Source organism: Cryptomeria japonica, chromosome 10 (genome assembly GCF_030272615.1).
Source record: "Cryptomeria japonica chromosome 10, Sugi_1.0, whole genome shotgun sequence".
Taxonomy (NCBI): Eukaryota; Viridiplantae; Streptophyta; class Pinopsida; order Cupressales; family Cupressaceae; genus Cryptomeria; species Cryptomeria japonica.
In genome coordinates, this window is record NC_081414.1 from 526,267,080 (window position 1) to 526,339,168 (window position 72,089).

The window sequence follows — 72,089 nt, forward strand, 5'->3', positions numbered from 1 at the left end:
GACCTTATCAAGATTGTTGGGAGACTCCTAAATTACCTATCAAGCATGCAAATAGATAACCTCAATGCATGATGACCCCAAACCTGCCTCTACCCCCTTAGATCAGATGTTTTGCTTATTTTTTGTTATTTTACTAGTTTTGGTATTTCTTATATTTTGAGGCCATAAATGGCAATTGACCACTTCCTCTTGTAAGCATTCTAAAATTTACTTGTTTCAAAAATGTTTATAATGATTTTTCATTATTCGTTTTATTTTTTCAAAGAAGAATAAATTCCAAACATATTTATTCCCCTTTTTATGAAATTAAGTCTGCGCAAAATTTACTTTATGCATATTGGTAAATAGAATATTTCAACTATGTATCTATCCAATATCGAAGTCACCATAATTTAGATTGCCATGATATAATACTAATAGCCCGTTGCCATGATAATAATATTTCATAATTCAAGAATTGTCACATACAAATTAATATATCATAAACAAGTGGAATGAAGATTGAATTGAAGCCACAAAAATGCGACAGATTCTTATTGCTTGAGGACACTTCATCGCATTAAATTCAACTTCGTCATAAACATATATTTGTCATATAATTTAGTTGCGAATTCATTTGTCAACAATAAAAAATGCATGCAAACAACTGCAGATTCTGAAAAGTGTTTGACAGTGTTATGGGAAAATAGTAAATGCTTTCAGTATTTTTCAAAACAAAAAAATCTTGGGAGAACCGAAGCAACCAATAGCCAGGAATGATAAAAACAGTGAAATATTAAAAATGAGAAAAATTTAAATTCATTAACCGAATAGGAGAAGAACTAACTGACATTTCAGTTCATTCACAGCCAAACAAAATCAATGACAAATTTACACAACTGAGAATCTGTGATAAATGCGAAGATACAAGTAAGAAGATTGAATTACTTCAGAGGATTTGGTATTAAATATGGCACTAATTACTGTTGTTTTTTACTTTTTAGCTGTCTTTGTTTTGGAAGAACATGCAACAATACTTCTCCCAAAAAGGCAATGTGATAATTACTTTTGATGGGTGACCTTTAAGAGGTTGAGAAGAATAATAGAACAAAAAAATTGTTTTGCACTTCATTCAAGTACAAAAATTAAACAGAGCGAATGTACAAGAATTAAACAGAGCGAATTCTGTTTCTGGATTCATTTATGTTCAAAATTTTGCATCAACGTTGCGGATTACACTCCATGATCCATCATCAGGATGAAGAGAACCAAAGAATAATTAATAAAAAACACAAATCTCATAGTTGATACTTGATTCAATTTTCAGGCAAAATTTTCCATAACACACAGGATATAGATCTGGGTAATGATAAAAGATCCCTCTGTAATAACAATCTGGAAATTATGAAGTCTAGATAAGATGACCTTAGCAATCAATGGATCAACATTTCAATAGACCAAATGTATTGGTGCACACTTTCTCTTTAATTTCAATCTCATGACCCCCACATACATCCCATAGATAGACCAGATGAGTCCTACAAAGTTTGAAAACTGTAAAATCCAACTAGAATCCTAGGAAGGTATGATAAGTTTGTCTCCAGCATAAATCATGTCATCGGTAAGCCCATTTGCAGCTTTGATTGAATCAATTGAAACCTGCATTCAAGTCATACATGGACAATTATATGTCATGGTTTGTTAAAACATGCCAGAATCATTATGGAACTTGCTTTTTAGAGAGCAAACTTTAAGAATAATAACATAGTAAAATGTTCAGTACCGAAGTTTGCCTAACAACTAGGGCAAAATTTTTGGATATAAGTTAATTAGTAGCAAATGATTGACCGAATCGGCATCCTTGTTTGTGACCTAAAAATAGATTCACCACTACAATCTCCAATATGTATATCATATTCATACTAAAATAAATATCAAAGATAAGTTTAATCAGTGGCACATGTTTGCCCAAATTAGAGAATACCATAAGGAAATCTTGACCAATCCAACACCCTGCTACAAGGTAATATAGATAGATTGCAACTTTGTGGATGATTTCCTATGGTGGACACCTTTACCTAGAACAACCAAAGTATTATAGTGGCTTACACACAAAAGTACTAGACAGTATAATACAGCTGGTTCTCCTATCTGTTGTGCTAAATGTGGCTTGATCTCATCATTGGCCTATTCTCTAAAAATCTTGCTGCAAACCAAACCCTGAAAATCTATCTTCTTATTTGAAATGATATCAATTACAAAAGAATTAGCTTAGACAACAAATGACTCAGACGTGGAAGTGGGAAACTCTCTTTAAGGTTTATTAAATCAATGCTAAAAGTAAACAATGAAGAGGAATTGGACTGGCAACAGTTGCATGGCCATACAAAAGATGGGAGAGTAGTTGGCTAAAGGGGGCATTCTTCTTGCAGTGTCTTCACTTCAAAACAGATTGGATGAACTAAAGCTTAGAAAAGAGATGAAGTGTGACTATAGATCCCAAATCAAATGGCTGAGTGAGGAGAATAGAAACAAATTAACAATCCCTTCTTTAGCAGACCTCCAATGACCACAGCAACCTCGATTTATCAGACATCCAAAAGGCATGCAAATTGAAGCAGTGAATTTCTTTAAGAGGTTCTATGATTTGGCACACTCTGAAGACTGGGGCTCATCTGGTGAAGAATGGTCTATTTTGGATCTGTAATAAGGGCTCCGAAGCTCTTTTTTGGTTGGATTCTTGAGATGGCAATCCCCCTATTCTTTCTTTATATCCGCATCTCCAACCCCTTTGCGATAGTTTTATTGCAGCTGGTTGGGATAAGGTAGAGCTTTTTAAGACTGCTTGGATTTTAGGACCAATGGTTGGTTGTAGATGGAGGGTTCCCTGCGAATGGCCGCCAGGTGGATCAGATGCAGACCGGTAAGAGTTGTCCCGGATTCTTGCTGCTCATGAGTGCAGCTCCTTGGAGGGGCAAGATGTTCTTGCTTGGGGTAATGATTCTTCTGGTAAGTATTCTATTTCTGTAGGGTATTTGGAGCTTGATAGGCAATTGTTTGGTGGATTTGAAGTGCCTTGGTGGAAGCTGGTATGGAACAAGTTTTCTTAGTCCAAATGCAACTTCTTCATGTGGTTGGTGGTTTGGAGCCGATGTCTTACTTAGGATAATTTGCATAAGCGGGGCTTCTTGAGTCCTTCGATGTGCGTTTTGTGCCGGAATAGTGAGGAGTGTGTTTCTCATCTTTTCTTTCAATGCTTTTTTTCCAGGGAGATTTGACATTTTTGGTGGGGTGATTGGAATCAAGCCTGCTAGTATGTGTCTTCCTTGGCTAAGTTCTGGGATCACTGAGATAAGGCTCCTATTAAGACTTATTTTCTTCAGGTTGCCTAGACTCTGGGGACTATCTTTATCATCTGGCATATTTGGTTGGAGAGGAATTGAAGGATTTTTCATGATGCTAGATTGGTTGTTCAACACTTGTGGTGGAAAATTATTCATTCTCTTCACGAGACAGTTGTGATTTAATTGGAGGTGCAGATCCTGTTGATTTTGCTATTTGCGACCGCCTCAATTTTCCTCTTCAGGGAAGTGTTCCCATGTGGGGTGGACAGGTTATGCGGAATAGATGTAGACATCCTTTGTGAAAGGTAAATCGGGAGGGTCATTGGATCCCTCCTTGGGAAGTTTTGAAAATTAACACTGATGGTTCATCACGAGGAAATCCTGGCCATGCTGGTATTGGTGGGGTTGGTCGTGATAGTTCTGGTGATATTCAGTTTATTTTTTCGATTTATAAGGGTATTCATACTAATAAGTTTAATGGAGGCTCTTGCCATCTTGTATGTTGTGGAGCGTGGTTGTGATCTTGGTTGGCGAAGGATTATTTGTGAGTCTGATTCTCTGGTGGTGGTGACTTTGCTAAATGGTCAACAACTTGATGATGTTAGTTGGCAGTTAGTTGTGGTTCTTAAACAGATTCTTCGGCTGTGTGGATCTTTGGAATCTATTACTTTTAGTCATATTCCTAGGGAGTGGAATGGAGTTGCTAATTGTTTGACCAAATGGGCTTCTGATCAAATGTTAAATTTGAACATTGTGGATCGGGGATAGTTGCCTCTGGCACAGTCTTTTTTGTTAGATAACTTAGTGAATAATGAAAGGGCAATGCAATGCTATGTATTCTTTTTGAGTTTGAAAAAAATTTTACCCCTCTTTTAGTGTCAATTGTTTCACCATAGAATTTTCCAGAAGTTCTGAAACCTCGTTAAGAATCATTAGCTTGAGGATAGGCATAACATAATAGATATGAACAATACAAGCCATCTTGACCTCTGAAATCCAAATCTGTGTTCTAAATGTAATGTCATATGATAGAGTGGCTTGAATGCGCTAATATCTTTTTCTCCATGACCTCTTCCTCAATGTTTTTGAATGACTCTCCTTTCAACCTATCTGGTGTACAAAGGACGAGAGTTATCTTTCTTGCGATGGGAACTATCCAGAGGTGTTACCAAAGGAGTGAAGCCTGCAGACCTCACACATGTCCATCCTATGGATGACAAATTTCTTTTGGGTGAGGCAAAAAATGCACTGGACACTGCCTCGAGAGGTTGTTTAGATATCTATCTCTTACCATGGTCAACAAATAAATAAGGATAAATTTCAATTCCCACTTTTTAATACTACTAAGAAAATACAACAGAAAATTGTGGATATAGTTATATTTCAAATTACTTCTTTAGCAAATAAACAATTGAGGCATCCTAATTTCTATTTTTAGTCTTACGAAAGACACTTTGGTAGATAAATTCAGATCTAGGATCACCAATTTTACCAATCATGCTATTCCCATTTATGACATCTCATTTTTGGCAGCTCTGAAAGTAGTCCTGAAGAGAATGGATAAAAGGAACAGTTTTATGATTTGCCAAAGCAGAGATTACATACGTGCCATTTAGTTTAACCATGAAAAGGTCTATTTCTCAAAGAGCAGAGGAAGCTTGGATTTGGCAGTGGTTTAAGGCATAGTTCACAAACTCGAACTCAGAGAGTACTCAGCAAGCCCAAAATATTCAACTCGGCAACTTAAAAAATACTTAAATTTCTTGAAAAACACAATTTTTTTGCAAAATTCAATTACAATATGCATCAAATGAATCTAAAAAACCATGAAGTGTTTTCTATTAAATTTTATTCTTGAATACATATGAATTATAAAATTGCTGCTAACTGATAACTATTATGAATTTATGATGGTTGTCTTTGAAAATCATCATCATAAATTTTATATCTAGGCAAGTAAAATTATAATTTTTTACAATTTCCTCTTCCCCAACCTAGTGTAAAATTGGGGGATAGAGAGTATGGTCCTCACACTCGATTGTAGCTCCCTGCTTGGCCTAGACGACTGTGCCTATGACTCCACCCTACTACTAGATGACAATGACTTCTCTACCAATCAATGCCATCCAATCCAATCTCCCATGCTTCTATTGCAGCCACATCCTCCATAGTTGCCTCTCAAAATCTGCAATCTCATCCTCTGCAAACAAGGAGGGCTCATCATCCTACACGGTCCAGTCACTATAGGAACCAATCTCATCCAAATCAATAAGCTCCTCTAGTTGGTTCTCCACTTTTCTTATGCAAAGTTGAAGGCTTTATTGTATATAAACAAGATCATTGAGGCATTGTTGGGAGAACTTTCGTTTGTGTGAATGGCATCAAACAAACTCCAATTGCGCTCACAACCAAAAGCACTACAAGGTTGAGGCAAAATTTGGAGGGCTAGCCTTTGCAGATTTGGGGTATTTCCATCCCAATCTTACCACCAAGAACCTGCAAATAAGATATTTAAGATTTTGTAAATAAACAAATATTCTATTAATAATTGTAATTTATAACTTGCAAGATATAAGATTTAACTTTTTCTTAGTTAGTGTTTGGGTGGTTCTTCCTTGTATAGCTAATGGCAAAGAAAACCACCTCCCCCTAGTTTGCTTATAATTCTACAAATTAAAAATGATGAGGTCTCTCCCCTCAAGCTCAAGTGTCATAACCTCCCCACTAACATCTATGAAGCTATCAAAGAAGAGAAACTTGGGGTTGAGGTGGTACCTTGCTGCATGAATGGGTTGGTGGAGTTGATAGTTCCACTTTCCGATAGGGACAAATCTATTTGCATTCCCCTTGTAATAGTTTTGGATGGCCTATTTGGCCCATCCATGGCCTCATAAATATATCAGATTGAACTTTTCTTCCCATCCACCAAGCACAAAACCCTCACCACTGGCCCTATTACATATAAAGTACAAAGTAGAAGCAAATCTAGTTGTCTTTAAAAATGCATATTATTCAATTATACGTAATGGTTTGATGATCTGTGTACATCAGTGTAGCTATCATTTTGAAAGTGTTATTCATTATTATTATGCAGTTAAGATTAACAATGATCGATGAGTATTGAGTAGTTATAGTTAAGGTTTTAGTCATTAGAGTGCTATTCTTTAGTATTATTTAATTTTGCATATACTATTATCAATGTGATATCCATAAGCATTGAATAGTGGTCAAATAGAGAATCTTTGGTTTGTATAGTCATTGATCTGATACTAACTATAGATTTGATTAGTATCGCATATGCAAAAATAATCAGCTGCTATTCTCTAGTACTAATTAATAATTGATTTGAATTGATCTGTTATCAAGTCATCATCATTTTTCATTGTTGTCAAGTTATTATACTTTTAGTGATCTTAGTTATTATTTTGAAGAGATATTGAATTTTAATCATCAATATCATTGCTTTAGTTACCAAGTGGTCACAATTTTTACTAATTCTAGTCATTATGAATTTTACTTGAATCTTTCAATAGTAACCTTCAAATAGACGAAAACAAATTACATTAAATTGAAGTTGGATTTGTTAATGTTCTTGCTAGTGGATTATTATCCAATGCATGCTCTCAACATGATTAGAAAATGTTACATAATCTTTTAGCTAATCTAACTCCACATCTATAATTTGGGTAGCTCATCAATTTAAATAGATGAAATTACTTATACTTAATTTAAATTAGATTTCTTTAGATAGAATTGATAAGCCTAGAGTGTGGCCTTTGAATTAGGATTGATGAGAATTAATAACAAATGTGGATTCTTACTAATCACTCTCTCAAGGATAAGTCTAGTAAATGTTGTCGTGATATATTATTTTAGTTGAATAAGCCATGGTTATGAGCAATTATAGAATTGATTATATAGATTAATCTAATTGATTTCGTTTGATTGAATGTAATAGTTGTAGCATCATAAATTGTACACCTTTATTAGTGTGTCCAATTTCACACTCTCCTAGCACTCATTTTAGTACTTCTCATTCCTCTATGCATTATAGGACATTTACTGTAATTAATTAATATTTAATTCAATATTATAGGCCTTATTCCATTTTATTACATCATCAATCTATTATTTGGGCCCTTAAATCTAGGTGTGTCCTCTATCTTTTATTATCCTGATTTTCCTTAATCCTACCCCAATGTCAACCTCCAAAACACATCTCGCATATCTATACATCATGGTTTGAGCCATCAAGGTGGAATCAGCATTAGAACCTCGTTATCTTGCATCCCTAGAGATACAGGGAAACGCTGCCAAGACTAAGACAATTGGCTCCGCTTGATCCCAAGAATTTTTCCCCGAATTTTGGGAGGAAAATTTGGCGGTCCTAATCAATTAAAATTTAGCTCTGTGCAAAGATACACCAAATCTAAGTTGGTCTAAAGGTGATTTCAATTATGAAATCCCTATATAAGGCATCCCTCTCAATTCATTTTCATTATCTTATCTCATGCTAACATTATCATCCAATTCAAGAGCAATTCTTCCTCCTCAAGAACATATCTAATTCAAAGAGAAACAAACTACTTTAAGACATCTTCATGTTATATTTTATCTATGATTTCATGATGGATTTTATGTGATTTATCATGTTATTGCATCAACACATGAAGGACTTATCCTAAGAGCATTGCATCACCAATTGAAGGAATAATCATCTACATTCAAGCATTTCAATTTCAGATCTAGCCTCGTCCTCAAAAGACAAGCTTTTCCAATTCAATATTCAAGTTCAATTTCTATTTCAATTAGGGTTAATTCCAAACCAAGGGTTTGACCTAGGCAAACCCCTATCCACAACATCCTTTCTCTCCTTTTGTGTGCAAGTATAAGTTGCCGACAGGGACACAAAGTTCAGGAGACCTTCAGCAAACTGATATAGATCCATTCTCAAAATTTGGACCTAGTTTTATGGGACCAGGGGGCTTGGGGCACCCCTGTTTGGACCAGGGCACTAGGGGTGCCCCTGTCCTTAGGGTTTCCCTCAAAATTTTGCAGGAATCTCACTTGCAATCTTAGAAAGCAGATTTCTAGAAACCAACTACAAGGCAGAAGACTAGGGCATCCGGGCATCCTGGTCCCATAGATTCAGCTCCGGATCACTATTACAAGTGCACTATTAGATTTCCTAGCCATTTCTCTACCTATTGCAGATTTTTTGATTGTTTACCAGTTAATTGTAGCATTCTAAGTTCATCCATGTACGTTCTTATCCTAGATTGGACCTTCAATTTACATCTTGTCAATTGCATCTTCAACTCAAACAAAAGGATACCGAATTCAATTGGCATTCAACCCTCTTCCTACTAGAACTAATCTCTTGGATTCATTCTCCCTTTTAATGTGTTGTGTGTGAAATAGGTCATTTCCCTAGTTTACATAGCTAAGCTTGTGAAACCCTATTTTCATACCTTACAATAGTAAAATAATCATTATACCAATTGAATTAAATATACATTGTTTAAAAAGGTAAACTAAGTAGGTTTTAAACGCTAGACACGCAATAAGTAAAACTAGTAACCTTTCGAAGAAGAAAAATTAAAGATGTGCTCTAAGTAAATAAGAAAATATAGAACTCAAATTAAACTTCACATCAAACACCCCTTTAGGTGCTTGCAAGTAGATTCTTCTCTAGGTTTTTGTCTCTTCTTCACCTAAGTGGGTGGCAACCAATGGAAAACTGTCTAGGAAAATTGAACCCTAGAAAGGGTTGTGTACACACTCATACAGTTACATTCATAGAAGCAATAGTTTGCAAAAAATCATGATTATACATGATTAATCCCGAATCCTAGAGCTAGCTGATTTATTCCCTGAAAAAATCTTGCTTCACGAAAAAATCATTGACCAAAATTTCAATGATTTTTTGCATTTTAGTCACATTAAAATCATGTTAAAAAACCAAAAAAAATGGCAAAAAAGTGAAAAAAATCATTGTAAAAACTTGCAAAACCCTAGAAAAACTCATGAAATTACCGAATTGCTTAGAAATAGGGTTGATTCGAGAAGGAATCAGAATCAATGTGGAATCAACATTGAAAAAGTTTGTTATTTTGTCCCTTAGTTTTCTTTCTGACCTCTAAAAATCCATAAATAAAGGAGTGAGAGGAGCAATGGTGGCCACCAACCAAATTTGAAAGGGCCTCAATCATCCTAAATCGTGGGGGGCATATGAGATAGTATTGAAGCAGCTGGAAAATCTTCTCCAAATTGCGGCTTCAGTATGATTCAAGCTCTCTACACACCCTAGCCCATGGATTATGATGCAAACAACTATATAATTAATATTATACACTAGCTATAAAATTAATACTATTATGCACTATTATAGATGGCATTTTGACAGGGAAAGAGCGAACCCCTATGGTTTATAATTAATACTATAAAGTAGTTTTAAACTTTAAACTTTATAGACTGAATATATATTAATAGTTATATAATAAACTATAAATAAAAAATAATGTAAAATTTATAATGTCCATATTTAATTTTTAATATAATATATAATGTTTATTATTTTTTGATGGAGGAAACTTGGGTTCTAGCTTGGTCTAATCCCAGAGAGACCATTTACCAAGGATCTCTTCCCACGAGGCCATTTTCGGGGGGTCATCATTCCCCACACTTCACTTGTTCAAACCCACAAGCTCAACAACCCAACAAAGGCAAAATGCTCACGAGCTCAATGGCCCAACAGGGATTTGAACCTTGGTGGCTACCTCACCAATGGCTCGTGTTTCTACCACAATAGTAAATGTTCGAAGACATTTATAATATATATAGATATAGATATATGATTTTTTATTTTTAATTGATATAGTTAATTTTTGCTCAAACAAAGACATACAATTCATTATGTGAGCAATACATCCAAAGTGCTCCATGAAATAAATCTGAATGACAACAAACAAGCTTACATACTTGTAATAAAACAGCCTCCAACACAATCATTAAAATTTGTCTCTACCTAAAATAGTAGTTGCAAGCTAGGTATTGCCTAAACCAGTGGCTTGCTAATCTTTGACTTCAACTAAACAAATGCCTTTTGTTGAATTCTACCCCATATAAAAGATTTACCAATTGCCATTAGGGAATATTAAGCATTGCAACTGTGGAATATGATTTGATAAGCTTTCTCAAATATTGAACTACCCCCAAGAAAACTCCTTGCCTCAATCACAATAAAAGTCTTGGATCACTTCAAAATGAGTTCCACTTTTACTAAATTCCTAACAATAGCTAGATCTCTATCTGGTAAATTTTGATCTCAACTACTTCATAGACTTAGCTAATCTTTAATCTCAGACTTAGACAACTATTTGGTGACTGCCCTTTTAAAAAGTTAAATGAATATGTCTATGTAATCAGCAATATGAATATAAACAACAAAAATCTATTTTCTACAATTCTTGGGTTAAACTATGTTTTATTTACTCTCTATCTCTCTATCCTATGGAAATGCCCTTAAGTTTTAAAAAATGGTTTGTCTATTTTTCTACAATTTTTTACAATTTTTTAAAATCCAATTTTTTACCCATTTTAACAAAAAATCTTGTACTTTTGGTTTGTCAATTTTTTCCCCAAACGATTTTTGTTGCTATAATATAATGCATTGCAATTGTGGAATATGATTTGATAAGCTTTCTAAAATATTGAATTAACCCTACAAAACTCCTTTCCTCAATCACAATGAAATTCTTAGATCACTTCAAAATGGCTTCCACTTTTACTACTTGTCTATTAACTTTTGATCTCAATTACCTCTTGTCTGTTAACTTTTGATCTCAGTTACTTCATAGACTTAGCTAATATATGATCTCAAACTTAGACAACTAGTTGGTGTATTTGGTGACTGCCCTCTTAAAAAGTTAGCTGAATATTTGCCTATGTAGTCAGCAACATGATTATAAACAAGAAAATAATATTTTCTATAATTCATGGGTTAAATTCTATTTTATTTGCTCTTTATATCTCTATGCTATGGAAATGCCCAAGTTTTAAAAAAAAAAAGTTTTTGTCTCTTTTTCTACAATTTTTTATGTTTTTTTTTAATCCAATTTTTTCCTGATCTTTTGCCTATTTTTTCCTGATTTTTTCAAAAACTCTTATACTTTTGGTTTGCCGATTTTTTCCCCAACTGATTTTTGCCACTATGGTTACATTAGCATAGTCTCAAACAAAAATACATATTTTATACACCTAGTTTTCTAGTATTTTGATCTTGTCAGTACAAGGGTATGTGGGCAATCTGAATAACAAAGCATGTTTCCAATACTCAAATACAAAGGACATTGTAAGGTTATGTGACCTATTTCCTAAAAGATAAAACTCTAAATCTAATTGGTATAAGAATAAAATATGATAGTCACTAGTACTCAAAGAATCTTTGGAGTGGATTGATTTTGTACTTGGTCAGTTGCCCAAAACCCAAGGAAGGGTACAAGATCTTTTTAGGACTTGCAGAAAACTTGAATTTAATATATCGGGCATGTTGTGATTTTTTTGAAGTGACTCAAGACCTAGTTGGTACCAATGAGTCGAAGCGTCTGGTCATAGCATATTTATTATTCTTATCCTTATAGAATTGAATGGCCACTCTAGTGCGCATCTCGTATTGGATGGAAACATGGTTTGTATCAACCATGTTTTGTTGATTGTCCTATGAAGAGCCCGAATCAGCTATTCATTTGTTGTTTTGTATTGGAAAAGTTAGCTCGAATTGGCTACGATTAATTCCTGAGTATTCAGTTGAGACTACTGAATATTAAATAAGCTACAACTAATTACTCTTTCTTTTTTATCAATCATAGAAAATTTATTGTTTAACCAAGTGATCGTTCTTAAGCCTACTCCATCCAAATCGCTATTTGTCTCGTATGGACAATAGAATTGAATTGGACCAAAAACAATAGTGAAAACTTGTGAAATTTTTGGAGTTTTTCAAAGTGATTGTTATAGTACTTCATATGCATTCCTTAATAAACATAAGCCTTAGAGAGAGAACCTCAATTTATATATTGTTTGGACCCTTCTTTTTTTTATATGTTTCATTTCACTTGCTTGTAGAATGGACTGCAATCATTTTGTGATGAGGCAGCAACTTTGGAACACATTTATGCAACAATCGACTCCCTAACTTGCATGCATGCCATCAAAATAGCCTTAAACAAAAAGACAAAGACAATGTTGGGTGGATTGTTGGTGTTGTTTGTGCCTTAATTACCCATGATGGTGGTGACATGTACAATGATTTTGATGATGGGTACCATGTTGGAAGTTGCACTAAAAGAGGCATTTCGACAATTTTTATTATAATAATGGGAAAGTTATCAATGCTTTCCCTTGCACCATGCTCTGATTTGGGAGTTGCATTGGTGATTTTACATTTCTCTGTCTTTTTTTTAGTTTAACTCTTACCATGGGTGTGACTAGAAGCAAAGATGGCAAGGTTGGGTCCTCTAAAACAAAATGCTAATCTCCTTGCCATATGAACATAAATATAGATTCCACCCTTGATAGAAGGACAAAAAATATTTTATTGTTGAAACAAACTGTTGATTGTCCCAAGTTTTATTGGATGTATTTTAATGTATATATCTGATTCAATCTGATACTTGCATTCTTGGAATTCTATGTGTTCTCAAATTGAATAACATTATACTATATATATTCCTTTGGAGAGGCATGTCCTTGAACGGACATGTCTCTCCTTTAATTATAATAATTTAATCAATATTATAATGTTTCATCAATCAATTATTAATTTAGAATAATATAATAGATTAATATTGAATATTAAATTTTATGTGATTAATAATAATATAATAATATAACATAATAATATATTATTATTAATCAACATATATTATATGTATTCTAAATGATCATTCGATTGAAGCTACAAACATTAACACTCCCTCTTAGCTAGGGAGGATGATCAGACATAATGTGTAGTGATCTCCCATGTCAACACTTATGGCCCTCACCATAGCTACACAAAACATAATTAACACTCCCTCTTAGCTAGGGAAGATAAAATCAATGCAAATGCATTAAGTCTAGATTAATTATGGAATAGAGAAAATATTATCTCACTATGATATCAGGAAGTATGGTATAAACAAGAATATCAAGGCACATGATATTCACCATAACTCAAAAATATCATCTCATGATATTGGGAGTATTTGCATCAACCATATGATGCTCCTCACAGGGGACCATAGTCTCAAGGTGTGAATTTGCCTCCGTCGGCGATTCTATTCACAAGATCTTGCGTGGATTGCCTCTGTCGACAATTCTATCCATAAGCTCTTGTGTGGATTGCCTCAATTGGTGATTCTATCCATGAGCTCTCACATGAATTGCCTCAGTCGGCGATTCTATCCATAAGCTCTTGTGTGGATTGCCTCAATTGGTGATTCTATCCGTGAGCTCTCACGTGAATTGCCTCAGTCGGTGATTCTATCCACAAGCTCTTACGTGGATTGCCTCAGTCGGCGATTCTATCCATGAGCTCTCACGTGGATTGCCTCAGTCAGCGATTCTATCCACAAGCTCTTATGTGGATTGCCTCAGTCGGCGATTCTATCCATGAGCTCTCACGTGGATTGCCTCAGTCGGCGATTCTATCCACAAGCTCTTATCAATTTGCCTCTGCAGATGCGAAGACCAAGCAATTATATCTTCTACGTTCACCACATGTATCGTATGTAATTTTATTCAACAAGGGTGGCAGATATATATCATTTGTCAAGGGGTCGCGATCCTATGTGGAACCACGTGGTTCCACATAGGGCCGTGACCCCTGTGTAGAGCCACGATCCTTCTACACCGGCGGGATTACTTAAACCAAACATAACAATAACAAACTAGTATGTTAGTTTAATACTAAATTAAATCGCAAGTATAAAATCGAATTTTCTGGGCGCTAAAACAGATTACGATTTTAGAGTTACGACTGAGACTAAATTTAACACTCCCTCTTAGTCTTAGGAGTATAGACCTAAAACTTAATTTAGCTCAACACTAATCTCATGATAATTACATCACCTAGGTGTGAAGAATCAGCCTGTGATTCTAAGGATATACTCACTTTGATATCCCTGTTTTAAGTATTAGCCTGTGATACTAAGGATATACTCACTTTGATATCCTTGTTATAAGTATCAGCCTGTGATACTAAGGATATACTCACTTTGATATCCCTGTTATAGTATGTGCACTGACATTAATCCACTTACATAATGTCTACTATAACTTATCATATTACTGATATTCAAATTGTCTGATTTTCAGTTTATATGATCTTCCAAACATTTATAAGATCGTCACCTTACAATGTTAAAATACAAGTGTTCATTAACTAAAGAATCGTCATCCTTTAGGAATGAACACAGGGAAAGGTTACATAATTCATATACTCAAGTATATGACCAAGAAGTTTACATAATTTTAGACATCAATTACATTTTAACCATACCAAGATACCTCCTGAAGTGATCAATTTTCACTCTTGCTAGGGGTTTGGTGAGAATGTCAGCTGTCTGATCTCCTGTATTGACATATTCCAGTCTTATTACCTTTCTCTCTGTCATGTCTCTTACATAGTGATATGGGATCTCAATGTACTTGGATCTATCATGGAAAACTGGATTCACTGAAAGTTTAATGCAACTCTAATTGTCACAATGAATGATAGTATGCTTCAGACTTTCACCAAACAGTCCTACTATCAATTTCCTCAACCATACGGCTTCCTTAGCTGCCATGGATGCAGCTATATATTCAGCTTCTGTGGAGCTCTGAGCTACGGATGATTGTTTTCTGCAGATCCAAGATACCATAGCTGATCCCAAGCTGAAACAGCATCCTGAAGTGCTTTTCCTATCTATCATGCTTCCAGCCCAGTCTGAATCAGAGTAACCATGTAGGTTCAATGCAATGTGTTCATAATGCAGTCCATAGTCCAAGGTACCTTGAAGATATCTCAATATATGCTTTACTGCAACCAAATGTATTTCTTTGGGTTCAACCATGTGTTGGCTGAGTGCATTTACTGCATAACATATATCAGGGCTGGTATTGACTAGGTACATTAATGATCCAATAATCTGTCTGTATAATGTTGGATCTGCAAATTTGGAATCTACTATAGCTTCTTTTAGTTTATGTAGGTTTGTTTCCATAGGAGATGACATTGGCTTACAATTCATCATTCCAAATCTCTTCAAAATGTCAATGGTGTATTTACCTTGATTTAGATAAATACCATCTGGTTTTTGCCATACTTCTAATCCAAGGAAATAATGGAGTAGACTTAAATCCTTCATCTCAAACTCTGAAGCTAGTTCTTGTTTGCATTTTGCAATGAGATGATCTTCGCCTGTAATTAATAAGTCATCTACATATAATATGAGTATCAACATTTCACCTTTGATTATTTTGAAATACAGATTTGGATCAGCAATGTTCTTAGAGAAACCTATCTCTAATAAGTAACTGTCAATTCTTTCGTACCATGCTCTAGGAGCTTGTTTTAATCCATACAGTGCTTTCTCTAACTTGCATACATGTGTTTTAGCATTATTTACCTCATAAGTGTTTCACCTTCAATAGTGAAAATCCCTCTCAATCACTATGATCGAAATTGTCACAAGTTGACTGAACCATCTTCTCCCTCTGAAGCTCAAGTTCTTGTATCAACCTCTTGTCCTCTTTTGAAATGTCAGACTCCCTCTGCATCTGGTCTCAATCATCAATTCGTTTATAAGCATCAATTTATTTCTCCCTTTAATTCAATTTTATTGTGCTTTCGTCCTTAAGTTTAAAACATTTCCTTTCATAAGGTGAGCCCATATAAGAAATATCACGCATGAATCATCTCTCATCATAATTCCCTTTGAATGATGTAGAACATTTTCATAATTTTGATCAACACTTTCATTATGATCTGCCACACACAGTCGTTAATAACTTTTGCAATTTACCAAATTTATCGAATCTCTTCGGTGAGATGTTATAAAAGCTAATTACAAACATTTCCTCCAAGTTATAGCAAGATCCAACGGTTAAAACAAAAGTTATGACATTTTTCCCAAAACTGCTAACCCTAGGTAGGGTTTCAAGTGACCTGCACCAAAGTCGTCATATCTTGCACAAAACTGAATCAAATTTGATGAGATAAACATATTTGAAAACTAGAAACACAGATCTTTCCATCCATATATTATAGTCCTCATTTTGAGGCCAACCAAGGGCCGTACAATGGCATATTTTAGACTGAAAATTCTAAAAAAACTGAATTCTCCAACCCTCTCCAACCTCCAAATTAAACTTCACAGGCCTGAGCTCTGATACCATGTTGATTTTCCCAGGTTTTATTGGATGCATTTTAATGTATATCTCTGATTCAATCTGATACTTGCAATCTTGGAATTCTATGTGTTCTCAAATTGAATAACATTATACTATATATATTCCTTTGGAGAGGCATGTCCTTGAACGGACATGTCTCTCCTTTAATTATAATAATTTAATCAATATTATAATGTTTCATCAATCAATTATTAATTTAGAATAATATAATAGATTAATATTGAATATTAAATTTTATATGATTAATAATAATATAATAATATAACATAATAATATATTATTATTAATCAACATATATTATATCTATTCTAAATGATCATTCAACTGAAGCTACAAACATTAACACAAACATTGGACAAGCAGTATTAGTGAATCCTTGAAGCTTTGTCTACGAATCTTTTTTCTAGTTCATGAAGCTACAAAACAAATGGTGGTGGGTGGTCTATGAAAAGTATTGGCCATGGTCAATCTATCTATCTTCTGATCAGCAATGCCCTCTTGTCTACATTCTTACTTTTGTATAGCAAAATGGGCCAAAGAGTTGATTTTTTTAAATCTTATGATCTACAAATATAGCTCAAACAAGCATTGGAGCTAACTGATATAAATTTGAGCTCATTATGAGCCATACAACGTGTAGCTCCTTAAGCACATTAACATTTAGATAACAAGTTAGAAATTGCTAGTATCAGCCAAATAAGAAAAGACCAAGAGTCGCCGCTTGGAATTCCACCTTATATGCACTTTGAGGATTTGAACGTGGGTCTCCACAATGCGAAGCTATAGTTGTAACCACTTGATCAAAAACCCTTGGACAAAAAGTTGATTTTCAAAGTTTTTTTGTGTTTTGTTTTAAGTTTAAATTTTGTTTTTCCATTGCAACACCCTGATGTCCCTGGGACATGTTGACGGGTTTTTTATGACCGCGTCTAACACAGAATAAAGTCACCAACGGTCACCTTATCCTCTCTTGATCAAGATTAGTTCGTATGCTAGGATTACTTAAAGTTCAAACGGCTAATTCCCAAGGTTCCTTCGGTGTGTGGATGTGACTCAGTTGTTTGATGGGTTTGCTGATAACCCAAGGGGCCTTACGTATGTTGAAGAAACTTATACAAGCTCAAGGATTTTTTGTATGGATGATTTGCAATAAAGGTTCTAGTTTTGGATCTTTCGGATTTTGGATTATGCATAAAGTAAATAGGAATAGGGTAGAGAAAGACTAAACTAAAAGTAATCTAATCCTATGAACAAAGAGACGAGATAACTTGTGCAAAATCCAACCACGCTTCGCTTTGCCAGCAACGCACAACTACACGAAGGCGGTGCAATCTTCAGGGGGCGTGTTTAAAGATTTTCAAATCATCAAGAGAAATCATCAAAGAGAACAACTTCTCTTTATAATCGAAGTTAAACATACACATATAACGGAGGCTCAGGCTAACTTTGCACGGTACGCAACAATCAGTTGCATACCAAAAGTATGAGCACGAATTTTGCAACAAGCGATCCTATCAGATCCAGTTCGTCTAACAGCATGAAAGCAAATCTAATCTATGAAGAGAATGAGACCATGCGAGCTCCGAAACAACACAAGAACACACCAACAATTGAACAATGTATTAAGTGTTTGCTTCAAAAACTCTTAGCAACAATCTCTGACGATAGTCTCTCCTCCTTACAAATGAGGGGGTCACCCCCTTATATAGGCCTCAAGCCATGATTACATGCAAAAAACCCTAATTAGGGTTTGCCCTAAAGATTCCCCACTCATGGTGCAACAAGATGGGAATCTGCAATTAACAACCCACTATGCCCATGCACAATTAATTAAAAGAGCCTAAAATAGCGCCCACTCAGCACATTAAATGCCTCGTGATGTTGACCATGCCTAGAATATAACCGACACCATCATAAATGCCCATCATTCTCCAAGTGACGGCGACATGCACGAAGAATCTGTCATAAAACCATAATGAGAAGGCGGCATGCAAGAAGATTCTCTATCCGGTGGTGGCATGCGTTGACTAGTCCCACGCCTAGTCAATATTCCTTTAGCTATAAGTACGCCATCACTATTCTGTCAAAAGACTTTCGTCCAAAAATGGACGACCGTTATCTCATTCATTAATGGCATATGCAATGAATCTACCGACAACGGCCTCTAGTTCTCCGATGGAGACACTTGGCACATTCTCGATGTTGAATTCCATCAAGGCAATTTCCTCTTTGCTTCTGGAAAAGAAACTTTCCCACTCTGCCATGACTTCCTGCGTTTTCTTCATCATACCAGAGAATGAAGAAACATTTGCAAAAAGTTCCTTAGGGAACGAACCGACGAAGAAGAAATCGTGCAACTGGGATTTCAAGGAGTTCACCGTTATTCCTCCGTCATCGAGTTTCCTTGAAAATAAAGCTTCCATGGCACTAAGGATTTCTTCCTGTATCCCTCTGATAGACTCCTTCAAGGTGACAGAGTCAATGCTGAATTTGTCAAGGGTGTTCTTTCCTAAACAGATGGCGTAGAACCATGGGGGAAAGTCATAGGCTTCATTCTCTTGGATCACTTTCCCGTCCACCAGAGTTTGCCTTGGAGTTTTCGTCAAAGCCCTAAGCCGGGAAATGGTTAAGTCTTGGTAAACATCTACATCCTCCCATAGTCCTTCTGTTGTTTCTAATCTGCTTAGGAGGGCCACGAACTTTGAATGAAGCTAAGCTAGATCCTCAATGAATTTTCCTACCTCATTGTAGACATCCTCTACCCATTCCCGGGAATTTTGTGCCATTGCTCTAAAAAGTTTTGCATCATCAACTACTTCCTTGGGAAGGAAGGGAGGAGGAGTGGATGAAGGACCTGCTTCCCTGAGGGGTCTTTTGAAGCTCCTGACGTATTCGCATAGAAATCTATTTTCCTCCCTCAGCCGCTTACATTTTGCCTTTGATTTCAGCAACTTCTCCTTCATGGCTAAGGAGGAATCTTCAAAATCCCCCACAACTTGACCGGTGGAAGCATGGCCAAAATCAACTTGTCTAATGACGTAATCCTCCTGCCTAATCTCACTCCTATCTTTATCCACTGCAGGTTCAGCGATGTGCAAAGTCCAGGATCCGGATTCTTCCCTGACTACCTTGGAAAACTTTCGGGGAGCCTTCCTTTCCAGTGGTTGATCCATCCTCTTCAATAATTCTTCTAACTCTTGAGCAGGATTGGTTCCTCCTTCTGCTTCATTCCCCAATCTGCCTATCAACAAATCAGGTGTGGGGATGGAATGGCTATGATCGTCTGCATGTACCTATTCCTGAGATTCCTCTTCCATTTCACCAAGGATAGTTTCCATGAAGCTATCTTGGTGAACTTCTTCCAGGTGCGGGGAACTTCCTTGCCTCTGACTTCTTGGCTGATGACGGCCCTGTGAAGCATTGATGCTGAGTATATTAGGTGCTGGAATGTCCCCCAGAAGTGGGCCTGCGGGATGTGGGAACATCACCACTTCTCGTACGCTCGAGGAGCTAACTGGTGAATGCTCCCTTCCTGTCCTTGTCTTTTTTTGTGGAGGTTCCTCTTGCTAGGCTTCCTGTTGAACCTCGTGTGGGATTTCCTGCTGGATATCCTTCATCTTTGTTGCTCTTGGCCTCTTTGGGGCATTTTTTCCTTTGTCCATCCGGGCTTCTCTTCCTGCCTGACCCTGTGAAGAGCCTTCAGTTGCCTCACTATGGGAATCCAGATTTCCCATTAGCTGGTATGTCAAATGGACATTGTTTTCCACCAACTTGGAAGCACTTCGAAATGATGAAAATAGAGACTAAGTATGAATATTCTTTACTTGACTCCTTGGATTCCATGCCTTAGGCAAAATTCCAATTTTTAGCTCAGGTGAAATTTTCACTGCGTACATGGACTCATGGATTTTTCATTTGTGAATGCATTCTTGAATTCAACGCCCTAGCCCAGTCTTGGGCGCATTTTAGCCTTGTCCATAGACTGGTGGAATTTTCCTCCTGTGAATGCCTTCTTGGTTTCAGTGCCCCAGCCCGGTCTTGGGCGCATTTTAGCTCTGTCCATGGACTGGTAGAATTTTCCTCCTGTGAATGCCTTCTTGGTTTCAACGCCCCAGCCCAGTCTTGGGCGCATTTTTGCCTTGTCCATGGACTGGTGGAATTTTCCTCCTGTGAATGCCTTCTTGGTTTCAGCGCCCCAGCCCAGTCTTGGGCGCATTTTAGCCCTATCCATGGACTGGTGGAATTTTCCTCCTATGAATGCCTTCTTGGTTTCAGCACCCCAGCCCAGTCTTGGGTGCATTTTAGCCCTGTCCATGGATACATGGAATTTTCCTCCTGTGAATGCCTTCTTGGTTTTGGCACCCCAACCCAGTCTTGGGCGCATTTTCACTTTGTCCATGGATACATGGATTTTTCCACCTGTGAATGGCTTCTAGACTTAGAATATTTTGACCACCTGTGCTTTTGAAGTGTTTTCCTGAGCTTTCCATTTAGGCATGGATTTCCAGCACTTGACCCATTTTTGGCTATCTTTGTCTGTTGTCTGACTTTCCGGAATTAGAAATGTCTGCGAACGCTTGATCCTTGTCGCCTTGTCTGACTAACCCTGTCAGTACTGACTTTCCAAAAATAGAAACTTTCCAGGTGTCAACATTAGATCCCCAAACAGGGTGCAATAATGACTTACTATAAATAGAAACTTACTAAAAATGGAAATTACTAAAAATAGTAAGTTTGATTTTTGGCAAAATGGCGACATTCCGGGACTCGAAAAAATCCCTAAAAAATAGGGACTTTCTAAAAATAGAAAGTTGCTCCGTTTGGGCTCAAATTTTACTAGGAGGTCCCTTGAAGGGTCCTGATTTCAGTCGCATGCTCAGTTTTCCCGAAACCCTAACAGGAACCCCTAAAATCTAGGACAAAAAGCAAAACCCTAGAAAAAGGACAAAACAGGCCCCTAGACTTCATAGAATTTGCTTGACAGAGAAGCAGATTAACCCTAACTGACCCCTGAACATCTGCAACGCAGAGAGATTTGAAGAGATTGCTACCAACACACACAAAAACCAAGGCCAAACGACCAAAAGGGCCTAAAAGCTAGGGGGGTCCCTATCTGGGATGGGGTGATGTGTGATTAGGTCACAACAGGACACTCAAGTGACCCTTGGATGCCCCACTAGCCATCTAGAGGCACAATAGGGCATCCACAAACAGCCCCTATTTGGGATCAAGCGCTGAGGACAGCAGGGTACATCTTGTCCCCAAGATATCCTCAATTCAATGGATGTGTATTAAACCTAGAGGACACATCCCCCATGTACACTACAATGATTATAGTTATACAATCTATCCATTGGCAAGAACCATTTCTAGATTAATCCATCTTGGTGCAAAGGTCAAATTACATCATTCATTGAAACTTCAAGACAAGTTTATATCAAAGATGATTCATATTCCTATGTAACTTGTTGATTTAATTCTTCTACAATTATTAAGCAAGAGACAAACTGTAAAACAAACTACTTTTGTTTTCTCTACTATTTCTATTTCTTTTTTCAATCCAGTCACCAATATGCTTATGAATTCTTCCTTCATTTTTTGTCAGCTAATCTAGAAATGTTGGACAAAAGCTTCTACACAAGTTATCCAAAAAAAAAAATCAACAATTAAAATTCTGCTAATAAAATAACATTAAATCTCCCTGACAGATGAGATCTTTTGTAGAGTTTGGTGCATGACGATTTTCATCAAGTGGAGGCATTAATTGAAGCTTGATTTCTTGTTAGGGAATGAAATCTCTAGTAGGTTTCTTTAGGTTAGGAAATTTCTAAAGGTTGTCCCAAGAGAAGGTTATTGCAAGGAAGCAATGCATTCCCCCAGTACTGAAGAATGCATTTGCCTGTTTGGAAGCAATGGAAGATAGCCCACACTTGATCTAGCTATGCAGAAACTTGAAAATACTATTTGTAGAATTTTATCCTGAAATGTAGAGTTTTGACTTGTGCAACTTACAATTGAATATTTGTATAAATATGAAAGAAAGAATTGAAAAAAATCATGGGGATAATGAGATCCCCCAAGGAGGACCCAAATTATGGCGTGCAAGTGTTTATATGAAATATTGGCATATTATTTCCAATCCCATTAAAGAAATTCCCTCCAAAGCTCTTCTCTTGCGTAATCCTATTATTGAAATTAATACAGCAACTGTGCTTTGCAGATTGGTTTTTCCTAAACAATTTTCCAAGGTATATCTTGTGTTATCTCTTAGTTGTTACTCCACTAGAATTCGTATAGATCTATTCTTACTTGCATTGTTCCTTTCATTTCATTTGGTATCAAAGATAGAATAGCTTGTTAAATCCATGGGTGAAGTAGTTGTATTAATCCTTGTTTGAGTGGGAGATTGCATGGGTGATCTTGTCTTTTAGGGAATGGGAACTCATTGGCTGTTATGAGAGGGATGTAATTTGTATCTACGTGAAGGACATATAATAATTAAGTCATCACATCAAACTTAATAGCTTAAAGTAAATTCCCAATTTCCCTGGCTAAATGTTGAAGAATTGAGAATGGATTAGCATCTACCCTAAGATCTCCAGGCTCGGAATGGTAGCTTAGTATTCTGTGCTATAGTGTTGTAAAGGCCTAACGTTAGTTTCTTTATTGTTGACATATAAGAAATACTTGCATTAGTCACTATGTAGCATGGATAATAGCAATTACCTATACCTCAAGATGGATGATATAGAGACTACATCCATTAATCAACGAGCTTTACGGTAACTGTTTTGTACAGCTGCTATGTTTATCTCTGTTATATTTGAGGAAACAGCGAATACTTCCTTGTATGGGAGTTTGGACTGTAAACTTCTTACATGGAAACCATATCGTATGTGAGCATCAATATCATAATATATGTAATATACTAATAAGGTGATTGGCCAAAAAGAAGGGATTTGAATATTCCTTAAACCTGTAGTGTCAATTATACAGTCAACTCTATCATAGCTCAGCATTTCCATTTTAGTTGGGCATTTGTAGTTTGTTGAATGAGATGGAAATCTGTTAATCTAGTTTAGTGTTAAGAGTAATCTTGTACTCTAGGACTTAAGCTTACTTAGGTCGTATGATGAGGACACATGATCAAGTTCTATCTTCACCTAGGGTATCCTTAGGGTTGCTCTTTTATCATTTAGGTTTCCTTTATAAGTATTCATTGCATAATTGCATTATTATTATTGATTCAGGATGTTTATATAATCAATATGATTCATCTTTTTGGATCAATATTCCTTTGGCCTCTATAGTCTAGTTGTTTCTCTCTATGTGCTACAAGAGTTTGATTGCAAATGATTTTCGAGAGCTATGGGGTTGAGGAATCAAATTCAAAATGGCATCGGACCTCCAAATTCGGAATCCTTTGTTCGATTTTTGAGAGATCTAGCATTGAATAAATTTTCGAGGCATTGTGGACAAAAATGGACCTCATCATTACATCTAGAAGGCTTGAAAATTTACAAATTTGACTATCCAAATGCTGAAATTGAAGCAATTGAAATTTTTGAAAAAAATATTTAGAGGCACAAGATCCAAGGCATCAATTATTGTACGACAATATAAGTCCATATAATCCATACAAACGCCTTGCAACCCCATGCCCCCTCTATATCAGCAATCTATGTTTTTTAGTTTCAAGCGATTATTTTTCGTTTTCCAAGCGATTTTTTTTCACCATAGCAAGTTTGAGGGTTTTGACAAATCTTTATTCTCTACAACCGAATGTCTCAAAGCACCACAAATTTGAGTGACTCTCCCTTACCCATTTCAAATATTCTAGCAGCATTCATTTTCTTGTTTGGTGACCTTTCCACCACTCAATGATGGATTACCTACTCAACAGCTTTTGTTTTTTGTCGAGCCCTTTTTACTCTAGGTGAGATCTATTTTTTGGCGTTGAACTAGAACTTTTTATGCTGTTTTTGTAGGTTACCAACAAGGTTATTAAAATTTTCAAGTGCCTTTTCACATATTTGATGGCATTTTGTGTTTGGAGGGGCTAGCAAACTAGAATCCGCCCTTCATCCACCAATGGTCTTTTTCTTTTAGTCATGTTGCTTCAAACCGATGCCTATTTATTCTCTCAAGCGGCATTTTTGGCTTTGGCATCGCTATTCTTTGTATTTTGGCACGTCCCCAATTTTCCAACAACCACCGGCTTTTTAGCATTTTACAACGATGTTTTTTTTAATCTTCCAATTGCTTTATTCTCACAATCAACGCTCACCTCTACTCACCTTGTCCAATTCATCCTTTCTAGGCACTTTCTTTGAAACTTTTGGCAACATTGTTTCAATCGCTCAACAACTCTTCTAGCTCTCACGAATGTGCTTCACAGTTTTTTAAATATCCCCACAGTCGTTTTTTCTATTGAGTTTTCACAATTGCAAGTGGTCAAAAATATTTGTTGAGGGTTTGTTGGTTACTTGGCAGCCACCCATTTTATCACCTAGTGATCTTGCCGACAAGTTTAGCAATCGACGGCCGATTTTCTTTAAATTGGCAAGGTTTTTAACCTTCTCCATTTGTCTCAACGATCTTTTCAACCATGCAAGCTTTGCCCAGCTATGTCATTTCTAACTGGAATTTTCTCACACCATTGGTTGTTTTCTTGTGTTTTTTCTTCTATCCGAGATTATTGGTGATTTTTTTTACCACCTTTGTCTCATTGATTTTTTCAGCCATGCACACATTTTTCGGCCATTGAAAAATTATTTAGGGCACTAGAAAAAAAAAATTCTTTCAAGGAGTTTTTTGTTTGCAACAATATAACCTACCACATCCCTGTCCCTTCTAGCCCTCATTTGCTCTAAAGGAGGTTTATTTTTCTTTTTGGAATAACTTGGGCATATGGTATTAAATTTTGATGAACAAGATATTGTTGGAAAGATGATTTTGAGCACTTTAAGTGATGTACATGGTTTTTTCAGATTTTGCTACTAGTTCCTTTTATTGTCTATCAAAGTCAAATGTGTTGTTTTCGCTCTCGAGCTCATATCTTTTGGCCAATTCCTTCACTATTTGTGATTCCTATGGCATTGGAAAGATCTTTTGGAGCTCCTCACAACTATCCATGCACTTTTTCCATATTAAGCCCCAGATACATTTCATTAAGTTTTTTGTGTTTTCACATTCTAGTTAATTATTTGGTCGTTTTGGCATCTCAAAACTTTGAGTTTGTGTGGGATGACTTCTTTTGGAATGCTTTCCATATATTTCCAGCATTTTGTTCTTTTTGGGGCATTGTAGGCATCTTTGAATGCACTTCATTTGTGGGCATTGAGATAAAATGCCCCTCTTGTGTATGCTTTTGGGGATTTCCTACATCCTATGGTGTCATATTTTGTACTCATGCTATATTATAAAGTGTCATGGGAATTGTGTAATGCCTTAATTTTTTCCTCACACTTTTGTTGACTGAGTGTCCCTCCATGACGAGTCTCAATGATTCTTGCCTCGTGTGCGTGTGCCCTGATTTGCACACCCTTTCTCAATTACAAGTACTCCTTTGTACACATTCAATTTCTCTTTCTTCTCCTTTATGCACTACATGATGACCCACAAATTTAGAGGAGCTAGCATACCTCTCCCTTATCATCATTATGAGGGGGCTTACACTATTGGTGCCAATGCTTCCTTGTTTTCGTGTTGGAGTGAGCTATGTATCCAGCATTTGTTTCTATGTACTAGGTGGATGCAACAACTAGTTACCCATGCATTTTGGTGAGATGGAGCACTAACCATATAGACAATCTTGCATTCCTATTTTGTGGCGGTGACCTTCCATCCTCAATTGATCAGTTCTTCCAACTATTGGCACCTTTATTTTTCAATTGCAGTTAACTCTTGCATTAGTTGAGTAGAGTTGTTGGGGTCACTCATGCATATTCATTTTCCATCTATATCTTGAAATATCAGATGTTTTGCCTTTGTTTGTGATCTGATCATTGCTTGAGTAGCGTCATTGAGGGCACTCGTGCAAATTGTTATCTTCTTGATCTTAATCATAATCCTAAATTTATAGGAGATTCTTCATTTACAACACTACAGCAATCATCTTTTGAGAATTATTTTTAGCGTCTTTGTTCTTCAGTGATGTTCTTCACGTTCCTCTTTTTGGGACATCATTTTGGAGGCTTTTTAGTCCTTAATGTTGTGTTTTTCTCTTTTGGAGAAGAGCTTTTTCCCATGAGATTTTCTCCTTTTCTTTGGTTGTGAGAGATCTTTTCATTTGTAAATGGGTACCTCATCAAACCTAGTTGTCGAGACTCATCCTTGGCATTTAGAGGTTTTAGTTACTCCCCAAGTTGCACTTAGGGGGGGGTATTAGAGTAATCTTGTACTCTAGGACTTAAGCTTACTTAGGTCATGTTTCTTTTAGTGTCTTAGTTCATATGATGAGGACACATCTCATGATCTAGTTCTATCCTCACCTAGGGTTTCCTTAGGGTTGCTCTTTTAGCTTTTAGGTTTCCTTTATAAGGATTCATGGTATTATTATTATCAATTCAGGATGTTTGTATAATCAATACGATTCATCTTTTTGGCCTCCATAGTCTAGTTGTTTCTCTCTATGTGTGACAGGTGTTTAATTGCAGGTGATCTTTGGAAGTTATTGGGTTGAGGGATCAACTCCAACATTTAGTACTACAAGACATGTTGTTGCCATTTGGATAAAAACCATTATCATGTCATCTTTTATATGTGTGCAATTTTTCATATATCATGACATCAATGAAAGTTGCTTGGGAAGGTAGCTATTGATCTCTTGAATGTTGTAAATGATACCTGTGTTGTCTTAGGCTAAGCTAGCTGCAAGTGAGGGTCCCAGGTGGAAAGAAGTCCTTAGACAGGGACTGTCATGATGAGAAATGAGTAATTACCTGTAATAGACTGTTCAGTCTGACCATACTCTAAAGTTGTGACTAGAGAAAGAGTTAAATAATTAATAGTCAAACTACATCTGATTGTAGACTGTACACCATACTCTGTCTTTTGAAACAGCCATGCTATTGATATCAAACGAGACAGCTTGAAAGAGCTGGAAAGGCACTTGTGAACAGTATAACCTAATCCTAAATAGAAAGCTAGAACTATCAAGTGAAAATGGTGAAGGTATATGAATGGATTTGTTTCCTGATCCGAGTCAAGACCCTCAAAACTAATGGTGGTTGGATTCAGGACTTGGATTGTTTGGGAAAACCTTCTCCTTCTGGAATCCTATTAAAATTCTGGGGTCTGTTTTTGCGGCTTATTGCACACAAGACTCGCTATAGAGAATTAAAAATGCTCTGGTAAAGAGGAAGACCAAAAGCACAAGTGCAACCATATCCCTTATAGTAGTGCAACAAACTACAAATGGCTAGATCATTAACCTTGACGTATTGACTCAGCTATAGATGCTAGATGAACACATGTATGAAGATGGAGGAGAGTATCAATCAAGATCTTCACTAGTTGAATGTAGCATGACCATGATATGAACCTAACTCATCACTACAGATGAGAACACATATAGAACAAATGGTGAAAAAATTGATATTACACGTAAACCCATCAAAGAGTGAGAAGAGATAGATTAAGAATTAGGCAATGGAAGAGTACAAAGTAGAAATTGTTGTGATGTATTCACACATCGCCCCATTGCAAATGGGGACCCCCACTTTTTCGCTTTCTAGGTTAGTGGTCTTAGCTTAGTTGTTGGTTGTTGCTGAGTCTTTGCTATTAACCTTTTGTTTGTAGTTGCTCAGGAGCTGATGAAGTGTCTTTCTTAAGGATGAAGTGAGGTTCAACACTCCCTTTGCCCAGCGAAGGCACAATCACTTCCACTTCTCCCAGCACTGTCAGTGGGCATCTGTTGTGACGTTTTCACACATCGTCCCATTGCAAATGGGGACCCATGTTTTTTGCTTTTTAGGGTTTGTTTTTTTAGGTCTTTTAGGGTTTTGTTAGTTAGCCTTTGCATTTTGAGTGTCGCCTAGGGGATCACATGGATAGCAAGTCCGGCTTGAGTGATGTCTTGATCTTGAAAATTTGGCTAAGTCTGAAAGTCCTGATCCTGAAATTTGGCTAAGTCTGGAATGTCCTAATCCTGAAATTTGACTAAGTCTGGAAACTGAAAAACCTCAAAAAACTAGATTTTGCAATATAACTCCTGGAGGTCTGAAACCACTCTCAAACATCCTGAAAGTATATATGGAATATAACTTAAAGTATAAGAAATGTTTCTTCTTTCTTATACTTAAATGTTATATTCCATAAAAATTATCCTGATGGAGAGTTCAAAAAGTCAAATTTCGCTCCTGTCCTTCACTGAGGATCCAGAGCGAAAAGCGCTCCTGTCCCTCTCCAAGGGTCCAAGGCGAATCGCTTATGTCCCTCACCAAGGGTCCAGAGCGAAAAAGCTTAGTGGAGTCATTCCTGACCTTGTTTGGACAAATTGAGACATCAAAGGCATGAAGGAGGACGTAATCAACCCATTGAAGATAGTTTTGAAAGTGAACAAGGCATAAATGAGCTCATAAAGGCCAGGGCGCTCCTGTCCCTCTCCAAGGGACCAGAGCGATTTTCCCTCAAGACAAGTTTTTGGCAAAAGGAAGGCAAGTTTCGCGTTTGAGGTGGGTGAAGGAAGACGCAATCGATCCGTTGAAGATAAATTTGAAGATTGCAAAGCACAAGTGAGACCTATTTTGCCCAAAGCGCTCCTGTCCCTGTCCAAGGGACCAGGGCGAAATATGCATTATCTAGGATTCCCTTCCGAATTTGGTCGAGTCCAAGCCAAGATACAGAGTCAAAATGATGTTTGGGCTGTCTCTAAGAGGAACGAAGTTGCAAAGGACCACAAAACTTGCTCAAATTGCCTAAGGCGCTCCTGTCCCTCTCCAAGGGACCAGAGCGAACTCTTCAAGTGTGCCTGATTTTGGAATACTACTATCGTTTGCAAGACTTAAGAAGGAATGAGAAACAACGTTTTTCGCTTTGAAGACAATTTGAAGTTGATATGATCAAGGGTTCACACAAAGAACAAAATGGCGCTCCTGTCCTTCAGTCAAGGACCAAAGCGATTTCTATGAAATCAAACATCTCCCTCCAGAATCACGCCAAGGCAAGAATTGTGCAAAGTAGGGAGTGCCTTTCGAAGATGATAAACAAGGAATTGACCCCAAGGCTCGGCAAATTTTGACTAAAATGTAAAGTTCACTCCTGTCCCTCAGTCAGGGACCAAGGCGAAAATCTCCAAAAATCAAGTTTGCTTTGCAAAGGACAAGATTGGCATGCGTAGAACAAACAAGGATGATCATTGCCTACCTCGCAAGTTGATTTGGCAATTCAAAAGACAAGGACCATGGAGTAAAAGCAAAGATCGCTCCTGTCCCTCTCCAAGAGACTAGAGCGAAAAGGGTCTAAGAGGCATTCATTTCAAAAAATTGAATAGATCAAACTCCAAGTTATAAATGAAGATCCCCGTTTGGACGTAAAGGAAGTGACTTTGAACGTGAAAATCAATCCAAGTTGGCTAAGGCGCTCCTGTCCCTCTCCCAGGGACCAGAGCGATGTGGTTAGTATCCCTTATATCTCTCATGTTTTGGCGCCAATAAATTTTGAAGTGCATTAAATGCTAAAATTCGATAAAAACTTTGAATTATTTAATTAAATTGGCATTTAAAATAGCGCATACGGCATTTAATAATTGATTGGGCCTTTTAAAAAATTGAAATTATTAATTACAAAGGCATTTAAATTAATTAATTATTAAATTAAATAAAAGGGAGAGCGCTTGGGGTTATATTTCCATATTTTTATAAAAGTCGGCCTCCATTTTATTTAAATTTTATTTATTATTTGCCTTATTTCCAAAAGTCGGCCTATGTGCAATTAAGGAGGTGAGCGCCTATATAGTGGGGGTATCTTGAGCAATGTTAATCCATCATTCACTCATTCACTCAAGTGCGATTTGGAGAAGAGCAACAAGGTGCGAAATTTGGTCTAGGAAGGAGCGATTTTTGTTGAAGGCTAGAGGTGGTGAAGTTGATAGAAGAAGCACATTTTGAAGACTTCGATCCACATTTTGCCTAGCAAAATTGCTTAATTTTGCATCTTTTCTTAGATTTAGTTCTCAAGCGGAGGTATGGCAAGATTCTCCTAGTCTCAATTTTGAATTTTGAATTTTCAATTTCAAGTGGCTTAGTTAAATTTAGGAAATGATAATTCAAAGATTTATCATGAGGTTTCCTAATTTAAAACTTAAATCCTCTTTCTAGTCTATATTTCCACGTTGCAAAACATGTTACTAATTTTGAAATGTTGTGTAGGTATCAAGATGGCGACTCCCAAACTCGAAGGATCTACAAGTCGAAAGACTCTTCTCAAGGAAAATCAAACCAGATCAAGGACGGTCTCATCAAGGACGATCAAGCAAGGACAAGGGCGACCTCCTCCAGTCTAGCATTGACAAGGACGACCTTCTTCGATCCAGCATCATCAAGATAAGGGCGACCTCTTCCAATCCAGCATTCCAAGGCGAGGTACATCATCATCCTGCAAATCAAGGACACAAGAAGTCAGAGCAAAGGGTTCGTTGAGGAAGCAAATAGTTCCAGATGAATTAATTAAAGCTAGCTTCTCAACAACATTAAGTTGAATATCTACCAAGTTACAAGTGTCAGACAAGGTGGCATCCCAGTCATCGCTCATCCAGTCGGATTGTTCCACCTCCGCATGTCCAGATTCAATGTACCTAACTCATGGAAGGTGGCACAAACTCCGATGTACCTACCCCAGCTATCCATTGGTGGAATTTTCTAGAGAGGACATGTGTCCAAGCAATACAATTTTATCATTGGTCAAGCATTAAATGTTATGTAATGGTTGTAACAAACCCTAATTAGGGTTTTCATTGTTGAATCTTGGTCATTGATCTCGAATTGATCTAAGCCATCGAATTGTATTGAGGGCACTATATAAGCCCTGGCATTTCATTTTGTAAAGGCAATTTAGAAATAATTAGAGAGAATTAGAAGGAGTTAGAATAGTTAGGAATAGTTGGAAACAATTAGAGTAGAGTAGAGAGAAAAGGCAAAGATTGTTGCCAAGATGTTGTTGTAAAAGACTTGTAACTTCATTGAAGAAATGGTGAAATTTATGGGTCGATTCGACAATTTGCATGGTCTTTATACTTCTCATGTTTGATTTTATTAGTAGATGAGTGGAAGAAATGTGCTTGATTGATGGTGGAATTCGTATATCCATACTACTAGCAGTTTGTTGATTGCAAACTTGCCTTGTGTAGTCAACTAGAATCATTCAGCTTAAGCTTAACTTCAATTGTCACCTCTTCATTGATATGCATCAACTAGATGGTGTCTATGCCTACAGTGATGATTTGAACATCATAAAGCTTTCCTTCGAAGATCGCACTAGCCTTGTGGAGATGGTCCTGCGATGTCAAAACAAGACCTAGTTAGAATTTCATCAAAGATCAATCATTGCTCTTACATTCCTTAGTATTAGGATTAGATTCTTTTCTTCGCCCTCATCTTTTTTCCTTTTTTCAAATCTAAGTTAGTAAGAGCCTGTGTTCCAGCAATATTCAAAGCAAATCGGAAGTTCAAGCATCAAGTGTAAGTCCCCTTGTGATTCCAACAAATCACATCATACCACAAAGAGCTTATCCACACGTAGAGACCCTACATACAAGAACCTTGGAGTCATCCTGATTGATCCTTTTTCGCGATATCTTCAGCAATCAGAGGCTTTACTCAAGAGAGGATAAGGTACCTTTAGGTATTTTATTCTGTGTTTGATAGTGTACAAAATACACGTCAACAGCATCCAAACTCGATCTCACTCATTTCCATCCCTCATCATTGCCATCCTGTTGTGACGTATTCACACATCGCCCCATTGCAAATGGGGACCCCTACTTTTTTTTTGCTTTCTGGGGTTTGCTTTCTAGATTTTTAGAGTTTTGTCTATTAGCCTTTGCATTTTTTAGTGTCACCAGGGGGATCACTAGTATGGCAGGCTCTACTTGAGCCAGGGGGAGTCAGCAGGTGCTCCAGGATTAGGGTTTCTTTGAAAGTCTTCCTTAGGACAAAGTTTTGCTCTTGTTGCTAATTGTGTCTTGTTTGAGTTTGAGGAGGTCAATGAAGCTTGGTGAGTGAATATCATCTTTGAAAGTCTGAGTTAGGTCAAATTGGTGAGTGATGAAGTCTAGAATGTCATCCTGATCCTGAAATTTGACTGTCAGAAAAATTGAAGAATCCTCCAAAAACTAGATTTTGCAATATAACTCCTGGAGGTCCAAAACCACTCTCAAACATCCTGACAGTATATATCGAATATAACTTAAAGTATAAGAATCTTTCTTCTTTCTTATACTTAAATGTTATATTCCATATATGAATCCTGACGGAGAGACCAAAATGTCAAATTTTGCTCCTGACCCTTCCAAAGGGTCCAAAGCGAATTTCAATTTCGCTCATGACCCTTCCAAAGGGTCCAGAGCGAATTCCTCTATAGGACATTCTACTTTGATCCAAACTTAGAACTAACTCATTCCCAGGCATTGTTGAGGGCAAAACACTTATTTGGAGTGAAGAAATATGAAAATGAAATCAGAATTTGAGCATAAGGAGGAATTTCGCTCCTGACCCTTCCAAAGGGTTTAGAGCGAAATTCATATGAGACCCTTTTTTCTTCACAAAACCTTGAAATGAATGCTAACTTGGACTGGAGGATGATCAGGAGAGGCCTAATAAGTTATATCCAAGCCAAAGAAGGGAGGAAAAAGGTGAAAATGAGCCTAAAATGAGAATTTCGCTCCTAACCCTTCCAAAGGGTCCAGAGCAAAATTCACTTTTCCTCTATTTTGCTCTTTGATATGGCCAAGTTTTGGATTTTTGAGGCATGGTTGAGGAGGCTTTGATGCATATTTGCCTTTGAGAGGAGGTTTGAGGCAATGAAGTGGTAGAAATCAACCCAAAAGGAGAATTTCGCTCCTGACCCTTCCAAAGGGTCCAGAGCGAAATTCCCTATATGTCCTGTCCTTGGCCTAGGTCTAGAGCGAAATCCTCAGTTTGACCCCCTATCTTGCCTAAAATGATGAAAACGACCTTGTTTTGAGCTAATAGGATGGCAAATGGATTTGATTATTGTGAGGAGAAGTGAGTTTGATCAAGCTTGAAGGCAAAGAGAAGCAATGGAGTGTGAAATCAACCTTAGTCAAGAAGTTCGCTCCTGACCCTTCCAAAGGGTCCAGAGCGAAATTCCAAGGACACACCCATTTCTTCCTTGTTTGGATCAAGATCTTAGTTCCTTGGGAGTATTTGGAAGTAAATCAACATGTTTTGCCTTAGGAAGTGAATGAGGGCGAAGGGAATGAAGAATCAAGCCTCAATCTTGAATTTTGCTCCTGACCCTTCCAAAGGGTCCAGAGCGAAATTCCTAAAATCTACCTTTTCCTCTCGATTTTATGTCTAGCCAAGTGTGGATCAAGATTGAAGATGTCCTTAGGCATGGCTTTGAGTAACTTATGATCACCAAACGTGAAGGAATTGAGCTAAGACTAGAATTTCGCTCCTGACCCTTCCAAAGGGTCCAGAGCAAAATTCTTGAAGGACACCTATTTTCCCTTGGAGATGGTCAAATCCTTGGTTTTTATGGCATAGATAGGTGTGGAGTGACGTGTCCTTGCCTTTTGAGGTGGTTTGGAGTTGAAAGAATGAAGAAATGTGCTCAAAACTAGAATTTCGCTCCTGACCCTTCCAAAGGGTCTAGAGCAAAATTCCCAAAATCCCTCTTTTCCTTCCATTTTTTTGTCAAGCTAAGTGTAGATCAAGGTAGATTGAGCTTGGAAGGACCACTAGGCATGCCTTTGAATTGATTGTGGCCACCAATGATCTAAATTTTGAGCTTAAACTAGGATTTCACTCCTGACCCTTCCAAAGGGTCCAGGGCGAAATCTTAAATAGGTCCTATCCCTGGCCATGATTTTTAGCGAAATTCTCCTTTCTAGCCATTTTGAGGGTCAAACAAGTGTTGCATGCATGGGAGAGGGATCCAAAGATGAGAGTCCAAGTATAGAGAGTGAAAAGGATAGACCTTGGTGAAGGAAAACAAGCAAGTTAAGAATTTCGCTCCTGACCCTTCCAAAGGGTCCAGAGCGAAATTCCCCAAATCACCTAGTTTGCCCATGATGAAGGTCAAGGTATGAATTCCTAAGCTTTGGTGGAGAGAAGGCTAGCATGTGCTTGTCTTGGGAGGCATTTTGGAGTGGAGAAATGATGGAATTTGAGCTTAGTCAAGAATTTCGCTCCTAACCCTTCCAAAGGGTCCAGAACGAAATCCTTGAAAACTCCATTTTGCTCCAATTTTGCATCAAACTTGATCTTGGTGAGGTAATGTTGAGAATGAGGTCTGATTGAGCAAAACCTATTCCTTGACAATTTTGGAGGTTAATGACTTGATCTTGGTGAGGTAATGTTGAGAGGTCATGTTGAGAATGAGGTCTGATTGAGCAACATTGTCAAAAGTCGCTCCTGACCCTTCCAAAGGGTCCTGAGCGAAATTCTTATAGGGCCTGTCCTTGGGAAGGATTCTAAGGCAAATTCTATCTCGATGCCTTCTTGTTAATAATTTAAGGTAAGAAATGCTATGAACAGGATAAATATATCATGTGTACTTGATCATCTTTTGGTTTGTGTTGCAGGTGAAAGAAAATCAGGCCAGGACAAGGACGACCTATTCTAAGCCCATCATCATCAAGGACACTCCAAATGCATGGAGGAAGACTTCAAGTGTTCGAGAAAAGCATTGGGAGATTTCAAGTGTTCAAGGAATTGCAAGCTATCTACAAAACCTTCGCTTCGCCACACTAATGAACCACAAGATGACAAAGAAAGGCTTTGCCAGCACTTCAAGGCAAGATATGCTACCGGAGGAAGAAGACTTGACCATAAGGAAGCCTCATCAAGCACAGGGGAGTCAAGGAAGTACATCATTCATCGCGTCAGAAACAGAGGAGGATCAACCAAGTCACAAGCGTTAGACAAGGTGGCATCCTAGTCATCATTCCTCTAATCGGATTGGTCCACCTCAGCATGACCAAATTCAATGTACCTAATTTATCAGTGATGGCACAAACTTCGGTGTACCTACCCCTGCTTCCTATTGGTCCTCACTCCTAGAATGTAATTTTCTCATTTGCTAAGGAAGTTTGTTGTAACAAACCCTAATTAGGGTTTCTATCCTTTAATCCTAGCCATTGATTCTAAGTCAATCAGAGCCGTCAATTTGTAAAGGGCTCTCTATATAAAGCCTTGGCTCCTCATTTGTAAGGTTTAATAGTTAATAGTCGGGGAATAGTTAGAGATAGTCAATAATCAGTAGTGTTAGTTCAAGAGCAATTAGCTTTTAAGGTAGAGTAGAAAGAGAAGGCAAAGATTGTTGTCAAGACATTGTTGCAAAAGACATGTAAACTTCATTGAAGAAATGGTGAATTCTATGTGTTAATTCGACAATTTGCATGGTCTCTATACTTCTCAAGTTTAATTTCATGTTATTAGATGAATGGAAGAAATTTGTCTGATCAATGGCGAAATTTGTATATCCATACTACTAGTGGTTTGTTGATTGCAAACTTGCCTTGCGTAGTCAACTGGAATCATTCAGCTTAAGCTTAACTTCAATTATCGCTTCTTCATTGATATGCATCAACCTGACGGTATCTATGCTTGTAGCAATGATCTGAACATCATAACGCCATCCTTAGAAGATCGCACTAACCTTGTGGAGATGATCCTAGCATGTCAAAGCAAGACTTAGTTAGAGTTTCATCAAAGGTCATCCATTGTTCTTACATTCTTAGTGTTAGAAATAGATCTCGTTTCAACCCTTTTCCTTTTTTCCTTTTTCAAAATCAAGGGCCAGTGAAATTCCACGTTCTAGTAATATCCAAAGCAAATCAGATGCTCAAGTCATCGAGTGTAAGTCCCCTTGTGATTCCAGCAAAATCACATTATACCGCGAGAAGTTTATCCACACGTACAGACCCTACATACAAGAACCTTGGAGTTACTCTGATTGATCCTTTGACAAGATCTTCAGCAGTCGGGAAACTTTGTTCAAGAGAGGATAAGATACCTTGGTATTTTATTCTGTGTTCGCATGTGTATGAAAAACACATCAACACATCCCCATTTCCCCCTTCCATCTCATCACCTATACCCTTCACCTACACTACCCTCCCCTACCTTTCCATTTTTCCTATCATATCCTAAAACTTCATTCACTATCCCCATATACCCCATCCTAACCTCCTTACTCATCTACCTACCACTCTACCTCCTACCCCTATCCCATCCTAATCTACCTTCCATTTCCTACATTTTCTAGCCCCGCCCCACCCTACCCATGTACCCCTATCCTATCCTATCCTATCCTATCCTTTCCCTTACCTACCACTCTACCTCCTACCCCTATCCCATCCTAATCTACCTTCCATTTCCTACATTTTCTAACCCCACCCCACCCTACCCCCTTACCCTTTTTACTACCCCTTATACCTCCCGTTCCACTTTACTCCCCATATCCTAACTCCTTCCATTATCCATTATACCTCTCTACCCCACCGTAGCACTCACTCTACCTATTTCCCCACATCCATATCCTTTATGTCTCCCTTTCCCCAACATCTTTCTTCTTCCCTTCCTCACGTGGCACTTCCCCTACCACTCTTATCTTCCATCACATTTCCATTCATCACCTTTTTGGGCCCCACTTTAAACTCAAAATGGAGAATTAAATAAAGTTTTTAAGGGCTTTCCTTGCTGGGACCTGTTGTGACCTTTTCACACATCGCCCCATTGCTAACAGGGACCCCCTCTTTTCCGGCTTGCTGCGTTGTTAGGTTAGGGTTTTGGCTGCTTAGTGGGCAATTTTGTGTTTCTCGTGCCCGAGTCTCGGAGTTTTTGATCATGCCTAGTGTTGTTTAGGGTTTTTGAAGTTGGAAGGATCAAGTTGCAAACGTTGATATTTTAATGATCCTAAATTTTGTCTAAGTGTTAACCTTTTGAACGTTAACGTGTTTTTTAAACACGCATGTCAGTGATTTTAAAGTGCCAAGGTATTCCCAGACCTTTTGGAGTTGTTTTCTCGCTCCTAAGGTATTATTTAATTTGATTTCGCACTTTATCCCGATAATTTCCTAGCGTTTCGCTCATTTTTTGGGAAAATTTGCCTAAGTCCAGTCTAATTTTGAAGTTTCTAAGCGATTTTGAGTGGTTAAATTGTCAAATTCCTAAGGGAAATCCGTATTCCAAGGGTTAGAAGGTCAAATTCCATGCTAGAGGTGCTTTTCCCCTCATATTCCAGACTACCCACCCTTTTCCCCCACTCAAAATCCATACTACACATGGGTTTCCCCTGAAATCCATACTGGCTATGATTTTCCACCACTGTTTATCCATGCCTGGATCGATTTTCCCCTGGAAGTGCTAAATTTGGCTAAGTGTCAAGATTTTTCCAGACTGCCATTGATTTTCCACCAGGAGTGCGGACTGAAGTGCGAACTATAGTACGAACAATGTTAAGGATGATTCCATGCCTGGGTCGATTATCCACTAGGATGTTTTGTGACAAGTTAGTGCGGATTTTTGTGCAGACTCTCAGTCCATACCCAAGTCGATTTTCCACTAAGAGTATTTTGATGAGTTTTAAGTCTGGATTTTCATCCAGACTGAGGTCAAATTTCCACCAGGGAGTGTTGTTTGCAAGTAAAGTGAATTTGGAGTGTAGATTCCTTGTCCAGACTGCCATCGATTTTCCCCTGGGGTGTTTTGTATGCATTTTGATGAGATTATGTATGGATTTTTATCCAAGCTAAGGTCAAATTTCCCCTGGAGACTCAATTTGGACTTAAATTGAAATATTTAATAAGTGAGCCCCATTTTAATTGTTTTTAAATGATGACTAATGATTATTTAAAATTTTAAAAGCAAAATTTAGTAACTTGCAATAAGCATTTAATATTTTAACCTTCTAGAAGCAAGTTAGTTTTTACCAAACAAGTATATATGCAGTGTTTTATCCCACATTGCTTGTGTGGTGAAAGTGAGAGGTAAAAGCAAGTATAAGAGAGGAGTTTCTAACATTATTTTATAATTAAATCTGCCAGGTGTCTCCATGAAAGGCGATTTTTCTCCCTCATTGGCGAATTTTTGCAAAGTGCTGAAGTGAAGTGTTGGGTTGAGGATTCTTTCCTCCATTTTTTCCAACTAGGTTATTCATTCCCTTGCTGCCATTGAAGACCATTTTCAGATTTAACGTTTTTTCCAAGTTTTGCATTTTTTTCAAAGGTGGCAATTTTTGTTCTTTGGGAGTTAGGCGATTTTCTCCTCCATTTTTGCTTGTTGTTCCAACCTCCATTGTTGCAGATCCGAGCTGCCATTGAAGACATTTTCAGAATTTTAAGAATGGCGCCATAACTGGGAAAATTTTGATTTTTATTTGGAGGGCTTTGTGTCGTTGTTTGGGGTGATTTTCTTCATGCTTGGTGGCTGCCATCATCCCCAGCTCACTGATTTGTTTCAGATCTGAGGTTTGCTTCAAATTTGGCCTCCATTGTTGGCTACACATTAATTCTCAGACTTCAATTTTCATTACCCAGCCAATTCCAACTTAGGCGATTTGCATTTGGAGGTGTTTTGTGGAGTTTTTAGTGCATTTTCAGACCATTTTATCGTTGTTGCAGGTCTGAAAACTCCATTATAGGCGGTTGTTCTCAGAAATTTTCATTTCCAGCCACCTAACCACTTTGGCAATTTTGCTAGGAGTTGATTCCTTAGCTATTTTCTATCATTTTCAGGAATTTTTAACTACTTTGCAAGGTGCTAGTAAGTCTAAAGTAATTAATTTTCAGAGTTGTCCTCGGAAATTTATTTTTTATCAGCCACACTTACATTCCTGGATATGATTGTTTTCATCATCAAAACTGATTTTTATCGAGTTTGTGCATATTTTGAAGATTACAACATGCTTTAAAAGTCTGATTTTCAGGTTGTCTTCAGATTTGTTGACCTCCATTGTTGACTGCGGAAGGTGTCTTCAAACATACTTTGTGTGAAAACACAGTCTTTCACACCTTTCCTTAGTCATCTCTGATCTGGTATATTCCTTTGCATTTTAGTTTGCATAATTTCCAAGCATAAGGAGGTATTAATGAATTTTATAGATAGTTTCCATGCCCTAGCATTGTCATACTTTGAATCTAATTGTTAAAATCTACCAAGAGTATGGATTATTTTCCTGACTTCATGCTCTAATTAGCTAAAATCTTTAGAAAGTCAGGAATTTTATCAAGAGCATTATTTATTTTCCTAAGTCTAACTTCAAGCTTCGTACAGGTACGATGTCAAAGTCCGGATTTAAGGAAAGGAAAAAACTACTGAAGATGCTAGAGACTGGATTCTATCCAGAGCTCAAGATTTCATCCAGATGGAAGGCGATCACAGATACAAACATGCATTTCCTAGATTGGGACCAGATGCGACAGCGAATGTTCGGAGTCGAAAATCAAGTTCCTTCCCCAGCATATGCAAACATTATGAAGAGTGGTATTTTTCATGCCATTGGATTTCCATAGTCCATACAGTGCAGTGAGCTTATCCTGGAGTGTGCACAATGTTATGATCCACTCACGCAAATGATCAAGACTCCTAAGGGCGTTGTTATTGCCTACCTTGCTGAGGATGCTATTGCCGAGGTGTTCGGAATTCCACCCGGAACAGACATGAAGGATGTGACCAAGGATGGATATACAAAAAGATACACAAAGAAGATGGGTGTATGCAAGAATTTGATAAACAAAGAGTGGATGATTGAGCCTAGGTCTCATCATTCCAAGGCTCCCAAGACACTCATGTGCATAGACTTCAAAGAGGAGTATAGCAACTTGATATTCCTATTCAACAGAGTGATGGGGATGCCGCAGGGAGCAATATTCGATGGATGTTCTATTTCATCCAGGATTGTCTTAGAGGAACATTAGTAAATTGATATAAGATTATAAGTGACAATCTGGACTTTTAGTTGAGGAATGCAGTGCGGTCCAAGTCATTCGCCATGACTTCTTACCTGGTATACCCGCTTGCACAATTCGTTTCATATAGAGGATTAATATGCAAAGGTGAAGTCGGGAATGGGCAAGGACAATTCAGGAGTCATGAGTGCTACCCCCAGCTGAGCATGTATAGAATTGAAGACTACAAGAGAGTGAATGATGCATTCACTATGTACATCACACGGATGCTGCAAGGCGGAATCCACAGAAGATTGTCCAAGGAGGCAACAGAGCTAATAGAGAAATATGGATCATGGTATATTCAATTTCCCACTTTCACGTACCTTAGGATTCATGGGTTTCAATCTAAACCCTACAGACTTCCTAGGTATCCAACCAACAAAATGATATTGTTGGAAGTGGTGAGACAACTTTTAGAGTTCGATGTCATCCAAAGAGAGAAGCATATGACAGGCATGACATTCCCTATTTCAGTTGGGAAGACGTCAAAGGTTTGTCAGTCTGCCATAGCCGCTAGCACTGCGAGTGAGGAGCTTGAAATATATCGATTTGCTACATATAAGAAAAGAGAAAGATTTGATCCAGACAAGAAAGTAGGAAGGATCGGGGGAGAGAAGTTCATCCACAGAGTTGACATAGAAGAATATTGGTTCAACCTAATGGACGAGCAAGCAGTGAAAAGAAGAATATGGTCCAAAATGTCAGTGGATTTCATGAGGAAGTGTGGACTTTTCCTCATTCCTGATCAAGTGTTAGATGACAGAGATCATACGCATCCACAGTATGAGAGTGAAATGAAGAAGGCAATCTTATTGCCAAATTGGTCAGAGTCAAAAGAGATTGACCTGAATATATTAATGAGAGAGGTCTTGAGTTTCTCCCGTGCATGGGTAGATATACAGATGAATAAGTTAGTTGATATGGGTGTTCCCTTCACTTATGAAAGGATGAAGCCGGAAGAGTCTCCTTTCAAGGATGATCAGAGGACTATCGGTGATGTCAGGATTTATGCAGACGAAGAGAGTCAAGCTCCCAAGAGAAGGAAGAACACGCCAGGAGAAGTCAAGCCTAGAGGGAAGAAGATTGAGGAGGTGAAGAAGAAACAAAAGACTATCATTCCTCCATTTATCATTCCTTCACCCCTTCTCAGTGTCTCATCAATCAAAGTGATTGAAATAACAGAGCAGAACAAGGTGACTCAGAATATTCAGGAGTTACATGCCACAGCAACATCTGCACCTCCAAATGAGAATGATGATCAGTCAGGATCCCCTACTGTCCTTTTGGAGGTTAGTTTGGGAAATGAGGTATACGATTGGACCAGGAATAATCTTGATGATGGTAATGATGTTATCTCGGCATTGAGAGGACTTCATCGAGAAATGTGTCTTGATGATGGTATGGAGATGGCCGCTATTCCTGAATGGCTGGTGAGAAGTATGGAGAAAAGTAAACAAATGATAGAGGTACAGCCTATTGACGACATTGATGACTACCTAGCAAGGAGTGCTAAGGAGAAAGAACCCCAGATAGCGGAGATTTTGTCACACATAACTAGAGATGAGATAGGAATGCGGATTGCGCAAATTGTTGTTCCTATTGCAGGCATGACAACAGACATTGCTATTCCTATGGATTTCCAAATCACTTCAGTTGCCCTTGGTCGTACATCCAGAAAACAAGAATTTCAGGAGGTTGGTGAAAACCTCAAGGCAATCGATGCAAGGTTAGACAAAGAGATTGCGGAGAAAGAAAGGTACAGAGAAGAGAATATCAAACTTAGAGAGTATATTGCAGGGATAAGGTGTGAAAATCCCACCTTTATTTCCCCTATTGCAGTTGACCATGGAATGCATTCACACTATGAGGCAACAAGAGGTACACTCTCGGAGGTGGAAAAGTGGATTGAAAATACAAGAAAGCAGGCAGATGATTTCCTTACTCAGTTTGTCCATGCATATGATAGGACAACAGGGCTCGCATTTAGAATCCAGTATTTGGAGGGAGTTTGGGAGGAATTCCGGCCTATTCAAGAGAAGACTATTCCACGCCTCCAGGCTTTGAAGAAGATTCCTAATTCCACCTTGGTCAGCGAGAACAATGTGCACAGTGGAGACAGATATGATTTCCATGGCTAGTATTATGCATTAGCCGTGAAGAAATCAACTTATGAGAACGCCCAATCGAGTTGTATGGAGATGGAGGGATTGATTCAGGACATTCAGATGAAGATCCTTGCCTCGATTGAGGAATTATTGGGTGTTGATGTTAGTGATGCTAGTGGTTACACTTCGCCGGATTAAGAGACAAGATGAAATTTATGTATTTTTGCCAGTTGGACTCTTTGAAGAAGAGTCAGATAAACGACTTGGTCTCTTTGTTGATTCATGTTCATAGTTCGCAAAAGCTCATGCCAGATTGGGAGAACACTTTGGATGCTTTATCGGATTCACTGGACGTGATTGATTTACAATAGGATACCTTGCCTAGCATTTCCATGGAGGAGTTAGATTGAGTATTGGCTAGATTCTTGGAGTATGCTAGGAGAGAGAAAGATGCACGAAGAAATCTTCTAGAAGAATCCCTATTTGATGACTAGGTATCTTTTCATTGGACCATATGTAGGTGGCGCCATTTTTTATTAAACCCTAATTAGGGAAATTCTAGGGTTTTGTTGGCATGATCTCGGCCGTTGATCTTGGATCAATCTGAGCCATCCATTTTGTAAGAGACTCTATATATGCCTCCTCGTCTCTCATTTGCAAGAGAGAGTTTTTGTAGAATTGTTGGTATATGCTGCAGCTATTTGAATCATAATCATTGTTCAATTGTTGGTGATTTTGCTCTTCAAGTGTTGTATTTGCATTCATGGTTCTCAATTCCTCCAAGTTAGATTAGAATTTTAGATTAGAATTTATTTTCATGTATGTTAGATTGAGTGAAAGATTTGTTGAATTCATTTGTGTGGAATCCTTAATCCATACCACTAGCCTCTCGCCGCTAGTAAGTGCGCCTTGTGTGGTCAACTGGAAATTTGAGAAAGCTTAACTTCAACTATTACGCATCCTTTGACAAGCATCAACTTGGATGGTGTCAACGTTTGATGGTGATAGCCTGAAAATCTTTAAGTATACCTTAGACGATTGCACTAAGCTTGTGTTAATACCTGTTTGTGAGACCTCGCCTAGTTTGACTCCACTAGATCCATTCATCATTTCCTACATTCCTAGGCTTAGAGTAGATTTCCTGAACCCTATTCCTTTTGCCCATTTTTTTAGTAAGAAGTAAAATCCAAAGCCATATTGATGAATCTTAAGTTGTCAACACACCTACTCCGCATCATTCATGATAATCCAAACATTTGCGTAAGTCCCCAAGTGAACACAGCAATTCACATCGACCATTGAGTTACCCACTCGTCAAGACCTGACATGTAGAAACCTTGGAATCATTTTAGTTGATCTCATTCTTATCATCTGAGGTGATTTTGTTCAAGAGGGGGTAAATTATCTTGGTAATTTATTTTGTAATGTTATGTGCCTAAAACACACATCAACAAGACCCACCAAGCTTTAGCTTGGAGATTTTAAGTGTTTTAATTACATGTCATGCCACATATTACTTGGGCCCCACAAGCTTTTGAAGTAGAAATTTAAAAGGTTTTTTTTCTTTTTATATTAACAATGCAGTTTTATATGCTGGACCCCACCCAGCTCTAAGGTGGAAGACAAAGTTTGAAGCATCCACCTCACCATCTCTTTAGACCCCAAAAAACTCCAGCATATGCCACGATGAGACATAAGGCAAGAGATGGCAGCAGTAAATAAACAAGCTAGCTTCTGAAGTGAAAGATGTGTCACATGAACAAAACATTGGACGGGATTTAAATTCAAAATCAGATCATAAGAAGAGCACAAGTAAATGACAAGATGAAGGTACGAACTCATATTTGAATTGAGGCAAACAGATTCCAAGGAGCATTCAGGAGGTGCAGGCCTGAGTGAATTCATAGGCATTTCTAGGACTGAGATTCCTGAGCAGAGATAAGGAGAACTCCATCTGATTTTTTTGGGCAAATTTCTTCCATGATCAAGGTGAATTCTCAGTCAGACAATGAGGCAGAGTCTTGAGGTTTGTTTTGATGCAATTTTGGGGGTGAATATAAGACAAGGCATTCCGTTTTTTTTTTTACCCCATATTATATGAATCTCCTCATAGTTCTATCTTTCTGCACACAGCCTCTACAAAATCTGAAATGCATACAAAAGTGAATCAGAGGAGCAGGTTACAGCAAAGATACAAATAAATCATGGCAGATCCTGCGACAAGGATATCAGATTTCAGAACAAATTAGATTCAATAACAGAACAGCAGATGTGAATTTTGCCAAGTTTCAATAAAAGGAAGGGCTTATGAAGAAGTTTGTTGTTAATGGTTTTAGATAGATAACGATGGTCATGAATGTTGTTAAGCTATGAACTAACATTTATCTTGTCTCAGTTACTTGTATCTTATTTTCATTCTCAAGTTTTGATTTGGGATGTTCTTTTTTGTGTGATACAAGGATTACAAGATGATGACGAACCAAGAATGGAGACTCCTCAGCACAAGGGATTCAAGATCAACCACATGGGATAGGAAATTGATCTTCCTTAGAAGATGAAAGTTGAAAACTCTCAAGTCACAAAGATGAAGGTTGAATAGAGCAAGAGATGAAGCTCGTTGGAAGGAAGAGAGAAAGATGAAACCCTCAAGCTGCAAAGATGAAAGTTGGTAAATTATTCAGTAAGATGTAGCTGTGCAGGATGCCGAGTTCGTTGGAGAAGACAAGTTGAAATTAGAACTTCTAAGCATCTGAGATGAAACCGACTCCAACATACATAGCTGAAGGATGGAATCAATAATGGCAAAACTCGAACCTCCAAAGAGATGAGTCAAACAACTAAGACGAATCTGAAATAGATCTGAACATGAACAGCTGGGAAGCGAATGAAATCGGCCTTTTCACAAAAATGAGAACATGTACCTCACTCACAAGTTGGAACGAAATTTGTCAAGATCCCATACCTTGCCGAGGGTCCAAAACGAATTTTTTTTAGTGAAGATCAAGAGCGAATGTCCTTGGAGAGGTCCTGGAGCGAAATTTTTATTTGGAACCCATACCTTGCTAAGGACATGGAGCGAATTTCTCCAAATCATGTCCCTCGCAGCCTATTCGGAGCGAGCTCATCACTAGGCCATGTCCCTTGCTCAAGAATTTGAGCGAATTTCCTTGATAAGACTGTCCTTTGCTCAAAATTTTCAGCGAATTTCTTAGTGGCTGTCATTTGCCATCATTTTGGAGCGATATGGATTCCTTTTAGATGTTTGGAAGGATGAAAACCGAGTTTAGCACCTTTAATCCTTTAGATGATCATGGAAATGAGCGAGTACATCATGGAGTGGAGAAGAGATAACAGCGAATTTGCTTAAGTGAACTTCCTTTGCTCTTAAATTTGAGCGACTTTTATTGAATTCATGTCCTTTGCATCATGTACCTTGCTAAAGACATGGAGCGAAACTTTTCCAAACCATGTACCTTGCCAAAGGTCAAAGCGAAATTCTTATTGAGATCATGTACCTTACTCCAGGTTTAAAGCGAATTTTTTTACAAGGCAGCGTGCCTTGCTAAGGACATGGAGCGAAATTTTTACAAGGACATGTACCTTGCTAAGGATTGAGAGCGAATTTTTCACAAGTTCATGTACCTTACTCAAGGTTTGGAGCGAATTTTCATCAAGCAGCATGTACCTCACTCCAAGTTGAGAGCAAATCTTTCCTTACATCATGTCCTTTGCTCTCAATTTTGAGCGAATTCTTCTTATAGACCGACCTGTGCTCTTAATTTCAAGCGAAGTTCCTTGGGGGGGCGGCCTTTGCCCTCTATTTTGAGCGAATTTTATCAAATTTATGTCCCTTATTGGAACGGCTTCATGCTAGGACAATTCAAACATGTGTTTTTATAAATGATAAGTCGGCCTTCTGTAGGAAAAGAGAAATCAAATTTAATTACAAAACTAAGTGCTCCTGTACCCAAATAGACATGACTCTTACCTAGATGTCTATATAAGGGATTCAAAATGCTCATTTGATCACCATTTTAAGGCAATTTACTTCTCCAAAAACGAATTCAAGAGCAAGGCAGCAAACTTCAAGAGTAGGAACTGTGACGATAATCAGCAAAGGAGCAGAATCAGTCAATTTAAGGGGCGAATTCCATCAGAGCAATAGCAAATTTGCTCAAACCAAGAAGCGATATCCTCTTTAGAAACACATATCTTTAGAAAAAAATTGGATCTGCAACATATAGAATAAAAGATCAAGTCAAGATGGGAGTATGTAAAGGTTATATATCATGTATGTTTGATGCCCAATTGTTTGTTTTGCAAGAGGTAAGGAAAGAGATCAAAAGGACCAGGTTGGAGGAAGATTGTAACAGGTATCTCAAGGGGAAAATTTCAACACCAAGGACAAGATACAAGGAAGACCTGTTCAAGAAGCTTCATCAGCTAACACTAGAGCATGAAAGGAAGGATAACCTACATGGTGAGAGAATGTTTTGAAGTCAGTACAATAAAGAGTTACATTCAATCAAGTGCATCATCCACTCAAAGTACATCATGAGCAAGAGAAAGTCAACCAAAGTCATCACAAGACATACATCGAGCATGATTGAAGAAGCAGATAGTTTCAAAAGAGTTAATCAAAGTCTGCTTCTCATCATCATCATCACTGCTGAAACTGGATAATATTGAGTATCAAGAGATATTGCTCAACACTCTTTTCATGATCATGAATCAAATCAAGTCTACAAGTGCAAGATTGAGGTGGCAGCCCAGTCATCCCTTCTACCAATCAATGAAGTCCACATTGACATGTCTAAGTTCAATGAATCAAGCTCATATATGAAGACACAAACTCCGATGTAACTACCCTCAATATGTTAGGAATCCCACAAATACTGAGGGGGGGGGTGAATCAGTATTTGACCGGTATTTAATATTTCTTGAATTAAAACATACAGAACATATTATAATAGTGTACCGGTATGCAAGAAATAATGCAATAAACAAAATTAAGAACATCCACATGAAAAGCACACCATAACACAAGGTTTTAACGAGAAAACCCGGTGTGGGAAAAACCTCGGTGGGATTTGTGACCCACAATATTTACTCACTGGCCAATAAGAGAATATTACTTACAATAGGGGCCTGCACATGCAGGAAGGCCAACTGCCTAGAGCTCACTGCTCAATGGGAAGTCTCACTGACTTACAATGAGGATTATACAAATCCAATATCTTGTACTGCTTTACAATAGCATCTATAATGCCTGATCCAGTACCGGTTGCTGCTCTGCTTCTTACATAAACCCTTAACCTATATTTCGCATAATAGGTCTGCCTAATATTTTCCTTAATGGTTCCTCACTCATTTTCAAATGTCTACAATGATCTCTTTTATATATAAGAGTCAGTTTACAATTTGCCAAGTCGGCTTACAAAGTTTTTACAATAATAAACAAAATATAATATAATAAAATCTTGTCGGCCTCTATGCCGGTATACTTCTTTTCTTTGTGCCGGTGTCAGTGTCCTGAGTGCCAGTGTAGAGTGTGATCTGCTGATGCCGGTATAATGCCTTTGCCGGTATCATAGGATTGCAAGGTTGCCATCAATGACAAAACCTTCAATCACATACAATGTCTCATTGGAGTGTGCATATGCCAACAATCTCCCCCTTTGGCATTGATGGCAACACTCATGAGAAATTTCAAAAAATGTATCCAAAAATGTGAAGTCCAAAAAATGTTACCAAAAATGTGTGTGCTCCCCCTAAGCATATGATTCCTGTGATATATTGAATTTTCTCATCTCACTACTCCCCCTTTGGCATCAATGACAAAGGTTGTCAAGATGTCAGTAGAGTTTGTAGTTTCAACCTTGTAACTGGGTGGTTACAATTTGAAAGAGATCTCCCAAAATCAAGTTTATACTATCCATAAACTTCTTGCTATCCTTTATTGTTGTGTCTATTCTCTTCACTATACCGGTGAGATGCTGCAAATGCTCTGCCGGTGTTTTCTGTCCCTGTATTAGTGCCTTAGATACTTCCTTCCGCAGTGATGCTAGATAGTCCAATCTTGGACTCAATTTTAATCTCAGATGCTTTGCCTTATTCACAATTCTCTCTTTCTCTCTTTCCAATTTAAGTAATTCTTCTTCAAAATTTGTTATCTTCTCCTCAAAAACTAATAGTGTATCCGGTGAGTTAACAAAATTATCTGCAAGTTTATTGATCTCATCTTGTACCTTGCTCATCTTCTTGTCTATATCTACAGTCAAAAAGTTTGTCTTACAGGTGTCTTTGTACAGAGTTTTGTACTCTTTTAATAAATTACACAATTCCGGTAGAAGTGTGTCAAAATCTCTGTTACACTTCTTTATTTGCTCATCAAAGAATTTCTGTTTTTCGATTTCTACTTTATCCTTCGATGACTCTTCCTTTATTTTCTCAATGTTTTCTGTGATATATTTACACAGTGTATCAAGTTGTCCTAAAGAATCTTTATTGTCTATATTACAGTTAGGAGCAATTACCTTCAAAATTGGTATGGTATCATCAATTGCCTTGTAAGCTTGTGAGCTGCAGTCTCTTATCTTTTTGATTGAATCTAATAGTACCTCAGTCACATTAGTTGATTTGAAGCCTGATGATGAACCAACAATCTGAGTACCGGTGGAAATAACCAAGCTTGTATTGACCTCTAGTAGGTCTGTTTGTGTATGCATTTCTTTAAGCAATGGTTTTTCTATTTCTCCAGTTGTCGGTGGCACTGTTTCCTTATGTTCCTGTTCCTGTTGTTGTTGTTCCTGTTCCTGTTCCGAAGCCTTTTGCTCTGTTTGTTGCATTGTCTCAGTCTGAGTCTCTACCTTTTGCTCTTTGTCTTCTGTCGGTTTCTCCTGTGTGTTTTTAGTTTGCTCAACTACCGGAGGCTCACTAGCCATGTCAGTCTTATCAGCTGTATCTTTGTTTACCACTATGTTGATCTTTTGAGTATCAACATCCACAGTATATAAGACTTCAGGATTAGTATTATCATCCTCTACATCCATATTCTCAGCTGTCGGTTGATCTTCTGTAGCTGTTGTTTTTACCGGTGGAGTAATCAAAGGAGGTGGGGATAAGTTGTCTCTAACCTTGATACTAGGTGGTCCACCAACTTTACCTTTACCCTTGTCTCTATCTTTCTGATAAACTTTTATGAGTTTGGGGTTCCTGTATTCTTCTTGTTTTTCTTTTTCAACTAAGAATATATCCCATCCATTTTCTGTTTCCTCAGTCACCTCATTAACTCTTCCAACCATTAAAGCAATGTGCCGGTGTGCAGTAGAAAATACTGACCGGTTGGCTTGAGCAATTAAGTCATCAATTTCTTTGGGTGAGTTTACCGGATAAACAGCAAGTAGCTTTTCAATCTTTATTTTCTTGTCCAATTCTATTACTGCTTGTCTTCTTGCTTCCAGTCTCTTAAATAGTTCATCTGGAATTTCATTTACTACTTCCATCAAAAACTTCTTATACATATCCATATGCAATATAACACTATTTTCAACTTGTTCTTTTTCATCAATTGTTAAAGTGTCATATATTTTCTCTATATTTTTCAATTTACCTTCCTCTGTAATTTCATTTAGCAGTATATCAAGTGGGGCCAAGTCTTTGTTTGTCTTCTTCTTCTTTTTGGGTGTCAGTTTCTTCTTCTTTGGTGTAGCCTTTCTTACCGGAGATCTCACTGCTTGTTGTTTTTGTCTTGTCCTCCTGGGTGAGGGTGTGGTTGCCGGTGAGGGATCTCTTTTCCTTACAACTCTTTTGAAAGTTGCAGGCATGTCACTCCCCGAAGAAGTACCTACCGGTGATAGGTGAGTTTCAAGTTGTGGAGCTGCTAACTCATCCTCTGTTATACCGGTTTTCTTCAACACATCTTCTTTGATGGCCTTTGCTTGTCTGGAACCTTTCCTTACAACTGCCTCAACCTTTTTCACTCTTTTCTTTGATTGTATTTGGCTTTCAATAGTTTCTGCAATACCAAATATTTCTTCCTTAGGTTCTCTGGGGGCTTCCAGAAGTGCTTTAGCATATGTTTCTATTATGTGATCATCTGTTTCATAGCCCATCTCGGTTACCCAAACTGTCCTAGGGATGACTGCTTCCATCCAGATTTCATCCTTCTTGATTACAAAGCATATTTCATCTTTGTATTTGTCGACAATCTTTTGTGATAACCTGATTCTTTTCTTCATTTTGGCCTTTAATGCTTGAAAGAAGTCATGAATATTGTTTTCCTTGTTTTCTCCCATGTTATTGAATAGTTTTGTTAACTGTTTACCTACCGGTATATCATAACCAAGTTCTTTGTAGCCTATACCAGGAACCTGTTTTGTTATATGTAGCATCAGACATACCAACAGATTTCCAAACCTGAAAGTTCTTTTCTTGTCCTTCTTAATCTTTCCAAGGTTGTCAATTAATTCATCTTTTAACCATTCACATATATCAATCTTTGCATTTTCTGTGACCATTTCATAAGCACTCTTAATGCATAAACTTGAAACTGAATTGAGTCTATTTGCATGAGTAGCTTTATACCCTAATATCATGCTGATAAATCTCACATTAATGTCCGTTACATCATTAACTCTTAGGGACCTTTTGTCGAAAGTTGCACCAGTTAGGTTTGTAACTAGGTCATTGGATACCTTCTTGGTTTTATCTGGCCTTTTACCGGTGGTCGGTAACCCTGTGACAGCTTTCATAGCTTCCTTAGTGATTTTGTGGACTAAATCTAACCAGAAAAATTCACCATGTACCCTACTTAAGACTATCCTAATCACATCCTTGGGGAGTTCAAGAATGCTAAGGATCTTTGTAAATCCTAGGGTTTCAATGATCTTGTGTTCATCTTTTACATTGCCGGTTTTCTCACATATCACAGTTTTAAACATGGTTTTAATCTCTTCATCTCCTAGTTCCTCAATGTTGCAGTGGATGTAAATTCTGGGGTCTTCAGCATAAACAACTCCCTTGGGAATTTGAGAAAAAGCACCTAAGGTATCATCTTTCTTTGCTACCTCGGGGACTAACTGAAATATGGGCCTAGGTCTTTTTATCACTTCGATAATAGTAGGGTTTGTTATATATTCAATTGCAGAGGTGGATGCCATGATTAAATACCTTTTACTGCCTTTAGGATGGATGAATGCTTGGAGTGTTTTTGCCTCTTGCTCGAAATGCCTTAGCTCGGAATCTTTGCGCTCTTCGTAGGTTTGAAATCTCGGTGAAATGGAATGGAGCCAAAACCTCAATTTTATAGTGTCTTTTTGCCATGTACCACATTAAATGCATGCCGGTTGAGTATTTTCTTAACATTGTCTGTCGGTAAAAAGTAATTTTCAACTTCTTATCTCTAACCGAGGGAATAATAGCACATGTGTCATTTGATTGCCAAACCCTCAAGGAAACTTTCTTCAATTAGATGAAGAACTTCCTGCCGGTGGAGCACTGCTCTGTCCTTCCGGTGAAGCATCACGCTGTCCTTCCGGTGAAGCATTGGTTTGTTCTACCGGTGGAGGAGTATTCCCAATATTTAAATCAGCTTTTCTAATCCATTGTTTTGAGAATTCTTGCTTAACCTCTTCAACTTTTTCTTTACCTTTCAAGCTATAACTTTTGTTGTCTACCGGTGTTCCTTTACTTCTACAGAATTTTGCAATATGCCCAATCTTGTTACATGCATAACAAGTTACATTATTCTTCTGAATAGCTTTCCCATAACCTATGCCGGTTTGTGTTCTGCATTGATTAGATAAATGTCCAAATCTTCCACAAACATAACATCTCACATTCATTCTGCAATTTTCAGAGTTGTGACCAACTTTGTTGCATTTAGAACATTGACCGGTGGGTGTGTTGATATTCTGTTAATTTCTAGATCTACATTCATTTGCTCTATGACCATACTTATTACAGTTAAAGCATTTTCCATTGAATTTATAAGCATTAGGTTGTCTTACCGGTTTGCTGTGATCCTGAGTATTTGCAGTACCGAAGCTTTCACCAACTTCAAAGCCAATTCCAGAAGTCTCACCTTTAGGTTTTTGATTCTTCAGCAAGGTGCCAAGTTCCTCTGAGCTTTTCTTGAATTTTTCTTTATGTTGATTTGCAGTTTCTAGTTCTCTTTCTAAGATTTATTTTTGTCTCATCAGTTCATTTGAGTCATTTTGAGTATGCATCAGATCTGTCTTCAACATGTCATTTTCATAGCTAAGTCTTGTGTTCTCATTTGCTGCATCACTTAGTCTTCTGGTCAATTCTTCTTCATTCTTCTTCCTATCCTCAATCTCTTTGCAAAATCTCATAGTCATATCCTGCATCTCATTCTTTGTTGTCATGTTCTCTTGTTTCAACTTGCTTATCATATCATTAAGTGATTCCTTTTCATTATTCTCGTTTTGCAATTTTTCACAAAGTTCTCTTCTCTTATTTCTTGCAACAGTAAAAATTTCTTGAAGTGCCTGAATGATATCCTGAGCTGCCCTTAAATCATCTTCTAGTTTGATATTTTTCAATTTCTCTGCATCATAGTCTGTAAGAGCTCCTTCAAGTTGCTTCATCAGATTTTCCATCTTTACCGGTGTCAAGATCTTCCTCAAGCTGTTAGGCTTCTGAAAATAGGGGACCAAGCTCTAATACCAATTGTTAGGAATCCCACAGATACTGAGAGGGGGGGGTGAATCAGTATCTGACCGGTATTTAATATTTCTTGATTTAAAACATGCAGAACATATTATAATAGTGTACCGGTATGCAAGAAATAATGCAATAAACAGAATTAAGAACATCCACATGAAAAGCACACCATAACACAAGGTTTTAACGAAGAAACCCGGTGTGGGAAAAACCTCGGTGGGATTTGTGACCCACAATATTCACTCACTGGCCAATAAGAGAATATTACTTACAATAGGGGCCTGCACATGCAGGAAGGCCAACTGCCTAGAGCTCACTGCTCAATGGGAAGTCTCACTGACTTACAATGAGGATTATACAAATCCAATATCTTGTATTGCTTTACAATAGCATCTATAATGCCTGATCCAGTACCGGTTGCTGCTCTGCTTCTTACATAAACCCTTAACCTATATTTCGCATAATAGGTCTGCCTAATATTTTCCTTAATGGTTCCTCACTCATTTTCAAATGTCTACAATGATCTCTTTTATATATAAGAGTCATTTTACAATTTGCCAAGTCGGCTTACAAAGTTTTTACAATAATAAACAAAATATAATATAATAAAATCTTGTCGGCCTCTGTGCCGATATACTTCTTTTCTTTGTGTCGGTGCCGGTGTCCTGAGTGCCGGTGTAGAGTGTGATCTGCTAATGCCGATATAATGCCTTTGCCAGTATCATAGGATTGCAAGGTTGCCATCAATGACAAAACCTTCAATCACATACAATGTCTCATTGGAGTGTGCATATGCCAACAATCTATCTATTGGTCCACACTCTTTGAATGTAATTCTCTCATTGGCTAAGAAGAGTTTGTTGTAACAAACCCTAATTAGGGTTTCATTGTAAAATCTTGGCCATTGATGGAGATTCAATCCTGGCCATTCATTGTAAATGAGCTCTCTATAAAAGCTCAGGCTCTCTCATTTGTAAAGGTTAATAGTCAACAAATAGTTAGCTAGAATAGTGAATGGAATAGAATAATAGATACCTTAGAAGAATAGCAATTAGAGAGAGTAGGAGAAGGCAAAGATTGTTGCCAAACATGGTTGTAAAGAACAATTGATTTCATTGAAGTATGGTGAATATGATTTGTTACTTCAACAACTCGCATGGTCTTTGCTTCTCAATTTGCTTTCATGTTTATTAGATTTAGTGGAGGAATATGTTGAATGTATTTGTGTGGGATTTGTTTTGTCCATACCACTAGCCTCTTGCCGATTGTAAGTGTGCCTTGTGTGGTCAACTGAAATGATATGAGCTTGACTTTGAATCGTTCTACACTCATTGCTTATGCATTAACTTGAATGGTGATCAATGTTTGATGGTATTGATTTGAACATCTTTGAAACGTCCTTAGAAGATTGCACTGAGCTCATGTCAAATTGTTCAGTTTGATGGTGAGACCTTGCTCGGTAGGATTCCATCTAATCATTCACTCATCTTCCTACATTCTTAGGATTAGAATAGACTCTCTCAACCCTTTCCTTTTGCCATTTTTTCAAACTCGAGCTAGTTTGGACCGAAAAGCATCACCAAAAATTGTAACATCAAATGATCTAAGTTCCAACAAATCAAGCATTCAAGCATTCAAATGCAAGTCCCCTTGTGATTCCAGCATAATCACATCAACCAACGGAGCTTATCCACACGTAGTGACCCTACATTCATGAACCTTGGAGTCTTCTCAAGTGATCCTTAAGCCAATCTTCAGCATTTGAGAAACTTTGTTCAAGAGAGGATAAGATACTTTGGGGTATTTTATTCTATGTTCGCATGTGCATAAAAAACACATCAACAAAAACCCTTGTGCCCCTATAGAATGAGATGGAGGACCAAAAGAAGTTCATAACATAATTGAGCATGTTTAAGCAAGCACAGGATGACACCTCAGGGTGCATTTCTTACTCCTTAACTTGGCCAACCATCTCTACAGAAGCTTAAAAAACTGAATGAAATAAAATAGCAATTCACCACAGCAGCAAAAGATTATGATGCACATATAGATCTAGAAGGAGGTGAACAAAAGAGATTGTTCACATAGGAGAAGAATACAAACAGATATAAGTACTGAGGGGAAAGACCATCTCATCCATGACCAAGTATAGGACTATTGTGAGCTGCCAATTGGATGTCCTATATAAGATTCTTGCGAACTGTGCTGCATTCTTGGCAGAACTATAGGCTGAAGGTAGGGCTCCTCCCTCTTCAATTGCTGAGGCTGCCATAGAGTTAGCAAAGTTAAAACGCTGAGTGACAGATTGGAGAAGTATCTGCATATATGGAAGGACTTGATCAAATTCTACAAGTAAAAGGAGATTCTGCCCAGTTAGGGTTATCAATTTGATTGTGGTAATGATTTCTCCATATTTTGGAATTTTATTTAACTGGTTCATGGCGTGGTATGCAAACAATTTTGTAAATTGGTAAAACATCTGCTTTGTATAGCATGACAAAGGGTTTAGCCTGAAAGGGGCAAGATTTTTCCTTTCTTTCTAGGACGAGGCAAACTTATAAACTTCGAAGAAGATGTTGACAGGATTCTTCATCAGGTTGGTTTGAGTATTTTCATACTCCATAAAGTCACTTAACATGCCATTGCACCTCAAGATTGATAGATGGATAGTGTAATGGAAGTGTTTGGCATATGCAACATCGTATGTTGTTTTGTAATTTAAGGCCACAGATAAAGAAGGGGCATGAGTAATTGTCATGTCCTTAATTTTTGTAAGGAGCTGGATATTATTATACCAAGAGGCGTTCTAAAGTAGAAGCAAGGAACAAAGCACCATGTCATGACCGTCCATATAAAAACTAAAACACAACCAACATATATCTAAAGAAAAAGTAAGTAAAATAACTCTTCGATAAATAAATAACTCATAATAAAATAGTTCTTCAAATAATAATAAAGTAAACAACGTAAATGTACCACTTAGATGCAATGAGTGCTAAGTGTACCATTCATCCTCATGAGAGATGGGTTCTTGTGAACCACTACTCATGAATCGTGGGTCAATGAGTTTGACTCGAAAATTACGTAGTTGAATCCTGATAGTAATATCATAATTTGACTTGCTGTGGAAAATATCTCCTACTTATCACTTGATGAGCTAAAGGGCCTCTATAATGAATGGTTCATAAGGCACAACACTTGCTGAAGGTTTTGCAAATGAGGTTACAAACTGAGTAGGCTTAACCTTGGAGGAAACTCCATGGTTAAGCACACTCAAGTTGGAGTAGTACTGGGTTGGCTGACCTCCTGGGAAGGCCCAATGCTTCACTTCTGTGAGCATCACCTAGATGCAATGAGTGCTAAGTGTACCATTCATCCTCATGAGAGATGGGTTCTTGTGAACCACTACTCATGAATCATGAGTCAATGAGTTTGACTTGAAAACTACACAATTGAATCCTGATAGTAATATCATAAAATAATTCTCGATTAAATAAAATAACTAAAGACTAATATCTGTAGACATTTTTAAATAGATGTATTTAATTTATTTAAAAGCACTCAGATTCATTATCATGGACTGTGGAAACAGTATATCTCTGTGATAGCATAGAAGAATTGAGAAAAAAATTAAAAAGTAATAGTGTTATGTGTAAGTCGAGAGCATACGATGTTGTAATATGTGCTTATATTGAATAAAAAAGAAGTTAAAAGTATGAAACACTTAAGCACTTGTGCCTATGTATGGATATCTGTCCCCTTGTTCTTTCTTTTTAATCTTAAATTAAGCTTCGTTAACTAGCTCTGCAGTTGTACTTGTGATCACTTTTTCTTTGTGATGTATTAGATTTGACGAGTGTACAAAACATCCGGCTTATGCCAACAAACATAGATTTATCAACCATCGAAATTTTGTATAGCACTGTTAAAGCAAACATTCCGACAGAGAAAGCTTTTGGCATTTCTTTTAGGCGTTACATGGGTGATTACTCCCGATTTCAAGGATGGACAAAAATATATAAAATGCGGTTTATAATATGAAAACTTGTTGCTCTGCTGATGTCATCTCAATGCATATTTTTACCGCATAAATTCGATGAGCACTAAGTACAGTAAATACTAAAGGACAAACCAACTTACCCCATACTTCTGAGATAGATCCCATAGCGTGTCTCCTTTAATTAGCTCAATAGTTGTCCCTGATTTCTTCGTGGTACCTTGCTTTTGAAACTTCTTAGTGATCTCAGAACCAAAACCAATCACCCCTTTCTGAACCTCGCTGATTTTCTCCTGTCCAAATTTCAGTTGCAAACAAAGGAATCAGGGATTAAAACCAGCACATCGAACTTTACAAGAACACAGCCAAAGCCATTCACCTCTTTCTGAACCTCGCTGGTTTTCTCCTGTTCGAATTCCAGTTGCAAACAAAGGAATCAGGGATTAAAACCAGCTCATCAAACTTTACAAGAACACAGCAAAAAGAATATTGCACTTACAATAATGTTTTCAGCACTTAACATGGTCACCTTTGCATCTTCCTTCAGTTCCCCAACAGTGATCACCTTTGCATCTTCCTTCAGTTCCCCAACAGTATCCCCAGTAGAGGTGTCCGACACAGCATCATCAGATTGCACAAATTCTTCTATAGACTTTTTTGGGCACAGCGCCTTGATGATGCTCAGAGCAATCCCAGAAAAGACAACAAAGCCTGCAGCTTTTGCCACATCCTTATTCTCATCCTCACCACCTGCTTTCCCGTTTGGCTTCTGACCGTCTGCCATTAATAATTCTACAAAAGAAATTACCATCAGCCATTGTTTATTCCTATAAAGAAAAGAGTGTAAATGCTTGCATGATCCGGGGGACTCAGGGAGACGAAATATGTATGCCTTGTATTAGCCAATTGAAAAGAAGATAGTCTCAATTTCAATATACTACTTTTCCTTCGACAATTTGCTAAAAAAAAAGGTCGAAATCTAAGACAAACTGAAATTTGTCCCAACATATTCTCACGAACCTATTCCATTAACAATTTATAATTAATAAAATTGGCCAAGGGGCGATGGTCTTTAAAGTTTCAAAAGCATATGTTTCCTTCACATTATAAAAAAAAAAAAATATTATGGCTCCCCGTAGCATGAGCAAAGGTAATAAATATTCATGCTCTTTTAAAGAGAAAAGAATTCGTAATATATGTGCTGGTTAATAACGGGTTCATATTTCTTAAAAGGGGAAAAAAAAAAAAGTTTGTGATGCTTAATAATAGCTCTTTTAAGTGGATAGTTGCAGTAAGGAACTTAGCACTTAGAACCAGGTTCAACCTTTAGGTCAGTGGGAACATCAATGAGGCCAGGTACAGGTCCGAGGTGAACAGTTTCATATTTCTTAAAAGGAAAAAAATTGTTAAGTGTGTGCTGATTATTAAACGCCCTTCTAAGTGGAGAGTTGCAGGTAAGCGACTTAACATTAAGACCAAGGCTCAAACCTCCAAGTGAGTTGGCGTGTCAACGAAACCAGGTAAAAGTCCTAAAGTGAACTTGACAGGCATATATAATCCCCTCAGCTTACCCCGAGGACAGCTGTGAGCTGCATTTCCAAATGACAACTATACTTCTGCCAAACTAAGTAGGACTACATTCTGTCCAATTCAGCCTACAACTAACACCCCCAATAAAGTTCCATTCAATTGATAAAAGACGGGGACTCTGTAATTTTAAAATGTTCCCATGCAAATTTGTTTTGTTAATGCAATTCACTTTCAGATTTATGCTTGGCTCTATATCCGATAGCCTAATCTCTCGTATTGAAATACAGGCTTGAACGTCATCACGCTAAAGCTATGCTTAAATTGGAATATTATTTAAAATTTACGAAAAAATACAAATTAACTCCTCCAAACGTATGGAGAAATGCCTAAAACTGGAATATTACTTGAATAGTTTTATTTTTCTCCAAATAAACCTCCAAATGGCTTGCAAAATAGAATACGAGAAGATATGTCAACAATGTCAGATATTAAGCTACGAACTGCAAGTAAATTTAAGAATATAGTTCCAGAACACTATCTTTCAGGAAAATATAAGCAACGTTTAAAATGCAAATTAAAGATCTTGGTATAATTATCGTTCTAAATAATATTTCCTATGAGGAACGCAAGCCGATGGCATGCTCAATATATACATACGATGAAACCTTAACCCGCCCTTTTAAAGTCCATGGCATACAGCTGACACTCTGCTTAAAGTTGTGATGAGGAAAAATAAAAACATCAGAACAGCTCTACCGTGATAAATGTTTACTTGACTTAAATGGCAAACAAAACACAACCGAAGTACACGCATTAAATACTTCAAAAGCATACTTGATTTCAGCCACTCCTGAGCCGATTAAAACGCTTTCAAATCTTCCAAAACTGCACGCGACGTCCAACCATGAGAAATTTGAGTAAACTATTTACAAGTCGCTTACTTCGATCAAAACCCTCCCCTCTTTCTCAGAACTGACGGCTCAACCACAACAGGTAAAATGGGGCTCAAAATGATCTGTGAACAACTGGTGATCAGCGTAGCTATGAATCTAATGCAATGTACTGATAATTCCCAATATCATGCCGTTTAAGTTTTAAAATGTCAGCAAGACCTCACTACTGAACTCTCAGTTAGTAATTGTGATTAGTGATTTAGCTAATTGTCCGAAGCTTGTTCCAAACCTCTTTATGTGAGCCCTTTCTAACTTTTCATAATAGCTTGGGGAATTTGGCTTGGCGAAATTTTGAATTTATAGATTTATTTTGGATACAGAGCTGTCTTTGTTTTAATGATTGGACATTTGTGCTTTCTTTTTCGGCACTGCACGTCAGCAGCTTATTTTTACTTTATTTTTGGGTGTACGTGTGAGAGCTTTGGCGCTGGCTGTAGCTATTCGGGGTCCAAAACGGCATGTCTTTACATGACGCTGAAGGCATACCATTCATGTCTGAAATGTTCGTGAGATCGATGTGTCTGAGACCCACAAATGACATGGATGTATTGGCCGCGACGATGACGTGGATGATGTTGTATTTTTGCGTTTGACGGAAAAGCTTGCTCGCGGTTAACATTTTCCCGGCCAATGTCACGGCAATGCGACGGTTACATCGGGCGAGGCGGTTAACATACCGTCGGCCACGCGGTTTACATTTTTGGTGACCGTCAGTTTTGAATTTTTTTTTTTTAAATGGCCACGTGGCTACATTTTTTGGTTAACCTGCTTTATTGCGTCCACGAGTCGACTAACATCGGCAGTCACATGTTATGGGCACAGTTTTCAATTTTAATTTTTTTAAAATTTTGAATGAAAACTCAATTTCACGAAAATTGAAAATTTATTTCGTACGGGAGTTGCATGCAGAACGCAATGGGGGAGGCGAAACAAAATATTCGATGGCGTAAATTCATGTCGATCGTGCCATCCCAATGTCCCCGGTTGCATGACTGAGCGAAGGAGTTGCGCTTCCATTGGAGTTATAGGTATGCATTGTCAAAATATATGTGGCTCCAAAGGGGAGGACAAAAGTCGACCGCATGCATAACGCAAGTTGTCTGGGTATATTGTTATCGCCTGTTAACATGCGGGTTTTTTCATGTGCAAGGAGGAGGTATCGTAGCGCACAGGTGGGTGGTACGATTCAAGATTGTTGTGTAGGGTTATGGCGGCATCGATAAATTCAAACCCTAACAGATAACGATAGTTTTATGATTCCTTCATCAACCCTGTGTTTTCGATTGTAATTTTTTATATCATTTTTGTATCGTGGAGGTGGTTGTGAGTGTGCCCTCGGGAGGTGTCAAGAGGACAACAATTTGGGTGGAGGCTTAGGCAGTTGCGGTAATTTGAAACCCTAAGACATTCAATAAAAAAAAATTATTTTCTGTGTCATTTTGTGTTCTGTCTGAGAAAATTAGGCATCATTTTGCAGCATGGTCGTGTCAGGATACCAAGGTTCCATGTTTGTGGTTTGGCAGAGTGAAGAAGATCTACAAGATTTTAAAGGTATGTATATTTCCAGAATTATATGTGTCAGTTTTCCATAGTGAACAGAGTTGTTAAAGATGAAATGCTCGTTCTTATACACGCACATTAAAAGCCTGAAAAAAAATAAACAACCGTCGGCGTGTGTGTGTGTGTGTACTGCTTCATATGTGTGTGTGTGTGTGTGTGTGTGTGTGTGTATTGCTTCATATTCATATTCATATATATATATGGGCTTGGCAGGCTACGTATATTTTGGCTCATTGTTGAAAGGCGTCTGATTTTTGAAAGCTTGATTGTTGACGGCTCATTGTTGAGGGCGGATTTTTGGGATTTTGTTGGAAACCTTCAAGGTTTGCATTGTTTGTTTGCGGTTTGGCGTGTGCTAGTGTGTGTATATATATATATATATATATATATATATATATATATATATATATATATATATATATATATATATATATATATATATATGAAGCAATACACACACACACATATATAGAAAAGGTGATGTAGATGATCCTGTGACCCTGCGATTCAACAAACATGTTCTCTGCAATACAGAGGAAAACAACATAATAAAACATAGATAAAAGAAACTATGAAAATATTATGCTCTGTTTCCATTATTCTCAGGTGCTCATTAGATAAAAAAAGAAAACCTAACCCTAGCGGTCTCTAACCCTAACGCGACAGTATGCGTCTATTCTAGCTCCAAAATAGGCAAATAATCGACATAGGCTGAAGTTATTATGGCTACATATAGAGGCAAACAAGAAACACAAACAAACAATGCAAACCCTGATGATTTTAAACAAAATCCGAACCGAAACAGGAAAAATACGAGTTATAGAGGCGGATTTCAACATACCCCAAGGCGTAGCACGACACAGAAAACTACAGTCCCATAAATCCCCCTTCAACAATGAACCAGAATAGACGCAGGCTGCTTCAACAAGGAGCCCTTCAACAATAATGTTTTCGTTCGCGAATTAGTCTTCCTTTTTCCACGTTAGGCAGATAAAAAAGGCGCCATGTTTGCTATTGTCAAACAAACAACATATCAACTCCTAATTGTCAGCAAACAACAGATCAACTCCTAAACAAGAGCAGGTCACGCACAGTCAAGAAATGGTTGCATCAACCAGTCAACAACTTGATTTTCAGGAGTCTGTTTGCATCAAAAGGCAAACCATAACACATAAACGAGGTCAAGATCACGTAAAAGAAGCTCAATTTGAAACATAACATTTTACCCCACTTTCTCTTTCATGTAGCTATTAGGTACCTGCCACATGTATTTGCATATATATTTATTCTCGGACATGTATGTTGATGCATGTCATTAGAACGATAGGTCCTTTTTAGAGCCAGAATAGACGCGTCCCATGTATGTCGATTCATGTCGTTGGTACAATCTCATTTTGAAGCCAGAATAGACATGTCTGACACAAGTTGGACGCACCTAATCTCACTCGAAAACTGCAGAATAAACATATATGCAAATATATGTGGGAGGCTATGTGTATTGTGGCTCGACAGCGGACCTATCGTACCAATGACATGCATCAACATACATTTTCTGAGACATGCATACCATGCCAACTTGTCGTGGCGCTCGGACCCATGGTATGTGATGTGGAGTTGTTGTCGAGTTCTCGGTTTCACTCCTCGAAGCCCATGCAAAATTATGTGGACATGCCGAAGGACGGTCGCGGCATGCTTCGTGGTTACCACCGGTTTATTGTGCATAGTACGCACATTAAAAGCTTGTGAATGAAGGAACCGCGTTCGGATGACATCCAGATAGGAAGAAGAGGCCACGGGCTGCAAAACTTGGTACGTTTGTCTAGGAAAAGACTAGCACGAAACTCAAGTTACTCTCGCAGTGAGACGCCTCTATTGTGGCTACAAAAAACGGTATGGGGGGACTAACACCCCATGTTTGTGGCAGGTTTTTAATCATAGGTTTTGCATTTGATGGTTGCTTTTGTCTAACACGGCGCTGTCAGTCTGTACGATTTGTCTATTTTGGAGCCAGAATAGATGCAACCTCTTGGACCATTGTTCATGTATGGTTTGTGATTTGATGCAGCTAACAGCGGTAAAGCCAAAGGCTAACACCCGATGCAATTTACAATTGGACTTGGAGTTAGTCAATAACAAGGCTCGAGAATATACAAATGCTACTGCGTGTTAGTGACATGTTATTCAATTGCAGTTGTTGAATGTAATATATAGTGTAAAACGTGTGACTAAGTTGCGTGTAAGTCGGACCATAGCATTGATTTCGAATCGAAATAGAGGCGTCTGTCCTTGAGTGCATAACAACAGTACGAAAATAGGTAGCTGATATAGACAACTTTGGCACAACTCTGGCACTATGGCAAATTGACACATATAATTTAGGTGATATAAATTACTTGGTGGTAGTTTATATTGAATGTTAAACTGCATTTTCATATATGAACATGTAGGTTCCTTTTATGTCTTTTGAAATGCATTTACTTCCCAATGTAGACTACCACTAACATTAGTTATCCATGCAGGTTGTTGATTTTCAAAGACTATTGAGCAGCCCCCGGCAAACGTCCAGACGTTCCCAAGTTGTTGCTCTCTCTCCCTTCTTTAATACTACTTGCACTATAATGTCCCCTTAAATTAATAATCTTTGGGATTGTGCAACTTTTTGAAAGGGGCTTGTTATATATATATATATATAATTTTTTTATGTGATAGAAATGTATGTATAAATTTCAGTTCTTGATCATGTAATATTAATGTCCTTACTTTTACTGAATTTGATAATGATGAAAATGAACAATGCAATTGGCTGATGCCTTATATTATATGCTATAGATGCACCATATTAGACAATAAGATATTATTTTCCAGCCTGAATGCAGTACGATTGTTATTTATGGATCTTCGAGTCATGAAACCAGTGTTGAATATATGAACTAGAAATCTTGATTCTTGTGAACTATGTGCTATAAATTTGTATATATTTTGTTGATTTGCATGAGAGTGTTTATGTTCATCCCAGTGTATTTGTATATCTAGATTATTGATGTTCGTGATGTTTGAGAACTACATGTGTTCGATGATCCAACTCCAATTTGAAATGTTATTTGGGGTTTTGTTTCAGATGTCTCTGGTTGGCATGACGAACTCCTTACGTGTCTATCCTTCACAGTGTTTTTTTTCTTTTGGTAACTTAAGACTACGTTTTTAATAAATAATATTATTCCCATATCAACAAAGAGATGGAAGCTTTAGAATAGATACTCGTTTCAAATGACATGTGTCTTTGGAATAATGAATTGGAGGTCTCTATACCCATTAATTATCGTCAAAGACTTTGTTAATGCTAATGAATCCATGTGTATTCTGTGACATAGATTGACCATCTTAATTGTTGCACACTCATTTTACACCGTCGATTTTGCAATTAGCGGCTGCGATTGACTAACCTGTCGCTAACACGCTATAGGAAAGGTCTGTTTTGGAGCCAGAATAGATGCAGCCGATGCGTTAAGCGTGTTTTGCATCCTTCTTTATCAATCCTTAACAAAGTCTAGTTTTTGTGTTGTATTTTGGATGGGGAGAACACATGAAGCCTTTTTGACAGCGTTGGCGATGGATCATAGTCATTATTTCGTTGCAATTGCAATGAAATATGTTCTACAGCGGAATGTCATGGATAGTTTATGGCTAAACCATTAGTTGGGTTGTACATAACACAGAGACATGTTGACTTTGTATTGCAATGTGGGAATAATTAGTCGTGTGTTGGCTGTGTCATTTTGTGGTGAATGTGTGGTGTTATTGACAGTGTGAAGAATATGAATTGCATTTTTTTTTTCAGTTCAATCATGTCAATTGCGTTGCGAAAAAGGTTGAGGGAAACTTTTGATCTTGTTTATGGGTTACTAGAGCTAAAGGAAGATGATCTCTTGGGAGTTGGTCGTGTTTGCTTCCCAGTGACACATGACATCGGTCTGCCTGTAAGCTAAGTAGTTTTAATGGATTATGCAACATGTAGTATTGCTTGGTGTTGTCACTGTTTAATGCTTGTAACTAGAGAACCAATTTGTATACCCATGAGAGAGTTGGGCTTTCATATGAGAGACCACTTTGGCATTCAAATCTGAAAGATTCAGGAGTTGGGCTTTCACATCTGGGAGTAGTTGAGGATTCAAATCCGAAAGAGTCGGGAGTTGGGCTTTCAGATGTGCGACCATTTGGAGATTCAAATCTGAAAGATTCATGAGTTGGGCTTTCAAATGCGCGACCAGTTGGGGATTCAAATCTGAAAGATTTAGGAGTTGGACTTTCACATCCAGGACTAGTTGAGGATTCAAATTCAAAAGAGTCAGGAGTTGGGCTTTTAGATGCGGGACTAGTTGGGGATCCAAATTTGAAAGAGTCAGGAGATGGGCTTTCAGGTCAGGGACTAGTTGGGGATTCAAATAGGAATGAGTCACGAGTCAGGTCTCCAATTTTGAACCCATTGTCAAGTCGGCTTCTCAGTGACTGCACAACCACACTGGTAATTATTTATCATTGCATTATATTTTTTTTCCATCATTGCATTGCATGGTTGCTGGAAGTTGGGATTTATAAGTGGAAATGTAGATATATACATGGGCATAAAAAGCATCGATGATGTGTGCTATTTTATTGAACAATATTATGATAGTGGTTGTGCTGGTGAGGAAGATGAGGCCATTGGAAATGTAGATGAGGGTGATTATACTGATGCTCCAGGCGGTGAGAGTGAAAAAGGGGATGTTCGTAGCGAGCACGAGATGAGCATAGAGCAGGAGACTGAATGACAATGTGATTCTGTCAGCGCTCATGAACAGGAACAAGGAGGAGGGGCGAGTAACAAGGAGGTCGACTATCAGTCATTATATTGGATTATCTTTATAATGCTTGATTAGTGCAAAATTGAATGTGACGCTTTGTCTCTGTTGGCTGTGCGCAACAATAGGCCGATCACAAAGGAGAACATATTAATGGCAGGTTGCACTACTTTTGTCTCTTCCGTTATTGTTCTGAAAAATGGAGGTCGTCAATTTTGGGATATGGGGAGGTTTAATATGCATAGAGCCAGAGAACATCAACTTCCATTATTGGGGATTGCACAACGTAGTTGTAAACCGTGTGGTAGTTGACAACGCAGCGCGGATCATATGAAGAAATTGTTGATACACTTGAAAAAGAGGGAGTGTAATATTGAATACCAAATGGGTGTATGACACAATATGAAAAAAAACATGTCACTGACTGGGTGTGCATGAAATATGGAAAGAAAACACATGATGAGCTTCCTACCGAAGGGAAGGAGGAGATAAAGGAAGCAATGCGAGTGTACGACAACAGTTCGGTTAGGGAGGCGAGAAGGAATAAGGTTTTATAGTTACTGGAAAGAAAGAATATTGCAACAGGGGTACTTTTTAGTGATCGTATTGTTTTGCAGTTTACTAAATTCCTTTAAACATCTAAAGAATGTCTTATTGAGCTATCCTATCCTGCTGCCTAGAGTTTAAGTGACAGTGTAGGCCATGGCGAGGAGGTTCTGGCATCGAAGGCTAATTGCGAAATAAACGTGCCAATAAATGAGGTTGCATCTATTTCATTGGGGAAGTGAAAAAAGAAGAATGTTGCGGAAAAAACAAGGCCAACTTCAGATTCTGAAACAAATGAGGGTGCATATGTTTTGTCGAAGAAGCAAAAAAAGAAGAATGCTATGGAAAAAATAAGGCAGACTTCATATCCTAAAACAAACGTGCCAGTCAATAAGCCTGCATGTGATTCGTCGGGGAAGCAATAAAAATAGAATGCCGCAAAAAAAACAAGGTCAACTTCAGATGAGGCCACACATTTGTCATCGAAGGTGACTGTCTGTTGGCCTATCCATATGTGTGTTCTCATTGCATGGTATGTTTTGCACTCCACTGTGTAGTATGTTGATTATTTCGTCCATGTCATTATAGGCCGATTTTGATGGGGTTCGTGGAGGGAGCATGGAGTGTCTTGTGGTATTGGATGACACAGAATGAAGTGTGCCCAAAAAAGCAAGTCGAAAACCTCGGTCGTCTGTTAGGTATAAGTATGTTTCATCGAAGAAGCTGAAGGAGACGTCAAATCAAAAATTGGGTGCATGTAATGGTGAGAAGATTGCAGAGCAGTCTCTTGAATTGGGGCAGACGATGGACGATAAGAGCAAATAATTGTCAATGCAGTTGTCTGATGACACCGTGTGTAGTGGTCCCCAAAAACCAAGTCCAAAATCTCGGACGTCTGTTAGGAGGAAGAAGGTGAAGGAGAGGACGATTGAAAAACTGAGTGCATGCAGTGGCAAGACGATTGCAGAGCAGTCACCTAAACAGGGCCAGAGGTTGGAGGATAGGTGCAAAGATGAATAGGTAATGTGGTGCCATTGTGCATGACATGTAGTGATATATCATCATGTGGCGTGTTATACTATAGAGTAACTCTTTTTTGTATGCAGTCAGCCATGATATTGGACGAGAAACTTCAGAAGTCTGTTTGGAGGGAGAAGCTGAAGGAGACGTTGAATGGAAATTTGAGTGCATGCAGTGGCGAGAAGATTGTAGAGGAGTCTACTGAATTGGGGTAGACATTGGAGGATAAGAGCAGAGATGAACAAGTATTGGGCTCTTATTTTGGATAACAGGCGATGAGAGGCAGTGTTATACTGCAGAGCATTTTTTATGTTGTTGTGGTTTGTGTCCGTTATCTGTGTTCCTGTTATTGCCTTAGTCATGTAAAATTCATCAGCCTTGGTCCAATAGTGTTCGTAAGCGTATGGGTTTAATGTGTACTTACACTCCTGTACAATGTGTCACATTTTGCAGCATAATCCGATAGAAGAAAGCATTGAGAAAGAGTCTAGGGAAATTATGATGGATGTACAAATGCAAACCGTGACTGCGATGGGGGCAACGGGTCGGGAGAGATAGCCATTTCGGTGTTGTTGTATTGCATTGCCATGAATTGATTTGCTTATGTTTGATGGTCAGGTATAAAGAATTTTATTTAAGCGACCGCGTCCACTCTGTTGGAACCCTAAAATTTGAAGATTTTAGAGTTATAGATTTATGCCAAAAAGCATATTTCTCGATGCAATTGTATGCACTACCTATGATCAACTCCTGAAAACCTATGAACGCGTTAAGAGGTCAATTTCCAGGTATGTATAAGTATTCAAAAGTTGAATTTTTAGGTATGCCCTTCTGAACCATAATTTCTTTCCATCTAAACATTATTATGTCAAACTAATTATTCTTTTGCATTTTGTGTATATCCAAGTACCTTCATTTCAAATTTCGGATTCAAACGGTGTAATTTGATATGTTCTATAAAGCTAACTCAAATGCTCTTTTCTTGAATTTAAAGTATACATTTTTAGAATTTTTATCAAAATGAGTGCATTTGGATATTAATAATTTTCTCTTGCAAGAACATTACATTGATTGGATCATGCCTATGAATTGACTATATCATTATATGATGGCATGCAAAATCTTGAAGCCTCGTGATTTCGTTTGATATTTTTACGAAATCCATTTTATTTACAATTTATTTTAATTTTCCTAAAAAGTATAATATTAATTTGAAGTATTTAGCTTTGGATATTATATTTTTGCTTCAATTAATATTATAATGCTATTTATTTAAATTATTTATGTTGCAAGGTAACAAAGGTTTATATGACATTTTTAACTAACATGAATTATAGTCTTGTTACCTGCACGGAAAAGAAATAATGAGTTTATTTCAAAAAGAATTAAAATTAGCTCATAAAGATAGTTGAAGATAATAAACAACAACACCAAAAAATGCATTCACATTTTTGCAGTTCGATATGAGTGATTAATGATGTTTTTAGTCTTAGAATGATTGCCCTGACCATATATCTCATCTTGGAGGGCCTTTTTATGATATTTTTATTGTTTTCAAAGTGCCGATGAGCCCATAAATAACCCAGATTTGAAAGTGACGACCTAAACAGGTGGAAATTCTAGCAATACCTCGATGGAGGCATTTGCATTTTAGTTCTTTTTCATCAGGAGATCGGTGCAACAAAAAGAATGCTTCCCCGATGACATATGTTACTTTGATGACAATCCACTATGAAGGTATTGAATTTTATTTTTATTTTTGCCATTGGGGATATGAGAAAATTATATCTATTGGGTACATATTAAGGAAGTATTTTCTACCCAAAGGTTTTACAAATAATATTTTACTTTGATCTTTTATCATTCACGAAATTACTTTGCAAAAAGTAAATTATCATATTTTCCTATTTTGAGGGCAATATTTATAAATTTTATTTATAATGTATTGTAAAAGAAATATTTTTTTATCAAAAGGGAAATATATTTACGTAGGTTCTTCCTACCTTAAGTTTTGACGCATGGTGAAATGATGACTTAAATGAACTTTACTAAATTATGATTGTCATCTTTCATTATTTTCATATGAATAATTTTTACTCTAAATATATGAATTGAATACATATTAGGGTGAATTTTATTTATACAATATGATTGGTGTATTTTGAGACCAAAAATGAGTTTCTCATCGGGTATCGGCATAACTTAAAATGTACTCCCCCGACAATGCATAGTTACTCCAATGAGCTTGAGGCAATATTATTTTAATTTTTGCAAAAGGGGGTAAGTTAATATATTTTAATGTTTTACTTTTGAGTTAATGTTTGAGAGTTAGAATTTTAATTTTTCCAAAGAGGATATTAATAAGGTAGTTTTATTTACTTTGGGAAGTTTTGTGACTCAAAAGTAAAAATATTCTCAAACGCTATATGCTTGATATGCTTATGTCTTGAGATTTTTTATTATCAAAATGATTTTTTGTCACTTCTCTTGGTAAAAAGTATTTTTGTTCCAATGATAATATGGCTATACTATTATGGATTAAAATCAATTTTAAGGGCAAAAGTATTTTTTATTTGTATAGGGATTATATTACTGAAGATTTTATTTCTCTAAAATATCCCTAATGCAATTTTTTTGATTTATTACAAATGTCTAACTTAATATAATATTTGGAGATATAACGATTTTTTATTTTTGCAAAAATTCTTTAAATCATTGTCTCAAATATAACATTTTCTCACTCAATGTTATTTTGTAATATTATTTACTAGCGAGGAATATTTTGTCAAGGGAATTACATTTTATTTATAAAAGCCTTTTGACATATAGTGAAAATAATGAATAACATTTGATTATCAAATGGTTGATATTTTCTTTCATCAAATATATTTACCCTAAGTAAATAAATTGAACATATGCATTAGGGTAAATCATTTATATCATATGGATAATGGTTTGATTGGTTTTTTGTAAGTATATATATTTCATATTTTCAAAAGAATTGAAGTTACCCTAAAAGGTGAAAATGTATTCTTATCGCATTATTGGAATATTTGTCCACGGATATCATTTTCAAAAGGGAAGTATATTCTTTTATGAATCATATGTTATTATTTGAAAATCTATGCTAGGGTAAATTAATATTTTCCAAAAGGGTTGAAATACTTTGATTACTCTAACCAAGTATTTACATGCAAGAAAAGGTTATTAATTTTTCGAAGGCAAACCCTAATCAAGGGTAGAATATGATTAATTCTTAAATCAAGGAATTTGATTGGCTTATCTTATGTGTAGGAGATTTTTGGGTGATAATGAATATTTAAATATTTGCACGATCAAGCCGAGGAACTTTATCAAGGCGGAAAATAAAAGAACATTATTAAAGCATTTATTTAGTATGTATTTTAGGGTTTTCATTTGTAATTATTTCTTAAACCAAAGGGTGTGGCCTTTGGGAATAAAACTGTCTGCAACTATCCCTTATGTTTATAAAAGGGAAGTCACATAGAACAAAGGGGGGACAATTTTTTCATCTTTCACAGACCCTGCTTTTTGGGACTGCTAGTGTTATGTTAAGGCAAGTCTATAGGAATGAGAAGTTATTTTTGTGCAAGCAAGAACATCATGAAATACTTGTGAGTTTGTAGCTTCTGTATATCGTTTTATTCCAAAATTAATATATAAGATTCATTGTCTTTATCTTAAGATCATTTTATGTTACATGGTGTTGATGAATCAAGTTCTTTGGATAAATCTAATTAAGATTTGTTGCAGTGTGCCATCACATGTTGTTGTGTAGGAAACAAAAAAAAAATTGTTATTCTTGCAACACATAATGAAACCATTGCAGTGATAGTCTTGCATATTTGTGAGTTTTTCAAACTATCTCCAAAGTTGATTATAAATATCCATCCACTAAGTAATATATAAATTGTCAGATAAGGCATTGGTCTAT

General features: G+C 37.4%; 1 protein-coding gene across 2 annotated transcripts; it reads right to left on the reverse strand.

Moving 5' to 3' along the window:
- Positions 1-1,138: 1,138 nt before the first annotated feature.
- Positions 1,139-60,450, reverse strand: LOC131060804 (uncharacterized). Of its 2 annotated transcripts, XM_057994217.2 has the most exons (5): positions 60,052-60,448; positions 58,187-58,479; positions 58,067-58,093; positions 57,831-57,980; positions 1,139-1,638 (listed from the first exon to the last, which is right to left on the reverse strand). In XM_057994217.2, the coding sequence occupies exons 2-5, from the start codon at positions 58,469-58,471 to the stop codon at positions 1,555-1,557; spliced, it is 546 nt and encodes a 181-aa protein (XP_057850200.1). In that variant the 5' UTR covers positions 58,472-58,479; positions 60,052-60,448; the 3' UTR covers positions 1,139-1,554. The 2 variants fall into 2 exon arrangements, with proteins under 2 accessions (XP_057850200.1, XP_057850201.1); XM_057994218.2 differs by lacking the exon at positions 58,067-58,093 and having other exon boundaries at positions 60,052-60,450.
- Positions 60,451-72,089: the final 11,639 nt, after the last annotated feature.

What these genes read in the sequence shown, in the direction of transcription:
- LOC131060804 (XM_057994217.2), bottom strand. Translation starts at nt 58,471, where the DNA reads ATGGCAGACGGTCAGAAGCCAAACGGGAAAGCAGGTGGTGAGGATGAG. An exon ending in TAAGTGCTGAAAACATTATT is followed by an intron (nt 58,094 to 58,186) that starts GTAAGTGCAATA and finishes GAATTCGAACAG; the next exon opens with GAGAAAACCAGCGAGGTTCA. An exon ending in CCAGCGAGGTTCAGAAAGAG is followed by an intron (nt 57,981 to 58,066) that starts GTGAATGGCTTT and finishes AAATTTGGACAG; the next exon opens with GAGAAAATCAGCGAGGTTCA.